We start from the raw sequence: 57,267 nt of genomic DNA on the forward strand, positions 1-57,267 counted from the left end.
AAGAAATTTGAAACCTTTTCTAAAAGTCTGTTCTCTTCCACTAATTTGAAAACTTTAGTTAAACAACTAGCTGATCATTTATCTGGGCTAGACCCACGCAGACGGTTTCAGAGTGGGTATACTCTGATACTCACAGTATATTCAGTATACTCAGTATATTCAGTATATACACAGTATATATATACACAGTATATTCAGATACTCACAGAATCGGGTCTGGAACTGTAATTTTAGTGATTGTCTTGACAATTATATTTGTCATCTACCGTTGCCTTCATGCAAAGATTATTAAAATGAAACAAACTCTAATGGTCAGAACTCTTTTTACAAATATTATAAATAAATAAGGGGGAATTGTCAGGGAGTGTTTAATGGGAGGATTCCTATTGCTGTTTCTCACAAGTCCTTTGTTTCTTTTTAAGCGGAACAGCAGGCTCCTCCCAGGAACTGAGGTTATTGTGTGAGACTTGGGTCTCCTTTAGTAAACATTCTCTTTAAGACAAAACTGCTTAGTCTCGCCCCCCTTTTTGAGATATGGATTGTCTCCTGATCTTGTGACCATTACTGTCCCTTGTTCCCGTGGTAACGGTTACTGTACATTTGGTTTTGTGATTTTTATCACTGTCGAAAGAAATTTCTTGTTCTACAGCCTATATATATTCACAGAAAAATCATTAAAGCATCTTTGCTCCATCAGAGCTTGGGTCCCCATGTCTTTCTTTCTTTCTCTCTCTCTCTCTCCCCCTCGGGCTCTCTCTATCACTTTCTGATCGTCAACTCCAGACCGCCAGGTCCTGGTCCCTTAAAGGACCCCAACATTGAGGGAGAAGAGATTTCTGCTTTACCCTCTACTAAAAACTAAAATTAACGGGACCCTATAAACAAGTCAGGCAGCCAACATGATGCTGGTAAGTTCGGCAAAAGATGACTGGGTTGAGGAGAGAAGAATCTCAGGGAGAGAGTGCTCGGGTCTTAGTTAGGCAAGCCCAAGCATGAATAGTTTAGTGCTCTTCCTCAGATGAAATGCCTTCAATTTCATCTCTGTCTCCCCCAGTTGCCATCCAGAAGGCTTTGGCCACCTTTTCTGCATGCATCTTTCTTTGCTCATGAGGAAGCATCGCAGCCTTGTCTTTCATTTCTTTTAACTTTGAAAACAGTCTTTCAAAATTCTCCAAATCTCCACCACCTGTAGTAAAACTGGCAAGTTCTCGAATATCCAGGTCTAACATGGGATCCACAGTGCTATCGACCTGCCTGTCTACTGTGTTAGAGGCAGCCCCTCCATGATCCAAGAGGGATTTGGTCCTCTCTGCTGCTGGAACACAGGGCTGCTTTGAGTGGCAGGTCTCTGTTGATCCAATGCTATGGTTTGCGCCAGTCAATGAGGTGAGACAGTTAAGGCCTTGGTTCCTCTCATTCTTCATCACTACATTGGACCAGACATTGGCATTCAAGGCTTGAACAATTTGATTTACTCCTGTAGATTCTGGGAGGTCATCATCTTCCTCAGGCAACTCTTCTGGACTAAGTTCTACCAATTCAAAGCCATGTTTGATACACCACTCAAGCTTTCTGTCAGTTTACACCGTTTTCAGACACTCTATCACAAACCAAGATCATCACCTCAGGTAACCGTGACTCTGCCAGAGGAAGCCAGGATGAAACACTATCAAGACCAGATTTTTGTGTGCTGTCAAAGTAAACCACAAATGCTTGGACAGACTCTGCAATCTCTGCGGTGATGAGAAATTTGTTTGGCACCACACACAGATTGATATCTGCTGAGTAGTATTTATTATCGATGGTCTAGGGATAAAACCTCACAGCATCGTTGGCAGTCACTTCCACAACAGTATCTTCTGTTCCAAGAATATGTTGCACCAGCCGGTCTGAGGAGAAGGTGGAGGAGCAGCTAGTAACGAGCACGCAGGGGATGCCCGTAGCCATCACTGTGCTGAACCGGTTCCTTCCCAGAGCCACTCTGATTTTTTTTTTTTTTTTTTTGATTGGGCAATTTCTGTTGTTTTATCTTCAGAGTCACTTATGTTTTCCTCTGTCATATTCATCCTCCTCTTGAGTCTTTCCAGTGAGTCTTTAAATATCAGTTATTATCATTCTCAGTTTTATCATTTCCATTGTTTTATATTTTCTATATCTTTGGTGAAATTTTCTATTTTTTCATTAGTCTCAAGAGTATTTGTAATTGCTTGATGAAGCATTTTTATGATGGCTACTTAACATCTTCATCAGATAATTCCAACATCTAATTCAACTCAGTGTGGGCATCTGTTGATTGTCTTCTCATTCAAGGTGTGACCTTCCTGGTTTTTGTTATGATGTGTGATTATTTTACTATATCCTGAACATTTTGGATATTATGATTAAAAAAACCAACAACTCTGGATCTTATTTAACTCTTCCATTTTATTAGGCAGTTGCCATATCTAGGTTTAGCATGCAGGTCCTGGCCTAGTTTTGTGTGCTGTGGTTCCAGGGACAATTTAATTTTCAGAAGACTTGTAGTGTTATTCTGGTCTTTTTACTTTCCCTAGTTATGGTTGCACTTGCATCCAATTTGTTTTGGTACCACTGGTAGAAATTGAAAGAATTTCCTAGTGTCTGCATGATGCTGCTAGATTATGGGTAGGAGACACTGGCATGAAGGGGTGGAGAGCACTTTCTTCCTGGACTGCCCAGTGCCAGCAGGGCTCCTGCTCGATCACTGCTGATAACTAGCCCATGGGAGAGAAAAGCACCTACTTGAGTGCCTTCTGATGCTGGATGAAGGCTAGAGAGCCAGTGGGTGTGGGCCACCTCCTGTCATTGGGTCAGTTGAGAAATGCTGGTTCACTGTGTTATTCCTCAAGTCCTAAGGTCCCAAGTCACTTAGGCTTCTACTTTATACCTTTCACAGACTTCTTACAAATATCTGTTGTATTATTTCTAGAGTTTTTTTGGCCATATCAGAGAGAGGTAGGGAGAAATGAACGTCTGCCAACTTGTCTGGAACCAGAAGTCACCATTTATTATTCTAATAATTTACTGGTAGGGTTTTAAAAAATTTCTTATGTACCCAATCCTATTGCTTATGAATGTGCTCAGTTGCCTCAGTCATTTCTGACTCTACAACCCTATGGACTGTAGGCTCCTCTGTCCATGGGATTCTCCAGGCAACAATACTGGAGTGGGTTGCCATGCCCTCCTCCAGGGGATCTCCCTGACCCGGGGATCATCTCCTACATCTCCTGCATTGCAGGCAAATTCTTTACACACTGAGCCAAGTGGGCTTATGAATAATGAGTTTAATTAGTCTCTTTATCATCTTTATATCTTTTCTTTAGCCTATCTAATACATACTAGAATAAAAGGCATGATGAGGGTATTCTAGTCTTGCTCCTGATCAGAAAGCAAAAGCTTTCAACATTTTGCTACTAAATATAAAGCTTGCATAGTATTTCTGTGAGTACACATTATTCTATTAAACAATTTCCTTCTATTTTTTAGTTTTTTTACACATAAATGAATGTTTAATTTTATTAAATGATACTTCTGCATCTGTTTCAGTTATGTTAACATCCAATGTTGATCATTATCTAGATCTAGGGCTGCCAGGTAAAATACAGGACATTCAGTTAAACTTGAACTTCAGATAAACAAAATTAATTTTCAGGATAAATATGTTCAATATAGGGCTTCCGTGGTGGCAGGAGACCCAGGTTCGATCCCTGGGATGGGAAGATCCCTCCGAGAAGAGAATGGCTAACCCTCTCCAGTATTCTTGCCTGGAAAAATCCATAGACAGAGGAGCCTGGAGGGCTAGAGTCCATGGGATCAAAAAGAGTTGGACATGACTGAGCAGCTAACACACATACATGTTCAATATAACTCTACTATAATTTTATAAGTAGTTCCCATGAAATTTATATGCTGAATCTGGCAACCTTCCTAGATTTATTATTTCATTAGGGACTTTGCAAAATGGGGATTGCTAATTTATCATTCTTTCTTCATTTACTAGCTACTGTATACAGAAACATCTGTATACTAATATATACATACACTACTATACAGAGAAACATCCCTCATTAATTCCTTGGTTGCCCTGAGTTGCAGGTAATACAGAAAAAACAACTCAAATGCTTCAGTTTTCAGACTTAGCTCTTTCTGAAGGCAAACATTGGGTGTGTGTGTCTGTGACAGGTTTTAAACATATTTGCTCTTTAAATTTCCACCTTTGACTAGTAGGAGCCTCCTTGATTTATAGTACGACAAGATGTTCCAGGCTCATCACTGTACACTTCCTCACCAAACCCAGAAATCAGTCATTTCTCAAAAAGCTTTGATTCCTACTAGTTTACCGAATTATATTTGGAGACCATAATCTGGGCACTAGACACAGAATTATCTTTTTGTTTAAATTTTTTTTTAATTTCGGAGTTTCGTTCGTGGCAGAGCAGCTCCCTCGCTGCGACCTACCGAAAGTCAGCCCTCCCCACAAGGGTTTGTAGCCGCACTAGCGGCGGCGGGACCCTGGAGCCTGTTTCTACCTCTCCCGACTGGCGCCCCGCTATCCCTACCCAGCGGCGTCCTCGGCCCACCCTCGGTGGCTGCCTTGGTCCGCGCGACAGGACCGAGGCAGGGCTCGCGCGCAGGTCCCCGGACTCGCCCGCGCCCGTGAGTCTAGGGAGGCGTCCGTCTAGCCTAAGCCGGGGCCTCGGGTCCAGCGGCACCACCACACCGGAGGCAGGGCGAGGGGGAGGGGGCGGCCCTCGCGGGACCTCTGGGCCTCAGCGCCTCGCCCCCTCCCCTCCCGGCCGGGGGCCACGCCCAGGCGCTGGGACGCAGAAAGGGGAGAAGCTAGAGCCAGAGCGGAGGGGCGACGAAACGTGAGGCTATAAGGATCCGCGCCGCGGGTCCTCTGCCACCCCTGGCGCGGGGGCACAGGGGGCGGTCGCGGCCCTTTGATCTCGTTGGAAAAAAGAAGAGAGAGAGAAAAGTGTATAAAACATTTGCACGATTCCAAAGCCCAGGTTTTATGATGAGGTATATTTCCAGAGGTCTAACTGCAGTCTCTGTGCCCTCTATCACATTTCTTCTTCTCCCGGCTTCCCGGATGGTCAAGAATCCGCCTGTCAATGCAGGAGACACGGGTTCCATCCCTGATCCGGGAAGATCCCACAGTCCACAGGACAGCTAAGCCCCTGAGCCAGCAACTATTGAGCTTGGAGAACCACAGCTACTGAGCCCTCACACTGCAACTACTCAGGTCTGAGCACCCTCTTACAGCCTGTGCTCTGCAACAAGAGAAGCCACCCCAATGAGAAACCTGCCCTCCGCAACTTGAGAATAGCCCCTGCTAGCCACAACTACAGAAACACCCGCTCAGCAGTGAAGACCCAGTACAGCCAAAAATTAAAAGAAAAAGAACTGCTTGAAAAAAGATTTCTTATTTTCACCTATAAATAACTATATTTATGGGATTTTTATTCGTTTCCATTGTTTCTCTTTGAAAATACACAAACGTATGTATGTGTGTATTTGCATTTCCCTTCTTTCTTACACGAAAGGTAGCATGTTGCACACACGATCCTACACTTTACTATTTTGTGTAACACTTCATCATGGCGATCATACCATAACAACATGTAAAGATCTCCATTCTTTTTTAGAGTTGCATAGTACTCTACTGTGTAAATATACCTTAAGTTTATTCAATCATTCCACTACTGATGGATATTTTGGTTTCAAGTATTTTTCTGTTACAAAAAGTACTACCATAAACACCCTTGTACTTTCATTATTTTGTATTTTTGTCACTGTATCTTTGTGATAGAACCCTAGAAATGAGAGTAAAATGAGAATTTCTGGATCAAAGGGAATATATAAGTTCGTTAGAAGTGAGATTGATATGTAAAAAGCTACATGTGACTTTGCTGGAAACTACCAGATCCTACTCCACATAAGTAAAAGTCATTCAGTCATTTCTGACTCTTTGTGACCCCATGAACTGTAGCCTGTCAGGCTCCTCTGTCCATGGGATCTTCCAGGCAAGAATAGTGGAGTGGGTTGCCATGCCCTCCTCCAGGGGATCTTGCTGACCCAGGGATCGAACCCAAGTCTCCTGCATGTAGGGGGACTCTTTAAGGTTTGTACTATTTTTCACTCCCACCAGCAATATGAAGGTGCCAGTTTCCCCACAACATTACAACAAAGTATGTTGTCAATCAGATAAAGAAATTATATCTCAATGTCATTTTATTTTGCATTTTAAGTATTATAAGAGGTCAAGCATCTGCTCGTTTGTTTAAGGACTTGTGTTTTCTGTGAATTCTGTTCGTCTTTTTACTTTTCTCACTGTATTTTTTGCTATGCAAAAGTTTATCATTATGTAGTCAACTGTATCTTTTCTTTTACTGCTTCTACATTCTGAATCACAGTTAGCAACTTTTGCCCACTTGAAGATTATAAATCAAGTCATTGTTTTCTTTTAGGATTTTCATAGTTTCATCTTTTAAAATTCAGATCTCTGAGTCTTTTAAAATTTATTCTGATGTATGGTGTAAGGAGTAGATTCAATTTGATCTTTTTCCATATGATTATCCACTTACCCCAGTACTTATTAAAAAAATCCTTCTTCCCTCCAGTGGTTTGAGATGCAACCTTTATTATATGCTAAATTTCTATATGCACTTGGGTCTGCTTTCTGAATTTTCTACTATTTTTTGGTATATCCATTCATGTGCTAATTCCTCATTGTTGTAATTACAGAAGTTTTACACTATGTTTAACTCTCTGGTCGTACCTACCTGTCATGGTCCTTTTTCTAAGACCTTTCCTAGCTGTGCTTGTTTACGCTTTCAAATATGTTTTTATAATCAACTTTTCTGATTCTAGATAAAAACCTGATGATAGTTTTGAGGGAGTTCCATTGCATTTATAAGTTAACTTGGAAAGAATTACTATATTATGCGAGACTTCTATTCAAAGAAGTTGGCCTTCCATTCATTCATGTTTACTTTTCTGTCTTTTATGAGTATTTATAATTTTCCTCATATAAGTTTTACAGGTTTCTTGCTAAGTTTCTGCCTGGGTGTTTTATTATCATTACTGTTTGCTCTTGTGTATAGGGTGTGCTCTTTTGTGACCTCTTCTGACTGGATACTGCTGAAGGCTGTTGATTTCTGTGTATTAATTGTGTGTCATGCTACTTCACTAAATTCTCCTGTTCATGATTGCTGTTCACCAGTTCTTTTTATTTATTTATTTTTTACTTTGGCCACACCATGCAGCATGTGGGATCTTAGTTTCCTGACCAAGGATCAAAGCTGTGCCCTCTGCATTGGGAGTGCAGAGTCTTAAACACTTGACGTCCAGGAAAGTCCCTTCACTGATCCTCTTATAATCATATTATCATCAAATAGAGGTAGTTTCCAGTACTCATGCCCCTTAATTAGAGGCATAAAGTTAAAGGAAATGAAGATAGAGGGCAACCTAATAAAAATACTATCCCCCTCTCCTTGTGTCAGGAGACAGGCTTCACCAATTAACCCCATTCTCTAAATCTCTGCTCCTACACATCATTGTATAATCATGTTCAATTTCTTTAAAATACATATGTACATGCACACACACACACACACACACTTTTCTAACAATGCATTCTGCCCTAAATGAAGCCCTCTAACTCTCGTCAAGTTTCTTGAAAGAGCTGTGTACACTCACTGACTCAACTTTCTAAATTCTTCTACATTCTTCAGCCCTTATAGTCTAGTTTTCACCCCATCACTTCGCTGAGTTTACACCAGCCAAGGTCACCAATAACCACTGTAATCAAATCCAGAGGATATCTTTCTGCTCTGGTGTGATCTCTCACAACCTGTTTTTTAAATTTTCTCCCTCTACTCATTTCTCTGACAGCACATACTTATGTGCATGTGTGTGTGCAATGCACACAAGTTTCCATCTAACCCCTTGGGTTGCAACTTTCAAGCTTCTTATCCTCTGCCACCACTCATCTTCAAGCCTCTATCACGTTGCCTCTTCTTACATTCTACACTCTTTCTAAGCCTTCTCAAACCTTTTCCTGGTTTCAGATACCACCATAAGGTGACTCATACCTTGTAATGATTCTAAATGACCTTTTGTTATATTTCTTATTGTAAATAAGATACCATCCAGCAGTTATCAATATTCACTATTTACCACCATGTAATGGCTGAGATGTAAAAACTAAGTCACTGGTGCTAGGCCAATATAAGTACAGTGATAAGGGACATAACACAGTAATTCTTGATAACAGGGGTACAAGTTCAGGAGAAAAATCAATGATTCTACACCAAGAGAGGATTTTGAAAATTGTAAGAATAGCTCTCCTTTGAGTTCCAGATGGTGTGTCTGTCTACTGGATACCTACTGGATATCTCAAAGTCACTGCAAACTTAGTATATCCCAAACCTCACTGTCTCGCTCCACCTACCTAGGTTCTTTGCTTATTCTTAATCTCAGTGAATGATGCCACCATTGGCATCAGTTCTCCAGAAAACCAAGAGTAAAATGCCTGTTTAATTTTTTAAAGTTAATATACAGTATGTGTTGGTGTTAGTAACTCAGTTGTGTCTGACTCTTTGTGACCCCATGGACTGTAGCTTGCCCAGCTCCTCTGTGCATGAAATTTTCCAAGCAAGAATACTGGAGTGGGTTGCCTCAAATTCATCTACTTATTTCCAAGTTCCTGGTGGCTCAGACAGTAAAGAAACTGCCTGCAATGCAGAAGACCCATGTTTGATCCCGGGGTTGGGAAGATTCCCTGGAGAAGGGAACATCTACCCACTCCAGTCTTCTTGCCTGGAGAATTCCATGGACAGAGATCTGGTGGGCTACAGTCCATGCGATTACAAAGAGTTGGACAAGACTGAGTTACTAACACTTTCATTTCTTTCTTCTTCTCAACTGCCATTTTACTAATGGATTCACATAGCCATTGCTCAAAGTCTTTTCCCCTTTGCATCCATATCTGCACTGCAATAAGAGTGATAATCCTAAACAAGTAAAATCTTGTCATCTCCCAGCTTAAAACCCTTCAGTGCTTGTCCCTTACATTTAGGATAGATTTTTAACTCCTTACATAATATTCAAGACTGCAAATTATGCCTCCAGCTCTTCTTTCCTATTTCAGCTCATCAGTCCTGGTCCCCTTATGTCTCCTACACATACTCTCACTTGCCCTGCTTCTTCTTTTAGTCTGGAATGCTCTCCCTCACTAATCTAATTCCTACTTATTCTTCAGGTCTCTTTGGCTCTAACCTCCTGGCTGGGTTAAGTGCCATCCATTTTTATTCTTGTGGGGGCAGGAGGAGAAGGGAACGACAGAGGATGAGATGGCTGGATGGCATCACTGACTCGATAGATGTGAGTCTGAGTGAACTCCGGGAGTTGGTGATGGACAGGGAGGCCTGCCATACTGCGATTCATGGGGTCACGAAGAGTCGGACACGACTGAGCAACTGAACTGAACTGAATTCCTGTAGGAGACCCACAAGTGCTTCCCTTATCTTTTCTCTTAGTAGAGTGCTTTTCAAAGTGTATCTGGAGACCCCTGCATCTCCTCAACCCTTTCAGGGGGTCCCCTGGGTCAAGCTTATTTTCATAGCAAAACTAAGATGTTATTCAGATTTTACATTATGTTAAAATCTGCAAAAACAACGGCAGGTAAAAATCCTGTCTCTTGGGAGTTCCTTGATGGTTGGTGCTTAAGAATCCACCTTGCATGCAGGGGATGTGGGTTTGATCCCTGGTCAGGAAACTAAGATCCCATATGCTGAGGAGCAACTAAACTCTCATGCTGCATCTACTGAGCCTGTGAGCTCCAGAGCTGGCACGTCACAACTAGAGTCCATATGCCACAGTTACTGAAGCCTGGGTGCCAAAACTACAGAGTCTATGTGCCACGACAAAAGATACATATGACTTAATGAAGATCTCATGTACTGCAATTAAGAAAAACTCCTGGCTCTTGTTGCAAATCAAGGCAGCGGCACCCAACATCTTAGAAATTATTGTATTCTACACAAGCACTCACAGCAAAAAACAAACAATAATATCCAATTTTTAAATTACTAATTCCACTAAATCTCTACCCTTGAGTACATGTCATTTTAATATACTGCATGACAAAATGCAAGGTCAATATAAAGCTACATAATGATATATGATGACTGTCTCAAGAAAAAGCATTTGTTTGATTACTTGAGTTATGAACTGTACTGCCAGCTTTTGTCATAGCGTAACTTTTTTTTTTTTTTACATTGAAAGAACAGTTTTAAAACCATAGACTTGATTATCTGACAGATAGTTTCTGAAAAAAACAAAGTGAGACTCCTCTTTAAGGAGAATAACTGACTGAATTTGTGACAGATGATAAAATTTGAACCTTCAAGGAAAAACACGTATCTGCCACCTGTGTCTACCAACTTTCTAAATATTTACAGATTTTCTAATAAGATCAATGTGGATACTCATGACTATGATTTTTTCAATATTATATAATGAGATGTTTCAACATTTTTGAAAATTTGAATAACTCACTAAAGCAATATTTTCCAGTTATCTGGTGCATGATGGTATAAAACAGTGAACAGGTAAAAGATGTACTCAAGGGCTTCCCTGGTGGCTCAGGGGTAAGAAATCTGCCTGCCAATGCAGGAGATGTATGTTTGATCCCTGATCGGGGATCCCACATGCTGCAGGGCAACTGAGCCCCTGCTGCTGCTGCTAAGTGGCTTCACTGGTGTCCAACTCTGCGACCCCATGGATGGTATGTAGCCCATCAGGCTCCTCTGTCCATGGGATTCTCCAAGCAAGAATACTGGAGTGGGTTGTTGTTCCCTTCTCCAGGGGATCTTCCCACCCAGGGATCGAACCCTCCTCTCTTATGTCTCCTGCTGTGGCAGGTGGGTTCTTTACCACTAGCACCACCTGGGAAGCCCACCTAAGCCCTGTGCCAATTAATATTTTATAATATTTTAAATATTTGTATAATTATATTTATAATAGTTATATAATTTATATAATATTTTTAGTAAATCTTTTAAATATACTTCTGTAACTGCTTATACACGTGAAGCCAGATTTTCCTAATATACTTCACCCAAAACAACACTTCACAATACACTGAATGCAGAAACAGATACCAGGATTCAACTGTTTTCAATTAAGCAGGACATAAAAGATACTTGAAAAACTCAAAATAATGTCACTCTTCTCAGCCGATTTTGTGTGTGTGTTTCCTTATGGTTCTCATTAAGATTGGTCAAGCCTACTATAAGTAAGCTCTCACTGATTACAACTAAAAGTTCTAGCCAGAAAACAGAAAGCAACTTCCCGAGAACCCCGGAAAGTAACTGAGAGAAGGCAGGTTGGGGAGGGAAGTCAAAATCTGAAAAATTACTGATATAGTGGTAAGGTTTTGTGGGTTTTTTTACCTTCCTGTATCTTCCTACTTAAACCAATGAAAAATGAAAGTGTTAGTTGCTCAGTTGTATCTGACTCTCTGCGACCCAATGGAATGTAGTCCACCCAGCTCCTCAGTCCATGGAATTCTCCAGGCAAGAATACTGGAGTGGGTAGCCATTCACTTCTCCAGGGAATCTTTCCAACCCTGGGATCGAACCCAGGTCTCTTGAATTGCAGCAGATTCTTTACTGTCTGACCACTAAGGAAGCCCAACTTTAACCAGATGGTGATCCAAATCCCAGATCGGGGCAGCAAACGAAGGCATAAAAATTTTAAGAAACTCTCTTTTCAGTCAGAGGACAGGGAAGGATCATCTATTAGCAGCAAGCGTATGGGGGAGAGGGGAGGAGGTGTTGGGGAAACCAATAGAGTAATTAAATGAAACAACTCAAACTCAAAAGAAGGCAAAAAGGGGAAAAGATAAGAACAAAACACAGGGGGAGCAAACAGAAAACAAATAATAAAGTGATAGATCTAAGTCCAATTTATTAATAATCGCATTGCACATAAATGAATGAAACATACCAAATAAAGGCAGAGATTGTCAGGTTAGATTAAAATTGTATGCTGTCTGGACTTCCTTGGTGGTCCAGTGGTTAGGAATCTGCCTGCCCATGCACAGGACATGGGTTTGATCCCTGGTCCCAGAAGATCCTGCATGCGGAGGGGCAACTAAACTGACGCGACACAAGTACTGAAGCCACGGCCTAGAGCCCACGCTCCACAAGAAAGGAAGCCACCACCGTGAGCAGCCTGTGCACTGGATCTAGAGAGCAGCCCCCGCTCCCTGCAACTAGAAAACGCCCTTGCACGGCAAAGAAGACCCAGTGCAGTCAAAGGTAAATAAATACAACTTAAAAAACAAAATGAAAAGCTATGCTGTCTGATTTTAGGAGTGACTTCAGCATCATGGCAGCTTAAGACACTCCCTTTGTCTCTCCCTTTCAATCTACAACCAGTAAAAGATCCATAACTCAGCAAAGGTGCCTCTTCCCAACACAGCAGGATGCCAGAGAATTCCTCAGAAGTGTGCATCTGAAGGTGAGTGGACTGGAACACACAGAGGAGGCAGAAGAAGGGGGACAGCCGAGGTGGTTCCTGACCTGATCCCTGGAACCTGGCCACGGTGGCCGATCTTGCTGAGAAACCAGTGGCATCAGGGGAGACAGTGCCTGTGACACCAGCCTCCCAGCTGCAGCAATGCTCGCAGCCACAGGGAATCACACAGCAGCAGCAGCAGCAGGGCCTCTGACCCTGTCCATTCAGCTACAAAGGGACCCACAACTCCAGCGCCTGCCCTGTCTGCAGCAGCAGAGCCCACCAACCTGACCACTCTGGTCATGGCAGAGATGCCTGCCACCCTGGATCCCCTCCGTGGCAGAGCCAGGAGACCCCAGACATGGTGGAGGCATGTACCCTCCCAGTGCCCCAGGTGGTGATGCCAGCAATGTTGGCAGCAGCAAGGCACCAAAAAACAGCAACAATGATGGCATAAGGGACACCACAGAGGTAGTGGAGAATTGAAAGTTGTTGTTTCATCGATAAGTCATGTCTGACTCTTTTGCCACCCCATGGAATGTAGCCCGCCCAGCTTCACCCACCAGGCTCCTCCTCTATCCAGGGGATTCTTCAGGCAAGAATACTGGAGTGGGTTGCCATCCTGCCTCCAAGGGATCTTCCTGACCTAGGGATTGAACCTGCCTCTAAGAGTGGAAAGTGCTCATTCTCAAATATTCAATTATACATATTGAATATTTGAGAATGAGCACCCAGAATTGGGGGGTCCCTGGCGGCTCTGACGTAAAGAATCTGCCTGCAATGCAAGAGACTTGGGTTCAATCAAGGGAACAGCTACCCACTCCAGTATTCTTGCCTGGAGAATTTCATGGACAGAGGAGCCTGGTGGGCTACAGTCCATGGGGTCCATGGGGTCCAAAGAGACAGGACTAAGTGATTAATACTTTCACTTTCATAACCAGAGGTAGCTCAGGGAAGAGAACTCCAAAGCTTGTGCTATTGCACCACCTACTGGAAGACACAAGTTGTTGTTCAGTCGCACAGTTGCGTCTGACTCTTTGTGACCCCATGGACTGCAGGAGGCCAGGCCTCCCTGTTAATCACCATTTCCCAAAAATTGCCCAAGTTCATGTCCATTGATTCAGTGATGCCATCCAGCCATTTTATCCTCTGATGCCCTCTTCTCCTTCTGCCCTCAATCTTTCCCAGTGTCAGGGACTTTTCCAATGTATCGGCTGTTTGCATTAGGTGACCAAAATACTGGAGCTTCAGCATCAGTCCTTCCAATGAATATTCAGGGTTGATTTCCCTTAGGATTGACTGGTTTGATTTTCTTGCCGTCCAAGGGACTCTCAGGAGTCTTCTCCAGCACCACAGTTCGAAGGCATCAATTCTTCAACACTCTGCCTTCTTTACGGTCCAGCTGTCACAACCGTATGTGACAACTGGGAAGACCATAGCCTTGACTACACAGACCTTTGTCAGTAGCGTAATGTCTCTGCTTTTCAACACAGTCTAGTTTTGTCATAGCTTTCCTGCTGAGAAGCAATTGTCTTTTGATATCATGGCTGCAGTCGCCATCCACAGTGATTTTAGAGCCCAAGAAGAGGAACTCTGTCACTTCTTCCACCTCCTCCCCTTCTATTTGCCAGGAAGTAATGGGGCTAGATGGCATGATCTTAGTTTTTTTTAATATTTAGCTTTAAGCCAGCTCTTTCACTCTCCTCCTTTACCCCCATCACAAGAAAGGCCTTTTATTGCTAACGTTGAATCCTTACAACCAAGTATAAGGAAAACAAGTTTTACCTAAAGGAGTTGTTCAACTGCTCCAAATGCGTCAACTAAGAACAACGTATCAGCTAAGGAACAACATATCAAGCACCTTGAAGAACCATGGTAACACAGTATTACAAAAAGAAAGTAACAATTCTCCAGAAACCAAACTTAAAGTCACAGAATATTGCTATCTAATTGATAGAGAATTCAAAATACTTGTCATGAAGAAACTCAGTGAGCTGCAAGAAAACTCAGAAAAGCAGTTTGGTAAACTTAGGAATAAAAATAATGAACAGAAAGAATACTTTACCAAGGAAATTGAAACTCAGAATAATAATAATAACCAAACAGAACTGGACCTGAAGGACTCAACAGATGAGATGAAGAACCATTAGAACACATTGGAAACAGGGCAGACCACATGGAAGACAGCTCGAAGACAGAAATCTAGAAATGATACAGGTAGAAGAAGAGAGATAATTAAGATATTTTCTGAGTTCTCCCAAGTATGCTGCTGCTGCTGCTGCTAAGTCATTTCAGTCATGTCCAACTCTGTGTGACCTTATGGACCAGAGCTCACCAGGCTCCTCTGTCCATGGGATTCTCCAGGTAAGAATACTGGAGTGGGTTGTCATTTCCTTCTCCAGGGGATGTTCCTGACCCAGGGATCGAATCCGGGTCTCCTGCATTGCAGGCGGATTCTTTACCAGCCGAGATACCAGGGAAGCCCAAGACTACTGGAGTAGGTTGTCATTTCCTTCTCAAGGGCATCTTTCAACCCCAGGGTTCGAACCCGTGTCTCTTGCATATTCGGCACTGGCAGGCAGATTCTTTACCACTAGTGCCACCTGAAAGCCATGGGTGTGTTCGCTTTGTGCAAATCTGTTGAACGGTACACTAACGATATGTATACGTCTCTGTACTTGAATACAAAGTTTACTTAACAAAACTGTAGCTGGTGTGATAAGCAGCAGTGTTTTCCCGCGGCCGGAAGCACAGGCTTTGTAGACAGAAGATCTGGGCCCCCGCGCTCTAGTTTCTTTCAGAGCGAAAGAGGAACATAATGTCTGTCAAGATTCAATGGGTTGAGCACGTAAAAGTTAAGCAACAGGGCCTGGTATAGGTCTGCAGGTCTCCTGCGTGACCCAGCTCCTGGCACCGCTGCCTCATTTTCTCCATCCGTAATGCATGGGTTCTACTCGATTCGCGGCTACCGGTAATGGCGGGCTTGGAGCTCCTCACCCCGGGTCTGGAGCCGGGTAAAGGGTGTCACCCTTTACGAGTAGCCTTGGTCTTTCTGGCTCCGCGCGGAGGGCAATCCTCGGCTGCAGCCCACGTGGAAACTCCGTTAAAGACCCCCCCGCTTCTGCAGAACCCTGCCCAAGCCTCTAAACAAGAAAGAAGAGCACTTGGCCAGATCTGACAGATCTCTAAGAAATTCCCCAGTTTGAAAACCAATGCGGGCAGCGCCGCCTGCTGTCACGAAAACCAGCGCCGGAAAAAGCCGCGCGAGACTGTGGCCCCGCGCGCTATTGCCGACTCGCACCTCCCCGGGCCCGCCGGCGCGCCCGCGAGGTACAAAGTGCGCAGGAGCAAGTCTTGGGGGCGGAGCTCAGGACGAAGCCGCCCTGCACTTTACCTACCGCGCCCATTCAGCCTTCTCTCAGTGATGTCTTAAACTACGTTTCCCAGAACCCATCCAGGCCTTGCTTTCCGGTGGCGTCAGCGGAAGCGGTGACTGGATTAGGCCGGGCCACACAGAGGCCGGCTTGGTCACTATGGAGGAGATAGGTATCCTGGTGGAGAAAGCTCAGGTCCGGTGGGGCGTGGGGCGCGGGAAGAGGGCGAAGCCGACCTGGTTGGGATTGAGTGACTTTGGGGATCCAGGCGTGGGTCTGAGTGATTTCGGAGGCCTCAGTGGAGAGCTTCGTGCCGATCCGAGGCCTGGGCTGGGTGTCTGGGTGTCTGAGTGATGATAGTAGGGCTTGGGAAGCGGGGCTGGGGAAACGGTGACGCTAGAGGTTCTTTGGGGCTGAAAGATTTCGAGGTTTAGGTGGAATGCTGTGACATAGCTAGGCCCGGTGGCATTAGGAGTGGGTCGGGTGGTGAGTGATGTATGGGATTCGGGTATGGGGCCGAATGATATATGAGGTTGAGCTGGAGAGCTGACTGATATTTGGGGCTTAGTTGGTGTTGGAGCGCCAAGTAATATCTATGATCTGGCCGAGTGATGTTTGGGGCCTGCCAAGGAGCTGGGTGACATAAGGGCCTAATGTGAGTTGGAGTTCATGAGGGATATTTGGAGGGTAACTGAGTAATACCAGGACTGTATGAAGGCATGGTGACTTTCACCATCAATTGAGGCATCCCTGTAGTATTTCGAACCTGTTGAGGGCATTGGGGTCTGGTAAGGAGTTGATCAGACATTTAGGCCCTAGATGGGAGTTGGGACATTGAGGACATGTTACAAGTGGCATCTGATACCAGAAGATCTGTTTGGAAGGCTGTGTGACCAGGGAGTTTGTTAGGAGCTGGGTGACTTCAGGAACATCTTTAGGGGGCTGAGAAGTTCCCAGGATCTATTTAGGGTGCTGAATGATGTCAGGAACCTATTAGGGGCCAAGTGACTTCATGGTGAAGTGGGGAGGGGGGCTTTAGATTCTTTCATAAGGGGACCTTCCAACCTGAGTTTCCTTCCGTGGCCTAGGATGAGATCCCAGCCCTGTCTGTGTCACGGCCCCAGACTGGCCTGTCCTTCCTGGGGCCTGAGCCAGAGGACTTGGAGGACCTCTACAGCCGCTACAAGGTACATTCAAAGCCAGTCCGAAAAATATCAACGTTGGTGTTGTCGTTAGTCACTAAGTCCTGTCTGACTCTTTGTGACCCCATGGACTGGAGCCCACCAGGTTCCTATGTCCATGGGATTTCCCAGGCAAGAATACTGGAGTGCAAAACGAGCTCAGTAATAACCTAAAGGGGTGATATGGGGAGGGAGATGGGAGGGAGGTTCAAGAGGGAGGGAACATATGTGTACTTATGGCTGATTCATGTTGATATTTGGCAGAAAACAACAAAATTATGTAAAGCAATTATCCTTCAATTAAAAAATAAATAAAAAAGAATACTGGAGAATGTTACCATTTCCTTTTCCAGGGCATCTTTACCAGGGAATAAGAACCTGTTGTATAGTGCAGGGAACTCTACTCTATACTCTGTAATGGCCTAAATGGGAAAAGAAACTAAGAAAAAAGAGTGGGTTTGGAGCCTGGTAGGCTGCAGTCCATGGGGTCGCTAAGAGTCGGACACGACTGAGCGACTTCACTTTCACTTTTCACTTTCATGCATTGGAGAAGGAAATGGCAACCCACTCCAGTGTTCTTGCCTGGAGAATCCCAGGGACCGGGGAGCGTGGTGGCTGCCGTCTCTGGGGTCACACAGAGTCGGACACGACTGAAGTGACTTAGCATAGCATAGCATATGTATAACTGATTCACTTTGGTGTATACCTGAAACTAACACAACATTGTAAATCAACTATGCCAATAAAAAAAGAAATTAACAAAACCAGTCTGGACCCTGCACAGGGCCCAGCGTCCCATAATTCCCCTACCTTCATTCCTTGGCTCAGCAAGGCCTGGAACCATCCCCTGCTTCTCCACTGTCTGCTCACAGAAGCTGCAGCAAGAGCTGGAGTTCCTGGAGGTGCAGGAGGAGTATATCAAGGATGAGCAAAAGAACCTGAAGAAGGAATTCCTCCATGCCCAGGAGGAGGTGAAACGAATCCAGAGCATCCCATTGGTTATCGGGCAGTTTCTGGAGGCTGTGGATCAGAATACAGCCATCGTGGGCTCCACCACAGGTGTGTGGCGGGGGTGGGGGTGAAGGGGGTGTGGTTTACCCATCTGTCCATTCAACAGCTGTTAACTACTTACTGCCATGTGCCAGGAACTTACAAGGGCAAACAAGGGAAGATGGTGTAATAGTGTTTTTCAGAGTATTTTCAGTCTGATGCAAAAGTAGAAATATATTTTACATATTTTACATACTCTCCCTTTCTTTCTTCTCTATAAGTATGTATATATAACTAATACAGTAAAAGTTTGACCAAAGGATACTTAGCTTCACTGTGGTGTGATACTCTAATTAGTTTTCCATTCTGTTCCAGTCTGTTTTGTTTTAAACAGCATTCTGGTCATGACTATCTAAAATGATTTCACAACTACTACTGAGTTGAGATGAGTTGAGTTCAGTTCAGTCGCTCAGTCGTGTCCTACTCTTTGCGACCCCATGAACCACAGCACGCCAGGCCTCCCTGTCCATCACCAACTCCTGGAGTCTCCCCAAACTCATGTCCATTGAGTCAGTGATGCCGTCCAAACATCTCATCTTCTGTCATCCCCTTCTCCTCCTGACCTCAATCTTTCCCCGCATGAGGGTCTTTTCAAATGAGTCAGCTCTTCGCATCAGGTGGCCAAAGTATTGGAGTTTCAGCTTCAACATCAGTCCTTCCAATGAACACCCAGGACTGATCTCCGTTAGGATGGACTGGTTGGATCTCCTTGCAGTCCAAGGGACTCTCAAGAGTCTTCTCCAACACCACAGTTCTAAAGCTTCAGTTCTTCGGCACTCAGCTTTCTTTATAGTCCAACTTTCACATCCATACATGACTACTGGAAAAACCGTAGCCTTGAATAGACTGACCTTTGTTAGCAAAGTAATGTCTCTGCTTTTTAATATGTTGTCTAGGTTGGTCCTAACTTTCCTTCCAAGGAGTTAAACGTCTTTTAATTTCACGGCTGCAGTCACCATCTGCAGTGATTTTGGAACCCCAAAAATAAAGTCTGACACTGTTTCCACTGTTTCCCCATCTATTTGCCATGAAGTGATGGGACCAGATGCCATGATCTTAGTTTTCTGAATCTTGAGCTTTAAGCCAACTTTTTCACTCTCCTCCTTCACTTTCATCAAGAGGCTCTTTAGTTCTTCTTTGCTCTTTGCCATAAAGGTGGTGTCATCTGCATATCTGAGGTTATTGATATTTCTCCTGGCAATCTTGATTCCAGCTTGTGCTTCATCCAGCCCAACGTTTCTCATGATGTACTCTGCATATAAGTTAAATAAGCAGGGTGACAATATACAGCCTTGACATACTCCTTTTCCTATTTGGAACCAGTGTGTTGTTCCATGTCCAGTTCTAACTGTTGCTTCCTGACCTGCATACAGGTTTCTCAAGAGGCAGGTCAGGTGGTCTGGTATTCCCATCTCTTGAAGAATTTTCCACAGTTTATTGTGATCCACACAGTCAAAGGCTTTGGCATAGTCAATAAAGCAGAAATAGATGTGTTTCTGGAACTCTCTTGCTTTTTCGATGATCCAATGGATGTTGGCAATTTGATCTCTGGTTCCTCTGCCTTTTTAAAACCAGCTTGAACATCTGGAAGTTCACGGTTCATGTATTGCTGAAGCCTGGCTTGGAGAATTTTGAGCATTATTTTACTAGCGTGTGCTGCTGCTGCTGCTAAGTCGCTTCAGTCGTGTCCAACTCTGTGTGACCCCATAGACAGTAGCCCACCAGGCTCCCCGGTCCCTGGGATTCTCCAGGCAATAACACTGGAGTGGGTTGCCATTGCCTTCTCCAATGCATGAAAGTGAAAAGTGAAAGTGAAGTCGCTCAGTTATGTCTGACTCTGTGCGACCCCATGGACTGCAGCCTACCAGGCTCCTCTATCCATGGGATTTTCCAGGCAAGAGTACTGGAGTGGGGTGCCATTGCCTTCTCCACTAGCATGTGAGATGAGTGCAATTGTGCGGTAGTTTGAGCGTTCTTTGGCATTGCCTTTCTTTGGGACTGAGTTGGGATGTGCAATTTGAAAACATAGGTGAAGTGAGATTGGGCTCTGGTTGCTGCTGCTGCTGCTGCTGCTGCTGCTGCTAAGTCGCTTCAGTCATGTCCAACTCTGTGCGACCCCATAGACGGCAGCCCACCAGGCTCCCCCATCCCTGGGATTCTCTAGGCAAGGACACTGGAGTGGATTGCCATTTCCTTCTCCAAGGCATGAAAGTGAAAAGTGAAAGTGAAGTTGCTCAGTCGTGTCCGACTCTGTGGGACCCCATGGACTGCAGCCTACCAGGCTCCTCCATCCATGGGATTTTCCAGGCAAGAGTACTGGAGTGGGGTGCCATTGCCTTCTCCGGGCTCTGGTTAGGACTCAGTTATTATGTGAGAGCTGCTGTTATTAACATGGGTCTAGGTGCTGCCTTCATGATGGTCATTGTTCCTGCGTCTTACCTGTCTTTTCTTGCTTCTGGCCTCTGCTCCTCTAGATCAAGCCATATGATTGTAAAGCTTGTGGGGAAAGGTGTGTGACTGGACCCTGGAGTTGGTAGTGAAGGGAGGGAGAGATCCAAAGTGAGTGTGTCTTTGATCTGTTGGACTCGGGGACAGTGGTTGTCCCTGAGATGGCAACATGGGCAGAAAAGCAGCCTTGTTGAGAGAATGAGGGCAGCCTGGGACATCACAGGGAAGTGTCTGGGAGGCTACAGGACAGCCAAGTCTGGAGGTCAAGAGAAACACTGAGGCTGGAAGGAGATGTGTGTGTCACTACCATAACTGTAGAAGGTGGACTAGGGAGGTGAGATAGAGGAGTCTGGGCAAGCAAGAATCTGTGGCGGAGACCTCGATGGGAAAAGAGGAATTCCCTGCTGGTCTAGTGGTAAAGAGTCCACCTGCCAATGCAGGGGACACAAGTTCAAGCCCTGGTCCAGGAATATTCCACATGCTGCAGGGCAACTAAGCCCATGCACCCCAATACTGAAGCCCGTGTGCCCTAGAGTCCATGCTCTGCACTAGAGAATAGCCCCTGCTCACCGCAACTAGAGAAAGCTCTCTCATAGAGAAAGCAACAAAGAATCAGTGTAGCCATGAACAAATAAATAAATAAATTAGATGGGAGAGGTTGGTGCTGAATCAGGGCAGGGTCCCTGGGGAGGAGCGGAGGGATTGGTTGGAGAGACATTTTAGGAGGCCAGTGGAAGGCCATGGTGACTGACAGGCTGTGGAGGGAAACAGAGAAAAGCCCAGGACGAGGCTTAGGTCTCTTTAGTGACTCAGGACCACAGGCCTCACTGAGACCCAGGAGGAGGAGCACAGATTCGGGGGAAGATACTGAGAGCACACTGAGACACAGTGAGTGAGCCCTGCCGGGGGACATCCAGGGGCAGGCATTCCAGGGGGCTGCTGGTCACCTGGTCCGGAGCTCAAGAGTTAGGGGTAGAATCTGGGGCTTCTCATTTTCCCCTTTCCCTTCTTGTCCTTCACAAAGGCTCCAACTACTATGTGCGCATCCTGAGCACCATTGACCGGGAGCTGCTCAAGCCCAACGCCTCGGTGGCCCTCCACAAGCACAGCAATGCCCTGGTGGACGTGCTGCCCCCCGAGGCCGACAGCAGCATCATGATGCTCACCTCAGGTGAGAGGGAGCCCAGGGCCAGGGAGGCCTGAAGGGACCCTGCGGGCCAGGCTGGGAGCCCCAGCTCTGCTCTCCCACCAGATCAGAAGCCAGACGTGATGTATGCGGACATTGGGGGCATGGACATCCAGAAGCAGGAGGTGCGGGAGGCTGTGGAGCTCCCACTCACACACTTCGAGCTCTACAAGCAGGTAAGGAGCCAGATCTGGCAGGGGAGGGAGAGGCCGGGTCCACCAGGTCTCCAGCTGGTGATGGACTCCCTGGCTCATCCTTCTCTCCACCTCTGGGCTTCAGATCGGCATCGACCCACCCCGAGGCGTCCTCATGTACGGCCCACCTGGCTGCGGGAAGACCATGCTAGCAAAGGCTGTGGCTCATCACACGACAGGTGAGCCGCTTGGCCCCTCCCCCAAGCTCTGGTCTTCTGGGCTTTTCCGACCTTGCCCTCAGCTCTCTCATCCTCCCCAGGAAGTAGCGTGGCATGGTGATTAAGAATGTGGGCTCTGGGGTCAAAGCCCCAGTGTGTGTCTTACTGAGTGGCGATGCCATCCTGGGGAGGTGACTTTACTCTCGTGCCTCAGCTTCCTCATCTAATAAAACGTTCATTTCATAGCATGATTGTGGAGAGAATTAATGAAATAATGACATAGTTTTCCTTTGGTGGGTCATGGCCTGTTTGTAATTATGAATTCAAATTCATGGGTTCTAACCAGCATTTTAAAAAGTAAAACAGAACAGAAAACATCAGAGTTCACCCCATGTACTAAGAGCTCATATTGTTTGTGCAACTTAATGCACACAAATATGCATACACATATTTGCTGTGGTTGTACAAATGTATTTCTCGTAAATTTCAAAGATGTCTGAAAGTCACTGTATTACTGTTTGTAAAAAGCCTAAAAACAGGACTCTTAAAATCTTAATATATTAAGCCAGGGAGCAGTAGAGAGTAGTGGGTAAGCACTGGGTCAGGCCGCCTGGGTTTTTGAAATATGGACCTCTTACAACTTCTTATGTAGGCTGTACTACTTATGTAAGTTAGTTTGTGTAACTTCTTGGCAAGTTAGCCTCTATGTGACTCCATTTCCTAATTTTCTGGATTATTCAGAGGATTAAACCAATATAAAGCTTCTAAAACTGTACCTTGGCACATAGCAAGTATAGTAAATATTAGCCATTGTCGTGATCATTCATTGGTTTAGCAGCTCATTGAACTTCTGCAGTCCCCGGTGCTGGGATAGAGAGATGAGCCAGACACGTCCCCTGCATTGGAGAGTTTCCCAGTTTGGCTGAGGAAAAAAGGACAATAAACACTTAGTCACTCAATATTTATTGAGCACCTGATACACAACAAGCTGTGTCCTAGGTGCGGAAGACATGGCTGTGAAGAGAACAAAGTCTCCATACCTCATAGAGCTGATGTCTTAGTTGAGGAAGTACTTGAACAGATGAATGAATAGGTCATATGTCATATGGTGCTAAATGCCTGAAGAAAATAATTAAGAGGCAGGGAGATAGGGAAAAACAGGGGCTGTAGCTTTATGTGCCAGGACTGGAGGTGGTCAGAGAAGACTTTTCTGAGGTGACATTTATGTAAAGACCTAGAATACGCTTTTGAGAGAGTGAGTCATGTGAACATCTGGGGGACGGAGTGTGTCAGGCTGAGGGACTTCGCTGGTGCAAAGGCCTTGAGGCAGGTATGTGCTTAATGTCCCAGAACAGTGAGGAGGCCCCTATAGTTGAAGCCACGTGAGCAAGGGGTCATGGTAGGAAGTGAGCCTGGGTGGGGACAGTCTACAGAGTAGCAAATGCCTCAGGAAAGCAAGGAAGGTAGTGGGATAGCCTCCAGGAGGGTTGTCAATCCATTCTGCATAGGCCTCTCAGAGAGGGGTCCCAGAAGAGAGGTGTGAGGAGTCTGCCAGGCACTCTGTAAGGAGAGGGAATAGCATTTGTGAAGACCAGGGAATGGAAAAGAACTTATCTAGGGAGTCACGAGTAGTGGTGAGTAGACCGTGACTAAACTCTCTGGGGGCAGGGAACTGGTGATTTTGTCCTTTTGTGTTTCCAGTGCCCACCCAGTAGCTGAATTGTGGTAGGTGTTCAGAGAATAACTGAAGGAGGGGCTGGGGGACCAGAAGATGAGGCTGAAGAGGTCAGAAAGGGCATGAATATAAATCATCTTAGTGCTAATATAAGAGAGTTTGGCTGTTGTCCTGAGAGCAAGGTGGTTGTAGACAGGCCGAGTTCAATAGAAATACGGCCCTGGAACAATAGAGGCTTGAACTCTGAGGGTTCACTTGTACCCAGATTTTTTCACACGATGCATGGTTGGATGAATAGATGCAAAACTGCAGATACGGAGGGCCAGCTATAAAGTTATACACAGATTTTCTAAGTCTAAAATATATCTATTTCTTATTTAATTGGTATATTCAAAATGTTATTTTAACATGTAGCAGATAGGAAATTTGAGTTTTTTCTATAATTTTTTCATTGTAGTAAAATATATGTAATGTAAAATTTATTATTTTAACCACTTTGTGAGTGTACAATTTACAAGTGACATCAAGTGCATTCACAGTCCTGTGCAGTCACCACCACTATCCATTTCCAGAACTTGTTCATCATCCCAAACTGTAACTCTGTACTCATTAAACAATAATTCCCTATTTCTCCCTTCCCACCATCCCTGATAACCCTCTATTCTACTTTCAGTCTCTGAATTTGCCTGTTCTGGGCACCTCATATATGTGGATGAGTCATACGGTATTTATCTTTTTGTGACTGCCTGCTTCCACTTAGCATAATGTCTTCAGGGCTCACCCATGTTGGAATGTGTCAGAACTTACTTCCTTTTAAAGGCCAAATCATATTCCACTGTATGTATAAAGCATATTTTGTCTGTTCATTCATTTGTTGATGGCCATTTATTGAGATGTTTACTTTTTTTGGTACTGTCTTTTGAAGTCTGGTATGTATTTCACACTTAGAGTACATCTCATTTTGTTTGGACCAACCACATTTCATTTGCTCAGTAGCCACCATATTAGAGAAGGACAGGGCTACAAGCTGCACAACTCCTAGTTTATGACCAGGTCTACTTAGTGGATTCTGTGTCTCCTTTCTCTGTGGTACCTGGAAGGAATGTCCTGAAAGTTGCTCCGTGCAACACAACGCCACATCCAGACACTAACAAACAAGTTAAACTCTAAGAAAAGATAGAAAGGAGAGGCAGGCCCAGAACAAACCTGTTGTCAACCCCATTGCCACCTGTTATGTCAGAATATGTGCTCCTGGTTCCTGACTCTTGCATGATATTCAAAGGTGGGTCCTTTGAGCAAATGGAACTGAGCTCTTGGTGAGGCAACATGATGCCTTAGTGTATGAAAAGCCTGTTTTCTTGCTGGTTTTTTAAGCACTCTGAAAATCCACTTTTTTTTTTTTTAATATACAGTGGATTCCATTAATGTCTCTAGCTCTATTTTATAGGCATGTTGGAGTACAGACACATTTTTTTAAAATATCCTGATTTTTAAATGTTGGGCCAAAAATTGGCACATCCATAGGCAGGAGTCACGATCTGGGCTGCTGGGTCTCTGAGGGGTACGAGTGAGTAGCTGGTCCTCCTGACTGGATCTAGGACCCTGCCCAGGTCATGAGAGAATGACCTGACCACTTGGAGTGGCCAACCAAAGAAACGGATGTCCTCAAGGAATGCTCAGTTTCAGTTAAAGTAGTACGGGGCCCTGCAGGCAGGAGTCCCATTCTCGTCTGACCCCTGTCATCCTGCCATCAGCTGCATTCATCCGCGTCGTGGGCTCAGAGTTCGTACAGAAGTACCTGGGCGAGGGCCCTCGCATGGTCCGGGACGTGTTCCGCCTGGCCAAGGAGAACGCACCTGCCATCATCTTCATAGATGAGATTGATGCCATCGCCACCAAGAGATTTGATGCCCAGACAGGGGGTGAGTGATGCCTACACAGGGCCTGGGGTCTTGGGCAGCCTTGCCTACGGGATGCCCTGAGCTGACCATGTTTTATACTCTCCAGCTGACAGGGAGGTTCAGAGAATCCTACTGGAGCTACTGAATCAAATGGATGGATTCGACCAGAATGTCAACGTCAAGGTTTGGGATTCAGGATGGGCAGGGGAGGTGTGGTGTGGGAATCAGGGAAAGATGGAGACTGGCCTATGAGGGGATAGCTATTGCAGTGGGAGGGAGAGTATAGAAGGGACAGAGGTCTGAGCTGGCCTGTCCCCGATGCCAGGTGATCATGGCCACAAACAGAGCAGACACCCTGGATCCTGCCCTGCTGCGGCCGGGACGCCTTGACCGTAAAATTGAATTTCCACTCCCTGACCGCCGCCAGAAGAGACTGATTTTCTCTACTATCACCAGCAAGATGAATCTCTCTGAGGAGGTTGACTTGGAAGATTGTATCCTCCTCTAGAAGCAAGGGGAGGTCACCGTTGGGAAGGGGGGTTGTATCTCCACCTCTGCCATCACCACCATCCAGGTTGAGCAGGTGGGAGACCAAGGTTTGGGGAAGGGGCTGATAACAAAGACAGCCCACGAACAACTTCTGGCTCTGGGCAACTTCTGGCTCTGGGCGTTAACCCTGTCATGCAGGGGATGGTTTCCTTAACACATCTGCCACAGATGTGGCTAGACCAGATAAGATTTCAGGAGCTGATATCAACTCCATCTGTCAGGAGGTGAGTGATGGTTTCTGTCTAGATTGGGCAGGGGTATGTGTGAAGACCCTTCCTCTTGAAACCACTCTGCCGCGGTCCTTCTGTCCTCATTGCCACCCTGGGTCTTGGGCTGCGTCTGTGTCTTCCTGCACCATCACTGGAGGCGGGGAGTGCAAGGAGTAGGTTTTAACTCTTATCCCTTGACAGAGTGGGATGCTGGCTGTCCGAGAGAATCGCTACATTGTTTTGGCCAAGGACTTCGAGAAAGCGTACAAGACAGTCATCAAGAAAGACGAACAGGAGCATGAATTTTACAAATGACCCCTCTACCCAAACCACAGGGGCTGGGGGCTTCTCTCACCTCCCCAGCCTCTTTCCCCAAACCTAGTTCTCTTTCCTCTTTACCCAGGATTGATTTATTCATTAAACAAATATGACTGAATGTGTTTAATTTCTCCTTACAAGTTTAACTCCTTTGGAGAAGCTGGTACTTTAATAGGATCCTCTGTGCCCCTCCTGCTCTCCTGACAGATAGGCAGTTGAGGTACGTGGCTTGGGTAACAGCTTGAGGGAGAAGTAAAGAATTCACACTAAATTTCTCCAGAAATTTGGGGAAAAGGATGGAAAATGAACAGCCCATGACCATAAAATAAAGCCTCTATAATCTCCTCACCCACATTTCCTACAGGTAGAAGACCATTCAAGTTTTGGGCAATTCCTACCTTCTTTACACTCAGTATGTATCAAGGACAGAGGAACCACCCAGTAGAGTCCCCTGGAGCAGGGATGAGGGGGCAAGGGGAAAGTTGGACGCCTGAGTTCTGTGAATGTCTCTGGCTCTTCCTACCATTTCACTGGGGCACAGATGTGTTTGGTGGGATCAGTTCCCACTTTCTCTTGACGTCTCTGTTTAGACCCCTCTCCCTCTGGGGAGTCTTCCCCGATACCCCAAAGGGAAGTAACCCTTTCCCATGCTGCCCTTGCACCGTGCACATTCTCTGCTTGGGACTTCTTACATTTGCCTCCTCCAGACTAGACTCCCTCGTAATCAGGGATTGTAGCTTGATCACAATTCAAGTCTCAGCTCCCACACATGGCAGACATTCAGTTCATGTTCCTTGGACAAATGTGTGAATGTCATCATATAGTTGGGAGTGAGATGGTAAGAAGGTATAAGGAGAAACAGTCGAGGAATCAGGTCCTTGAAGAGACGGGTGATTCCTCTGTAGATAAGCATGGCAGGTTGAGCAGAGAAGTTAATTAATTCTTCCTCCCTCCTGACATCTCACGAAAACAAAAGTAGGTTATAAATTCTCGTGGACACAGAAGGAGGGAGGAGATGGCAATGAAACAATTTTGAAAAGACGCAAAGATACGCTTGTTGATGTAGCAGATCTGAGGAAACATGAACCTGAACGACTGGGAAGTCCAGAAACCAGAGGGGCCAGGTTCTGAAGGTGAGGGCAGGAAACAGGAGGATTGCCTGAAAGGCTACATAAAAACCAGAACTGATACATTGAGTGTGCAGGAAACAAATGAGCTATTGGTACTCCAGGCCCTGTGACCCTTCCCCAGCCTGGCTGAAGACCTCAGATTTACTCTGCAGAGGCTGGGCCATCAGTTTCCGGGCTGGTGTACCTGGGGCAAGGATGAGACAGGGGCCATGCTGAAGATGAGATATAAGTGCCCTGGGCAGGCAACTGAAGGATTCCTTCTGAGGAAACCAAGCAGCATGATCAAGAGGAAAGTGGATTGTTAAGACACCTGAAGTCTTCACCGTTCATATTCAGTAGCACCTAATATCAAAACTGATGAGTTTACAAAAGCATATAGTTTAGAAATAATGGAAGTAAGTTGCAAAAGAAACAAAAGGATGAGAGGTCCTTGCCTCTTGGAAGTAGACAGGGAAATACAGGGTAAGTGTGCCATGAGAATGCTTTTTTTCTAATACACTTTGTACTCAATATATACTTGACCTTTTTTTTTCGGCTGTGCCACATGGTATGTAGGATCTTAGTTCCCCCACCAGGGATCGAACCCCTGCCCCTGCACTGGAAATGTGGTGTGTTAACCACTGGACCACCAGGGAAGTCCTATACTTGAATTAGGTTTGTTGTTGCTTAGTTGCTCAGTCGTGTCCAACTCTTGGGACCCCATGGAGTGCAGCCCGCTAGGCTCCTCTGTCCAAAGGATTTCCCAGGCAAGAATACTGGAGTGGGTTGCCATTTCCTCCTCCAAGGGATCTTCCTGACCTGAGGATCCAACCTCACTTCAGCAGTTTCCTTCCTTTCTTTCCCTCCTTCAAGAGGACTTGTAAAATCCATTTTTTTTTTTTTGCATGGCTTTGTTACTGTTGTTAAGTACCTAATTTAAACGCAGGAGTGATCCCTGGGTCCTGTCACAAAGGGATAAAACACATTGTAAACATCAGTGATAAAGGGCAAAGAGACTGGGAAAAAACCAAAGCCATGTACCCCAGAAATGACAGCAGACTAGTGTGAAGCTACTCCTTTTTACCAATTAGAGGTAAAAAGTAGTAGCCACTCACATTAGCTGGAAGAAGGGATATCTGGTATATTTTGAGGGTTGCCTAGCAACCTTGTTGTCTATGCTTAGACAAATTATAAAGTGGCCCCCCATCATTATGGTCTGAGTGACCCTGATGCTGATGTTCTGTGAGACTGCTTATGTCCAACAGGATAATGTGGCTCAGCTGTGAGCACTAAGCTATCTTTCAATACCACTGAGGCCTACCTGTAAGTGTCAGGCCAGTTCCTGGATGTCAGGGACTGCTTTTTTCTGTTCTCAGCTACATGCTACTGCATTATGAAGGAAAAAGTAAGGCCAGTTTGCTGAACAGCCCGACACGTGAACACATTGGAAGTGGAGTCTTGAAAGCAAATGTTTTCCTTCTAAGGGAAACAGATCCCTTTTCTCTGTCTGCTCTGCAAAGACAAGAGAAAGAAAAAAATACATGTAAGCCTTTTTGTTTTTAATTGTTTTAATTATAATAATACACATAAAGGAGCCCAAAATACAAATGTGTAATGTAACAACTTATTATAAATAGAACACTTGTGTAACCATCATCCAAGGACCAGGTGGTAGGTTTCCACTGAAAAAGAAATTCCTATAAAACTCTTTGCCCAGGAGCAGTAATGATCCATTTTGTGAATACCTCTGCAGTTCCTACAATGGGGAGTGTACCCTGGCTTGACAGAACAACAGTTCAGACAAATGTTGATCATTTCCCCAGGTTTCATATATACCTATTCTTTTTTATTATTATTATTTGGCTGCATCGGGTCTTAGTTGCAGCATGCGAGATCTTTGCTGCCTCATGTGGGATCTTTCGTTTTGGTACACGGACTCTAGTTGTGGTGCTCGGGCTTAGTTGCTCCACAGCACAAAGGCTCCAAGTTCCCTGACCAGGGATTGAACCCACATCCCGCATTGCAAGATGGATTCTTAATCCCTGGGCCACCAGGGAAGTCCCTCATGTATTCTTTAGTAACACTTCCTTTGAGTACAACCAGGATCAGTAAGCATACCTCAGATGAGACTACAGTACATGTACTGCTAAGTTGTTAAAAAGGACTTGATTGATCAAAAATGACTCTGTACAAATGCAGCAACATGACAAACATCACCACAGACCAGAAGCCATGTCATGATGCCACAGATCACACTACAGCCATCCCAGGTGACTTAAACAGTCTTCCATGTCAGCCTCACTAATTTTTATATCAATCTGAGACAGGCCTGGGGCCCTCTGCTTCAGTACTACAATGCTTGCACCTGGACACACCTCTCCTTGAGCTACAAAATACAAAGAAACTATATGGGACTACAAATAACTGTGCATACACAGGCAAATTCTGGACCAAAAGATAAAAAAGAAAAAAAAAAAAAAAAACTGCCCCCCAAACCCCAAATGCCATTTCTGAAGAGCTGGAAGCAAAAGCAGGGTTACTGCACATGCCCCCCTGCACTCAACACCACTAGAGGGTGGGCAAACCACCTAAGCTACCCCTCCAGTCTGACCCCTGGACACACCCCTACCCTCACCCCATATAAGAAACGAGCTCACACCCACCCCTTAGGGAGCAAACAGGGGAACCTGTCATGCTCCCTACTGCAGCCCGCAGGAGCCCCAGTAAAGCCTTGTGTGAATTTCTTGTCTGGCCTTTAGTCAATTTCTATTGATTGGGGAAGGCCAAGAACCATATAGATAATTGTGAGTTCAAACCATTACATCTAGTTTCAACCTACCATCCCAAGGTTCATTTTAGTCATCTCCTTTTCCATGTCTGAGGTTCCCTGCTGATAGGGAGAAGCTTGGCTACTCCCATTGCACTTGATATATTTACTTACATTTGATCAGAATCCCAGGCCCAATGCCTCAAGCCACTCCCTGCATGACCACCCTCCTCATCCTGCTCAGGCTCCAAGCCCATCTTACAGCTTTAGGACTGAATTGCTCAGAAAGGGGAGAGGAAGTACAGAATGTGTTATCATCTGACTAATTGTGGGCTCACTATTTTATGGCACACTGCCTTCCCAAGCATAAAGTGAAATATTTTTTCAGTCCAAGATTCTCAAAAGTATCTGCCACAGACCCATAACATCACAGAAGAGTGGAAAGAATTCCTTCATATTAAAAAAAATTACTATGATTTTCCATTTTTCTCTATGAAAAAATTCATTCAATTCTATGTGTGTGTTAGTCACTCAGTCGAGTCCGACTCTTCGGAACTCCATGGACTGTAGCCAGCCAGGCTCCTCTGTCCATGGAGTTCTCCTGGCAAGAATATTTGAGTGGGTTGCCATGCCCTTCTCCAGGGGATCTTCCTGACCCAGGGATCCAACCCGGGTCTCCTGCGTTGCAGCCGGATGCTTTACCTTCTGAGCTACTAGGGAAGTCCATTCATTCTATACAAACAGGCAAAATTGTTTGACAGATAAATGACAAATCTTCTGCTCAAGTCGTGAAACACAGCTGATGCTGCAAGAAGACGCAACGTATTCTTTTTATAACAGATCTGTGGCTCATATGATCACACACGCGTACCAGTCACAAGGCCACTGGCACCCGTGAAGTACCACACGCAGACACTCAGATTCACGGACCTATCTCCACATAGCCTGACTTGCACCGGCCGCTCAACCACCCCCGCCACACAGCAACCCGCATACCCACCCCATCACACACACATCACCCCAGTCACACTCCAGCACAGCCACGGTCTCCACCGCGCCTCTCACCTCACTGCTCAGTCACGAATCACACTCCAGGCCGTGGACTCCTTCCAGTTAGGTGCTGCTTCAGCACACGCCGTCTGGCACTCAAAGAATTACACACACGCAGAAACACAACTCATTCTCAGCCGAAGGCACAGTCGGTCCCGCAACCCTCACAGCGGCAAACACACACATGTACACACGCTCACGAGGCCAGTACATAGGGACACACGCCTGTGAACCACGCGCCGGAACTACCTCGAGGGAAGAATCTGACAGAATCCGCCTGGCACGCGGTCGGCCTCAGGGCGGCACCACGGACGCACTCGGCTGTCAAGACTGTGGACTCCATTGTCTGGAGGGCTGTCGAGGCTCGCATAGCCGGGACTGCTCCCGGGTGAGTTCTGTCAGCTCACCGCGCGAGAACGCGGGTACCAGAGTCCGGGAGGAGAGCCGCCCCGTCCGAGCGTGTCTGCGCCTGCACACTCAGAGCCCAAGCCCACCGGCTACCGACCGTGGACTACATTTCCCAGAAGGCCCAGGGGGAGGGTGTAAACTTCCACCCCGAGGGCTCCCAACCGTGCTTTCTGGGTAGCCCAGCCACCGCAGGTGAGCTAGTAGAAGCCGGGGGAGAAGTTGGTGCTAGGTGAGGAGAAGCAGGATTTGTCCGGAGTGGGGATGGAGATGCCGCCCAAAGTGAGGACCCCAGGGAGCCTCTTCTGCCTGCAGCCTCAGGCCTGTGCGGGCAGGAGGAGAAGAGGAAAGGGATTGTGTGACTGTGAGTGTGTGCATGTATGTGTGTGTGTGTGTGTGTGTGTGCAGGACAAAGTCAGGCCTCCTGTCGGTGGGTGCGGTTGTCAGTCTGATACTGGTACTTGGTTCAGTGACGAGTGTGACTGACCCACGCTCTTGCTGCCTTCCCCTCCCTCCCCTCAGCCCTGGTGTCTGCACAGAGCTATGTCCCCAAGAGAAAAGTCCAAGATTGAACCCCAGGATGAAGGTTCCCAGCAAGAAGGCACAGTCCTGGGCTTGGGATGGGGCTTTTAGAGCTAAAAGTGTCTCCGAAACAGACTCCTGGGAGGAAATGGTGAGAGGGGTCCTTACTTGGAGGCAATGTGGGTGCTGCTGCATTTTTCAGAACCACAGCATCCCCTTACCTCTGATCCTAGGAGTCGGCTATCGTGTCAGAGACAGGCTCCCATCTGGTCACAGGCATGAGGTAGAGCTGATGTGGCCCTGGAGGGGACATTATGCGTCTGGCTGTGCTCTAAGAAAGGCTTGGTGTCTCATGATTTCCTTCTTCCCCAGTCCTGCCAGTTTTCGCAAAAAGGATCCTGAAGAGAAAGGAAAAAAATTTCCCCATCTAAAAGTGCAGATCAGGTGAGCTTCTACTTTCTCTTTGTTCGTAAATGCGTTTTTGTTTTTAGTACAAACATTTGCTTTTCTTTTCCTGAAATGTCAGTGGCCTATTCTAGGCCTATTCTTCCTTCCCAGTAAATGAGGGGCCATACAGATGGGTCACCCTCTCATTCACTTTTTGTAATAGTAAATATATATCCTGGAGTCTAAAGTTACAACTTTGTTTAATAAAGCAAATGAGATGAATATTTAAGTGGAATCACATCATTGCTGTCCTGCAGAACCTCAATTTAAAAGTGAGGCAAGATCAGAGGTGGTCTGATTGGTGTCAGTGACATGGGCATCTGCTTTTTAAGGTGTTTAGAGCAGGAATGTGATGGAAATCTGTGTCATCATGTGTAGGATTTTTTTCCAGGGAATTGATGGGTTGAGACTTGCTTATAAAAAGTTTGTCAAAAGAAAAAACATGTGCATATGAGTAAAGTAATATTCATTGTGATGTACAATAATACTCAAATTTTAAATTTTATATGAATTTCATTTACTATTATTGGGATTCAGAGATATTTTATAAGGGTTTATATCCAAAGTGATATTTCAATTGGTTATTCAGTAGAGAAAGGGGAAACAAACCAAACACTGTCTGCTTTGCCCACATTTTCTTATTTAGTCTGCAGATGCCCCTCACCTGATATGTTCATGCAGAGGAGAATTTTGTCTGTGAAAAGGTATTATTGTATTGAAGAAGGATCTTCAAGAGTTGTTGCTGCTGCTGTCACTTCAGTCGTTTCCGACTCTGTGTGACCCCATAGATGGCAGCCCACCAGGCTCCCCGTCCCTGGGATTCTCCAGGCAAGAACACTAGATCGGGTTGCCATTTCCTTCTCCAATGCATGAAAGTGAAAAGCGAAAGTGAAGTCGCTCAGTCGTGTCCGACTCTTAGCGACCCCATGGACTTCAGCCTACCAGGCTCCTCCGTCCATGGGATTTTCCAGGCAAGAGTTCTGGAGTGGGTTGCCATTGCCTTCTCCCAAGAGTTGTTAGTCTTTATTTATAATGGTCATACTGATTCCCTTACTATTCCCACATATATTAAACAGATTTGCTTCCAAGATTTTCAAATATTTTTAATTGGATATAGATTTGTTGTATACTTAATATTATGGAATTGATACTTATTTTTTTCAAAAAGTTATTCAGTTATATTACATGAGGGACTTGTAAAAAAGAAAGTTAAAATAGCCCTGGCATCATGATTAATATTTTGGGGAGGTTTATTTTAGCAAAATTTTTTTTCTGTGAACCTGTATGTGTGTGTGTGTGTGTGTGTGTGTGTGTGCATGTGTATGCAGAACAGAAACTGTTCTAACGAAACGTTCAAAGGACACAGATTCCACAACTCTTATTTGGAAAAAGTAATTCTACCAAAGCAGAGGTTTCTTATATCTCCATGAATATAGAAAGAAGAGGAACACGTCAGTGAAGCTTCATAAACTTTCCAAGTATTTATACCTCCAAATTTGTATTATATAAATCAATATATTATTTGATTTATAAATATAAATTATATATATATAATTTATAAATATATTTATATATATATATTTATATATAATTTATAAATATAAATATAAAAAAAACAAATATAAATCAAATAATTATTGGCACAATTTATCAAATAAGATAGCCCTTCAGGATTAAACTTCTTTGGTTGATTTTGGGACTTTGCTGGTGGTCCAGTGGCTAAGACTCCATGCTCTCAATTCATGGAGCCCAGGTTCAATCTCTGGTCAGGGAACTAGATCCCACATGCTGCAACTAAGACCCAGCACAGCCTAAATAAATAAATATTAAAAAAAATTAAATTGCTTTAACAGGACACAGTAATAACCTCTGTAGTCCAAGTATCTTTAAATGCAAACAACATTTTGGAACACAGGTTTATAATAGTAGAAAACAGAATAAAATGGAAACAACTATAAATATTAATGTAAATCTTTACGTAGGGCAGGAGAATAAGATTGAACCTCTTATTAACATTCTCCATTTAATGCCTTATTAGGTTCTCTTTATCAGCTTTATGTTGAAGAATGGTGTCTCTTCTTTTGTAGCAGCAAGGATGAGGAGAGATCTGCTTAGCACTTTTAAGCCTTGCCTCTAGAATATGTAAAATATCATTATTAAAAAAAGTGGGCATGAGACTCAAATTTTACTATAAAAACAGAAAGTAGAAAATAATTTCATAACAATACCATCTAACTTATTTAGCAATTACATGCACTAAATGCTATGTAATATCCCAATCTTCATGACAACTGTAGGAGACTGGTACTGTTCTTATCCCTAGTTTGTCAATAAACTAACTGAAAAGTTGGCAGCTGTCAGATTAGGACTTACATCCTGAAAGTCAACAACAGAGTCTGTGTTATGAATGACATTATAATCTCTCCCTTAATTGTACATCCTTTTTTTTTTTCCTGGCTGCACCACTCAGCTTGCAGTATCTGTTTCCCCACCAGGTATCAAACCTTGGCCCTAAACAGTGAAAGCACCTAGCTCCAACCACTGGACACTCAGAGAATTTCCCATATTTGTTTAATTTTCCTGTATCAGTTAGTAATTCATCATGAATATCCTTCTCCAACATTAAATATGGGCCAGTATAATCAGTATTAATAAGGGCCTTCAGTTCAGTTCAGTCGCTCAGTTGTGTCTAACTCTTTGTGACCCCATGAACTGCAGCACGCCAGGCCTCCCTGTCCATCACCAACTCCCGGAGTTCACTCAGACTCACGTCCATCGATTCAGTGATGCCATCCAGCCATCTCATCCTCTGTCGTCCCCTTCTCCTCCTGCCCCCAATCCCTCCCAGCATCAGAGTCTTTTCCAATGAGTCAGCTCTTCGCATGACGTGGCCAAAGTACTGGAGTTTCAGCTTTAGCATCATTCCTTCCAAAGAAATCCCAGGGCTGATCTCCTTTAGGATGGACTGGTTGGATCTCCTTGCAGTCCCAGGGACTCTCAAGAGTCTTCTCCAACACCACAGTTGTTAAAGCATCAATTCTTCGGCACTCAGCTTTCTTCACAGTCCAACTCTCACATCCATACATGACTACTGGAAAAACCATAGCCTTGACTAGACAGACCTTTGTTATCAAAGTAATGTCTCTGCTTTTTAATATGCTATCTAGGTTGGTCATAACTTTCCTTCCAAGGAGTAAGTGCCTTTTAATTTCATGGCTGCAGTCACCATCTGTAGTGATTTTGGAGCCCAGAAAAATAAAGTCTGACACTGTTTCCACTGTTTCCCCATCTATTTCCCATGAAGTAATGGGACCAGATGCCATGATCTTCGTTTTCTGAATGTTGAGCTTTAAGCCAACTTTTTCACTCTCCTCTTTCACTTTCATCAAGAGGCTTTTTAGTTCTTCTTCACTTTCTGCCATAAGGGTGGTATCATCTGCATATCTGAGGTTATTGCTATTTCTCCCGGCAGTCTTGATTCCAGTTTGTGCTTCTTCCAGCCCAGTGTTTGTCATGATGTATTCTGCATATTAGTTAAATAAGCAGGGTGACAATATACAGCCTTGATGTACTCCTTTTCCTATTTGGAACCAGTCTGTTGTAGTGTGCCATCAAAACTGACCATAATTTTATATTTAAAATGGATAACAAACAAGGACCCACTGTATATAGAACTCTACTCAATGTTATGTGGCAGCCTGGATGGGAGGGGCTTTGGGATAGAAGGGATCTATGTATATGTATGGCTGAGTCCCTTCACTGTTCACCTGAAACTATTATAACATTGTTAATCAGCTATACCCCAAAGCAAAATAAAAAGTTCAAAGCGGGGTAAAAAACTGACCATAATTTATTCAACCTGTTGCCTCCTGTAGCTATTTATTTTTCTAACAGTTGGTTATTCTAAGTTGTTATATGATAAACATCTTGCACATGTATCTTAGTGTGCTAAGAAAAACTGCCTAAAAATGGAATTGTGGTTGAATAACAGACATTAGGGGTCACAGGATGCTGAATCTTATGATAGTAGTTAGAGGAATACAAGCATTGAAACACAGTCACTATCCTTAAGTTTCTTATAATAGGGCAAATAATATAAAGTCAAAATAGACAGAATTAGCATGAGATAGGAGGTAATAAGGGGTAATAAGGGCTTCCCTGGTGGCTCAGTGGTAAAGAATCTTCCTGCAATGCAGAAGATGTGAGTTTGATCTCTGGGTTCGGAAGATCCCCAGGAGAAGGAAATGGCAACCCATTCCAGTATTCTTGCCTGGGAAAGACCATGAACAGAGGAGCCTGATGGGCTACAGTCCATGGGGTCGAAAAGAGTTGGACACGACTAAGCGACTAGACCACAAGGAGGTAATAAAGCCTCTAGAGATACTCAGGTCACATTTCTTGGGAGTTCATAGAAAGGAGATAGTATTTCTCTAGCAACCTCTGTCAGCTTTTGACCAGTTTATTCTGAGTTTAGGGGAACTCTGGTGAAAAATGAAATTTAGGCTGTGTGATTCATATCAGCTCTGTGCAGTAGAACTTTCTACACAATGGAGTATTACTCAGCCATTAAAAAGAATACATTTGAATCAGTTCTAATGAGGTGGATGAAACTGGAGCCTATTATACAGAGTGAAGTAAGCCAGAAGGAAAAACACCAATACAGCATACTAACACATATATATGGAATTTAGAAAGATGGTAACAATAACCCTGTGTACGAGACAGCAAAAGAGACACTGATGTATAGAACAGTCTTATGGACTCTGTGGGAGAGGGAGAGGGTGGGAAGATTTGGGAGAATGGCATTGAAACATGTAAAATATCATGTATGAAACGAGTTGCCAGTCCAGGTTCGATGCACGATACTGGATGCTTGGGGCTAGTGCACTGGGATGACCCAGAGGGATGGTATGGGGAGGGAGGAGGGAGGAGGGTTCAGGATGGGGAACACATGTATACCTGTGGCAGATTCATTATGATATTTGGCAAAACTAATACAATATAGAAGGTCTGTTCTGCTTTTAAAGGCAGTACAGAAAGGCATTGAGGACACAGACTCTGGAGCCCTATGGTCTGGGTTCAAATACTCTGTCACTCACCAGCTGTTACTCCTTCCATGTGTTATGCTTTTATCAGTGTAAATGGGGCTATTATTACCTTAGGGGACTCTTGTGAGAATTAAATGAATTAATATATATAAGAGCTTGCAAGGATGCCTAGTATGCAGTATTATTTTTGTTGTTTTTATTTTAGTAAAAGAAAAATTTCTTGTTACTGTTTAGTCATTAAGTCATGTCTGACTCTTTTGTGACACCATGGACTATAGCCCACCAGGCTCCTCTGTCCATGGGATTTTCCAGTCAAGAATACTAGAGTGGGTTGACATTTCTTTCTCCAGGGGATCTGCCCCATTAGGGATCAAACCCATGTCTCCTGAAGCGGCAGAAGGATTCTCTACCACTGAGTCACCTGGGAAGCCCAGAAGAAAAATATTGTCTTCAAAAATACTTCCAAGTTCTCCCTCAGAATTCTTTCAATAGAAAATGTTTTTAATGTTTTCCCAGAAATCAGGCCTTTTCCCCTGGGTCTTGGGCCTTTGAAAGGGGCCTTCATCTCAGGGCCATGTGTCTCTCTGACCCAGAGGGTGTGATGGCATCCCCCTTGGCTGATCTGCCATCACTCACCTGTGAACCAACTTCCTGTTCCTTCTCTCATTATCATCCAGGGCTCTTTCTCTTGCTCCAATAAAGTAATCATGTCTGGCTTAGGAGTGGAACATCCTGCTCACAAGAAAGAAATGCCACAATGACTTACAAGAAACAAAAACCGTAAGTTCAAAATGACTTAATTTAGACTTGGTTACATTTACATTAAACTCTAGGTCAAAGTGTGTGTGTGTGTGTGTGTGTGTGTGTGTGTGTGTGTATGCACTCAGTCCTGTCTGACTCTTTGTGACCCTATGGGCTGTAGCCCCCAGACTCCTCTGTCCATGGAATTTTCTAGGCAAGAATGCCAGAGTGAGTTGCCATTTCCTACTCCAGGGGATCTTTCCCACCCATGGGTCACATCCACATCTCTTATGCCTCCTGCACCAGCAGGTGGATTCTTTAGCACTGCGCCACCTGCAAAGTCCTATAGGTCAAAATAGCATTTGATAAAATTGAAAAGGCCATTGAAGAATATTCATATTTAGATGGATTCATGGTCATAGGACTACAGAGGCCAAATAGGGGAGGTAGAAGGTCTTGAGAGCCTCATGTGGCTAGTAGCTACCATACTGGAGAATGTAAATATATAAGATATCCATCTTTGCAGAAAGTTCTTTTTTTTTTTTAATTTTTTAAAATTATTTCACTTCTCTTCTATTTTCCTCCCATTTCAAAGAGGGAACTGCCTTCTCTTTTCCCCATTGACAACCATTTAATCTGTGTTTCCAAGTCCTCTTCTATATTTACACTTCTATTCTTTTCTCCATTGCATAAAATTATTTTATACATACTTCCAACTTACTTGGAAGCAAGACTGTGCCCAAGTTTAAGTACCATTGATATAGATTCCTACATGTTGTAGTAAAGAAGATGACCTGTACAGAGAAGCAAGGCAATATGGTGGTGATATGTTTTTATCTGTGATAATTTATCTGAATTTTATTCTAAGAGATTGAAGAGAAACCTTTGGGGAAAAAATTATGTACAGATTCTCAAAGTGATCTGCATCAGAATCATCTGATGAAAAAGATTAAAAATAAAGACATTCAGAAGTTGTTCCTATAGATTTTCATTCCTTTGGGTTGTTGCCCAAAAAGCAGTATACATAAGGAACTCCCCTACATTCATCCTAAGTAGGGGGACCACTGACTCAATTTGTTCATCCAATCACTTATTTTACCCTCTTTTAGCATCACATCATTTTCTGAAGCCTTTTGCCTTCTTTCAAATTGCATTACAACTTCAGTTCAGTCATTCAGTCGTGTCTGACTCTTTGCGACCCCATGAATCGCAGCACGCCAGGTCTCCCTGTCCATCACCAACTCCCAGAGTTCACTCAGACTCACGTCCATCGATTCAGTGATGCCATCCAGCCATCTCATCCTCTGTCGTCCCCTTCTCCTCCTGCCCCCGATCCCTCCCAGCATCAGAGTCTTTTCCAATGAGTCAACTCTTCGCATGACGTGGCCAAAGTACTGGAGTTTCAGCTTTAGCATCATTCCTTCCAAAGAAATCCCAGGGCTGATCTCCTTTAGAATGGACTGGTTGGATCTCCTTGCAGTCCAAGGGATTCTCAAGAGTCTTCTCCAACACCACAGTTCAAAAGCATCAATTCTTCGGCACTCAGCTTTCTTCACAGTTCAACTCTCACATCCATACATGACCACTGGAAAAACCATGGCCTTGACTAGACAGACCTTTGTTATCAAAGTAATGTCTCTGCTTTTGACTATGCTATCTAGGTTGGTCATAACTTTTCTTCCAAGGAGTAAGCGTCTTTTAATTTCACGGCTGCAGTCACCATCTGCAGTGATTTTGGAGCCCCAAAAAATAAAGTCTGACACTGTTTCCACTGTTTCCCCATCTATTTGCCATGAAGTGATGGGACCAGATGCCATGATCTTCGTTTTCTGAATGTTGAGTTTTAAGCCAACTTTTTTACTCTCCTCTTTCACTTTCATCAAGAGGCTTTTTAGTTCCTCTTCACTTTCTGCCATAGAGTTCTTTAAATAGGGATCCAGCAGACAAACAGCTCACCATCTGCTTTTGAATGGCTATAAGGTTAAAACTGGTTTTTACATTTTTAGTGTTTGGAAAAAAATCAGAAGAATATTTTGTGAAGCAAAAATTTTACAAAATTCAAATTTCTGTGTCCATACACCATATGTAGTATTACAACATAGCTACACTTATTCAATTATATGCTGTCTAAGGCTCCCTTTGAGCTTATAACGGCTGAGCTGGGTAATTGTCACAAAGACTGTATGTCCTATAAAGGCTAAAACTTTTACTATCTGGCTCTTTACAGAAAAAGTTTGCCGACTTGTGCTCTAAAACTCAACTTCTAATCTGTGTTATTCTTAGTTTGTCTTTTATTTTAACTATAAGATGCAACCCCTTATTCTACCCCCAACATAGAACAATCACATCACAGCACTTGTTTCCTTCTTTTTTTTGTCCAGATTTGGAGTCTAAGTATTTCACCAAGAAGTTATTTCCAGAAAAGGATATTTGTGGAATATATTTGTTTCAGTTGCAGACAGTGGATGAAAGTCAAGCTTCTATCCATGAGGACACCATTTTCAGAAGTGATTTGCAGTGTTAACATGAGTTTGAGAGACAAGAAGGAAATCAAATGAGATGTGCTAGTCAAATGATAACCCAAAAACGTATAGCTCTTCCTCTACATGAGAAAATTCATGCTATAGAGAAATCATATGAATGTAAGGAATGTAGGAAGGCTTTTAGACAACAGTCAGTTGTCATACAACAACCAGTATGAATTCTGGTGAGAGACCCTATAAATGCAAGGAATGTGGGAAAGCCTTTTGTCGTGTGGGGGACCTTAGAGTACATCAGACAATTCATGCTGGGGAGAGACCCCATGAATGTAACAATTGTGGGAAGACCTTTAGGCTTCATTATCACCTTACTGAACATCAGAGAATACATTCTGGTGTGAAACCCTATGAGTGCAAAGAATGTGGGAAGGCCTTTAGTCGTGTTTGAGACCTTAGAGTACATCAGACAATTCATGCTGGGAAGAAACCTTATGAATGTAAGGAATGTGGGAAGACCTGTAGACTTCATTATCAGCTTACTGAACATCAAAAATTCATACTGGTGAGAGGCCTTATGAATGTAAAATTTGTGGAAAGACCTTTAGGGTACAACGACATATTAGTCAACATCAGAAAATTCATACTGGTGTAAAACCTTATAAATGTAATGACTGTGGGAAGGCCTTCAGTCATGGTTCATACCTTGTTCAACATCAGAAAATTCATACTGGTGACAAACCCTATGAATGTAAAGATTGTGATAAGTCCTTTAGTTTTCATGCAGAACTTATTCGACATCATAGAATTCATACTGGTGAGAAACCCTACGAATGTAAAGAATGTGGAAAAACCTTTGGTCTCCAAACAGAACTGACTCGGCATTGTAGAATTCATACTGGAGAGAAACCCTATGAATGTAAGGACTGTGGGAAGGCCTTTATTTGTGGCTATCAGCTGACTTTACATCTGAGGGTTCATACTGGTGAGATTCCCTATGAATGTAAGGAATGTGGGAAAACCTTCAGTAGTCTCTATCATCTTACTCAACATCACAGAATTCATACTGGTGAGAAACCCTATGGATGTAAAGAATGTGGGAAGGCCTTTCGCCTTCAAGCAGAACTTACCAGACATCACAGAATTCATACTTGTGAAAAACCCTATGAATGCAAGGAATGTGGGAAGGCCTTTATTCATAGCAGTCAACTTATTTCACACCAGCGAATTCACACCAATGACAACACCTACGAGTGCAAAGAATGTGGAAAGATTTTCAGTCGTCGCTACAATCTTACTCAACATTATAAAATTCATACCGGTTAAAAACCCTATGTATGTAAAAAATGTGGAAAGGCCTTTCGCTTTCAAACAGAACTCACTCAGCATCACAGAATTCATACTGGTGAAAAGCCCTATAAATGTCAGGAATGTGGGAAAGCCTTTATCCATAGCAATCATCTTACTCAACATCAGAGAATTCATACTGGTGAGAAACCTTATGAATGTAACGAATGTGGGAAGACCTTTAGTCGGCACTATCATCTTACTCAACATCACAGAATCCACACTGGGGAGAAACCCTACATATGCGACAAATGTGGGAATGCTTTTATTTGTAGTTATCAACTTACCTTACATCAAAGAATTCACACTGGTGAGATTCCATATGAATGTAAGGAATGTGGAAAGGCCTTTAGTCGCCAGTATCATCTTACTCAACATTTTAGACTTCATACTGGTGAGAAACCTTATGGGTGTAAAGAATGTGGGGGTGCCTTCCGTCTTCAAGCAGAACTTACTCGACATCACACAATTCATACCGGTGAAAAACCCTATAAATGTAAAGAATGTGGGAAAGCCTTTAGTGTTAAATCAGAACTTATACGACATCACAGAATTCATACTGGCGAAAAACCCTATAAATGTAAAGAATGTGGGAAGGCTTTTATTCGTAGTGATCAACTCACTTTACATCAGAGAAATGACCTTAGTGAGGAATCGCTATGCATAATGTAAAGAGGATATTGATTGGTTGCTAAGTTGTGTCTGACTCTTTTGTGACCCCATGGACTAGCCTGCCAGGCTCTTCTGTCCATGAGATTTCTCAGGTAAGAATATTGGAGTGGGTTGCCATTTGCTCTCCAGGGGATCTTCCTGACCCACAACTCCTGCATTGCAAGTGGATTCTTTACCATCTGAGCTACCAGGGAAGTCCCTACAGAGGATACAGTGACCTTTAGAAAATGCTTTTTATAACAACAGAGAATTCATAATTAAAAATTTTACTTGTTAGGGAACATGTGGTAATCCCCTTTGCTTCATGCTTAAAAGTTAACAGAAATAGTTTTATACTACATGTATTGATTTAAAGAGCTGAATGAATTAAAGCATCACCCAGTCTTGGTTAACTGTAGAGAATGATACTGCTGCAGTGCATCTCAAATCAAGATGAAGGATACCACCTCCCCACAAAAATTGTTGTTGACCAGTACTTTTAAAAGGCACAATGACATTGGATTACCAGATAAATAAAACTGAAAGAAAAACAAACATACAAAACGAAAGCCCCCAATTTATTTTACTACTTTAAAAAATATATTTATTTTTGGTTGTGGTGGATCTTCATTGTTGCATGAGGGCTTTCTCTAGTTGCAACAAGAGGGGGCTACTCTTTGTAGTTTTGGTGCATGGGCTTCTCATTGCAGTGACTTCTCTTCTTACAGAGCATGGGCTGTAGTTGTGGCACATAGGCTTAGTTATCCCACAGCATGTGGAATCTTCCTGGACCAGGATTGAACCCATGTACCCTGCATTGGCTTATGGATTCTTAACTGCTAGACCACCAGGGAAGTTCCCCCAATTTTTGTTATTGGATTTAACAGACATAAATTGGCCCTGTCATCTTTCTGTGAATAACTCTATAAATATTTGCTCTCAGTGTCTGTACCTTAACTCATTGCAGACCAGAAGCAAACAATCTGTGGACCAGCATAAGTACACGGACCACACTTTATACAGCATTACAACAGAAAAGAATTCTGTTAATATGACAGATGTGGGAGAAGACTTTAGCCATGGCAAATTTTTACTAGAGTTCTCATAATTCCATTGCTGCCTGTGTGGTATTGGCAAGGTGCTCTTCCCCTCTGTGCCTCAGTTTTAAAGTGGTGATTATAGTACCTACCTAAAAATACTGGCAACCCACTCCAGTACTCTTGCCTGGAAAATCCCATGGACTGAGGAGCCTGGTGGACTGCAGTCCATGGGGTTGCTAAGAGTCAGACACGACTGAGCGACTTCACTTTCACTTTTCACTTTCATGCATTGGAGAAGGAAATGGCAACCCACTCCAGTGTTCTTGCCTGGAGAATCCCAGGGATGGGGGAGCCTGGTGGGCTGACGTCTATGGGGTTGCACAGAGTCGGACACGACTGAAGCAACTTAGCAGCAATAATACTTTTCTAAGGATGAAATTTTAATTTTAAAAGAACTTTAGAAGAGAATGTGTTCAATAATTATTACTTTCAGTGATATTAGTAAATTCATGTGAGAGGAAGACCCTGTGAATATAAGGAATTTTTAAAAACTCACTGATTTTCATTTTGTTTACTTAAATAATTAATTATGGATAAAGTCTAGTAAAATAAACTTTCACTTCTAAAATTAAGAAGTCATTTCCAAAAACTAATGTGAGAAAGAAATCTCTAGAGTTGATAAATGTGGAGATTATGAGAGAAAGCTTTTGAAGAATCTGGGAGTGCTGTAATGCTTTTTCTTTTATAATCCATAAAGCAGACATGTTACTGTCTGCTTTTTCTGCTCCAAATTCATGATAAATTAGAAACTAACAATGAAAAGACCACTGTCTATTTGGAAAAATAAAAGAAAAATGCAGTGAATAATATAATGGCCTCTCTAGAATCAATGATTGTTAATATGTTCTCTTATTTGCTTTGTATAATTTTTGACATTTTTTTACTGTAGTGTCTGAGTATAAATACAGACATTAGATATCATGGAGCGTCCCTGGTGGCTCAGACAGTAAAGAACCTTCCTGTAATGCAGGAGATCCAGATTCAATCTCTGGGTTGGGAAGATCCCTTGGAGAAGGGAATTGCAACCCACTCCAGTATTCTTGCCAGGAGAATTCCATGGACAGAGGAGCCTGGTGGGTCACAGTCCACCTCGTTGTAAAGAGTTGAACATGACTGAGTGAATAAGCATGCATATAGCCATCATAACATTTCACCTCTCTATATATCATGCAACTCCTAAGAAAAAAGACTGCCTCCTACTCAATCACTATGTAACTTCACACTGAAGGAGATTATCAATAGTACCATATCTGTAATACTACAGATAGATAACCAGTGCCTTAAGCCAACATATCTAAAAGAATGTCTCTGGGAATAGTAGTATTTAATGGTACTGGGGAAATGTTCTGTGGTCACTTATGAACGTCTAAATAATAAACCCCTTCTAAGAAAAAAATGCTCAGTATCATACAATTAAAGACTTGAGAGGCCTACAATAAAGAAAATTTGCTTAGCTTTGTTTATCCTATTGTTTCTTAAACTTTACTAAGGAAGTCTCATTCACAACACCTAATATCTTCAGGATGTGAACCCACATGGGAAATGCTTCCATAATGAGAGAGTCCGTTCCTAGGCAGGTTGATAAGGAGTCTAGGGGTCCCCAAGGAGAGAGGGGTCTGGAATTCTCAAGGAGGAAGAAAGGACAAACTTTTTTTCTTTCTCCACATTCCTTAGGATTATATAACAATAATGTATCCTGCCTAAGGACAGTCTTTGGATTCAACCTTCTGTTATCTTAAAATGTTAATTATGGGAGTAGACCTGGTCTTTACTAGGATGTATCTTGCCTGAGGACAGTGTTATCTTAAAATGTAAATTATGGGAGTAGGTCTGATGAGGTCTTTACAACCTCCAGATATTCTTTGGATTATATAACCTCATTGTTAACACTAGCAAGCGGGTACTCTTTCTACCCACTTCTGATGCCTATGTCAGAAGCTTTCTCTATCTCCTTTATACTTTAATAAAACTTTATTACACAAAAGCTCTGAGCGATCAGGCCTCATCTCTGGCCCTGGATTGAATTCTTCTCCTCCGGGGGCCAAGAATCCTGGTGTCTTCGCGTGATTCAACAACAACCTTTCAATAACTGAAGAAGAGTGACCCTCAAGATGGACAGTCCAGATAACCACAGCAAGTGCTTACCTATGTTGAGAAAGGAAATGCATGGTGTGTTTCTCTGTTGCTCATATCTTCCTCTGCAGTCAACTGCTTGTGCTTTAAATGTAGGGCTGATACTTTCTACAAAATTAAACACTTATTTGATCTAGTTTTTTATATGGACATATCATGATGTATTTAAACCTCTTATTTTTTAGTGTTTAGGTTTAACAATTTTTCAGTTTCAGATATATCCTTGTCTGTGACCACTGGTTTGTGTGAACTGGAATTTCTTTAATTGTACACATGGAAAAGTAGAACTGTTGGTACATTATATATTCTTTCACTTATGTTAGATATTGCTAAATTGATCATAGATTAAATACACTTCCCATTCTACTAGATATTGTCTAGTTGTTCTCTTAGACTCCTATTGAGTTTTCCTACAGCTTCATATTAGGTATAAGCTTTACTAAATGTTTTGATAAATTTCAATTTCAGTTGATCACTTTTCAAATGTGTTTCTCAGCCAGTCATTATTTCTTTACTTTGAATTTCCTGTTCTTAACTTTCTCCATTATTGTTGTTCTGTTGTTTGTTTTCTAATAGGCTTGAATGGTATTCTGGATATTTCATTTGCAATCATTTTCTCCTATCTTAAATATAGCATTAGTTATCTATCTACTGAACACTTATCCTATTTTTATGAGACAGATTTCTAAGTTATAAATTGTATAATCTATAATAATAAATTTTTTCTAATATTTATACTTATTACTTTACTTTTCTTCTTCTTTTTTTTTTTTTTATTTTTTTTATTTTTTAAGCCGGCGGCCTCGGCCCCGTCCTGCCTCTGCTGACGCCGTCGGGGCCGTCCGGCCCTAGCGGGCCGCTTCCCGCCGGGTCCGGGCGGGTCCATCCGTGCACCGAGGTCCCCGTGGAGCCGGGAGAACGGCTCTCCGAGCCAGAGCCACCTCAGGCGCTGCAGACAGAAACGATACACCCGGCCTACTTTTCTTCTTATGATAGACTCTTCAGAACAAAGTTGAGTATTATGGTAATCAGTTCAGTTCAGTTCAGTCACTCAGTCGTGTCTGACTCTTCGACCCCATGAATCACAGCACGCCAGGCCTCCCTGTCCATCACTAACTCCCGGAGTTCACTCAAACTCATGTCCATTGAGTCAGTGATGCCATCCAGCCATCTTATCCTCTGTCGTCCCCTTTTCCTCCTGCCCCCAATCCCTCCCAGCATCAGGGTCTTTTCCAATGAGTCAACTCTTCGCATGAGGTGGCCAGAGTATTGGAGTTTCAGCTTTAGCATCAGTCCTCCCAATGAACACCCAGAACTGATCTCCTTTAGGATGGACTGCAGTCATCAATTTCTCTGAATTTAGAAATGTCCCAGTACTTAATCATTTACTATAATGTTCACTCTATTTGGAGATAAATTCTCCTTGTTGCCTCTAAATAATTTCCTTCAATATTTGTAGGGGACCATAAATTTCCTTCAGTATTTGTAGGGGACCAGAGAATACCTCGGAGAAGGCAATGGCACCCCACTCCAGTACTCTTGCCTGGAAAATCCCATGGGCAGAGGAGCCTGGTAGGCTGCAGTCCATGGGGTTGCTGAGGGTCGGACATGACTGAACGACTTCACTTTCACTTTTCACTTTCCTGCATTGAAGAAGGAAATGGCAACCCACTCCAGTGTTCTTGCCTGGAGAATCCCAGGGACGGGGTGGGGTCGGGGGGCCCTGGTGGGCTGCCATCTATGGGGTTGCACAGAGTTGGACACGACTGAAGTGACTGAGCAGCAGAGAATACCTACTTTGTTTGCTAGTGACTGCTGAATTTTGTCCAAGACCATTTTGTTATCTATTGATAAAATCTTGTGTTTTTCACCTTAAATTTATTGATGTATTGATTTGTTTCTATCTGTTTCTTGATGTAAGTTTATTGGTGCTTTGATTTGTTTTTATTTAAAATTAAATTTTAAACAATTCTTGTAATATACTGTGATTTTTTTCATACTGCTGAAGTTCATTTGGTAATATATTATTTAGAATGTTTCCATCTATAATCATATGTGAGGCAGTATTATAGTTTTATTTTTCTTTGATAAGGTTTTAGATTTGTAATTAACTGTTCTTTAAAAACTATAAACAATCTATAAAATATGAATTTTTATATATTTAATACATATTTGATATCCTTGCCATAAATTCAGTTAGATCTAGAAGGTTTTTTTTTTTTTTTTAATCAGTTCAGTTCAGTTCAGTCACTCAGTCGTGTCCAACTCTTCATGATCCCATGGACTGCAGTACACCAGGCCTCCCTGTCCATCACCAACTCCCATAGCCTACTCAAACTCATGTCCATTGTGCCGGTGATGCCATCCAACCATCTCATCCTCTGTCGTCCCCGTCTCCTCCCGCCTTCAATCTTTCCCAGCATCAGGGTCTTTTCCAGTGACTCAGGGTCTTTTCCTGATTTCTTTGCATCAGGTGGCCAAACTATTGGAGTTTCAGCTTCAGCATCAGTCCTTCCAATGAATATTCAGGACTGATTTCCTTTAGGATTGACTGGTTGGATCTCCTTGCAGTCCAGGGGACTCTCAAGAGTCTTCTCCAACACCACAATTCTAAAGCATCAATTCTTCAGCCCTCAGCTTTCTTTATAGTCCAACTCTCCCATCCATACATGACCACTGGAAAAACCATAGCCTTGACTAGATGGACCTTTGTTGGTAAAGTAATGTCTCTGCTTTTTAATATGCTTTCTATGTTGGTCATAGCTTTTCTTCCAAGGAGCAAGAGTCTTTTAATTTCATTGCTGCAGTCACCGTCTGCAGTGATTTTGGAGCCCAAGAAAATAAAGTCTGTCACTGTTTCCATTGTTTCCCCATCTTTTTGCCATGAAGTGATGGGACTGGATGCCATGATTTTAGTTTTGTGAATGTTGAGCTTTAAGCCAACTTTTCAGTCTCCTCTTTCACTTTCATCAAGAGGCTCTTTAGTTCTTCTTCAACTTCTGCTATAAAGGTGTTGTAATCTGCATATCTGAGGTTACTAATATTTCTCCCAGCAGTCTTGATTCCAGCTTGTGCTTCATCCAGCCCAGCGTTCTGCATGATGTACTCTGCATATAAGTTAAATAAGCAAGGTGACAATATATAGCCTTGATGTACTCCTTTCCTGATTTAGAACCAGTCTGTTGTTCCACGTCCAACTCTAACTGTTGCTTCTTGACCTGCATACAGATTTCTCAGGAGGCAGCTAAGGTGGTCTGGTATTCCCATCTCTTTCAGAATTTTCCACAGTTTGTCATGATCCACACAGTCAAAGGTTTTGGCATAGTCAATAAAGCAAAAGTAGATGTTTTTCTGGAACTCTCTTGCTTTTTTGATGATCCACTGGATGTTGGCAATTTGATCTCTGGTTCCTCTGCCTTTCCTAAATCCAGCTTGAACATCTGGAAGTTCATAGTTCACATACTGTTGAAGCTTGGCTTGGAGGATTTTGAGCATTACTTTGCTAGAGTGTGAGATGAGCGCAACTGTGTGGTAGTTTGAACATTCTTTGGCATTGCCTTTCTTTGGGATTGGAATGAAAATGGACCTTTTCCAGTTCTGTGGCCACTGCTGAGTTCTCTACTGGTATTTTGAGTGCAGCACTTTCACAGCATCATCTTTTAGGATTTGAAATAGCTCAACTGGAATTCCATCACCTCCACTAGCTTTGTTCATAGTATGCTTCCTAAGGCCCACTTGACTTCACATTCCAGGATGTCTGGCTCTAGGTGAGTGATCACACCATCATAGTCATCTGGATCATAAAGATATTTTTTGTATAGTTCTTCTGTGTATTCTTGACACCTCTTCTTAATATCTTCTGCTTCTGTTAGGTCCATACCATTTCTGTCCTTTATTGTGCCCATCTTTGCATGAAATGTTCCCTTGGTATCTTTAATTTTCTTGAAGAGATCTCTGGTCTTTCCCATTCTATTGTTTTCCTCTATTTCTTTGCACTGATCACTGAGGAAGGCTTTCTTATCTCTCCTTGCTAGTCTTTGGAACTCTGCATTCAAATGGGTATATCTTTCCTTTTCTCCTTTGCCTTTTGCTTCTCTTCTTTTCTCGGCTATCTGTAAGGCCTCATCAGACAACCATTTTGCCTTTTTGCATTTTTTTCTTGGGGATGATCTTGATCACTGCCTCCTGTACAATGTCACGAACCTCCATCCATAGTTCTTCGGGCACTCTGTCTATCAGATCTAATCCCTTGAATCTATTTGTCACTTCCACTGAATAATCATAAGGGATTTGATTTAGGTCATACCTGAATGGTCTAATGGTTTTCCCTATTTGCTTCCATTTAAGTCTGAATTTGGCAATAAGGAGTTCATGATCTGAGCCACAGTCAGCTCCTGATTTTGTTTTTGCTGACTGTATAGAGCTTCTCTATCTTTGGCTGCAAAGAATATAATCAGTCTGATTTTGGTATTAACCATCTGGTGATGTCCATGTGTAAAGTCTTCTCTTGTGAAGTTGAAAGAGGGTATTTGCTATGACCAGCGTGTTCTTTTGACAAAACTCTGTTAGCCTTTGACCTGCTTCATTTTGTGCTACAAGGCCAAATTTACCTATAACTCCAAGTATCTCTTGACTTCCTACTTTTGCATTCCAGTCCCCTATAATGAAGAGGACATCTTTTTTGGGTGTTAATTCTAGAAGGTTTTTCAGTCTTCATAGAACTGTTCAACTTCAGCTTCTTCAGCATTACTGGTTGGGGCATAGATATGGATTACTGTGATATTGAATGGTTTGCCTTGGAAATGAACAGAGATCATTCTGTCATTTTTGAGATTGCATCCAAGTACTGCCTTTTGGGTTCTTTTGTTGATTATGATGGCTACACCATTTCTTCTAAGGGATTTTTGCCCACAGTAGTAGATATAATGGTCATCTGAGTTAAATTCACCCATTCCAGTCCATTTTAGTTCACTGATTTCTAAAATGTCGATGTTCACTCTTACCATCTCCTGTTTGACCACTTCCAATCGAAACGCTGGGCTGGAAGAAACACAAGCTGGAATCAAGATTGCTGGGAGAAATATCAATAGCCTCAGATATGCAGATGACACCACCCTTATGGCAGAAAGTGAAGAGGAACTAAAAAGCCTCTTGATGAAAGAGGAGAGTGAAGAAGTTGGCTTAAAGCTCAACATTCAGAAAACGAAGATCATGGCATCCAGTCCCATCACTTCATGGCAAATAGATGGGGAAACAGTGGAAACAGTGTCAGACTTTATTTTTGGGGGCTCCAAAATCACTGCAGATGGTGACTGCAGCCATGAAATTAAAAGACGCTTACTCCTTGGAAGGAAAGTTATGACCAACCTAGATAGCATATTCAAAAGCAGAGACATTACTTTGCCAACAAAGGTCCATCTAGTCAAGGCTATGGTTTTTCCAGTGGTCATGTATGGATGTGAGAGTTGGACTGTGAAGAAAGCTGAGCACTGAAGAATTGATGCTTTTGAACTGTGGTGTTGGAAAAGACTCCTGAGAGTCCCTTGGACTGCAAAGAGATCCAACCAGTCCATTCTAAAGGAGATCAGCCCTGGGTGTTCTTTGGACGGACTGATGCTAAAGCTGAAACTCCAGTGCTTTGGCCACCTCATGCGAAGAGTTGACTCATTGGAAAAGACTCTGATGCTGGGAGGGATTGGGGGCAGGAGGAGAAGGGGACGACAGAGGATGAGATGGCTAGATGGCATCCCTGACTCGATGGATATGAGTTTGAGTGAACTCCGGGAGTTGGTGATGGACAGGGAGGCCTGGTATGCTGCGATTCATGGGGTCACAAAGAGTCGGACACGACTGAGTGACTGAACTGAACTGACTGAATCTGCCTTGATTCATGGACCTAATATTCCAGGTTCCTATGTAATATTGCTCTTTACAGCATTGGACTTTACTTCCATCACCCGTCACATCCACAACTAGGTGTTATTTTTGCTTTGGCTCCATCCCTTCATTCCTCTGGAGTTATTTCTCCACTGATCTCTTGTAGCATATTGGGCACCTACTGACCTGGGGAGTTCCTCTTTCAGTGTCCTATCTTTTTGCCTTTTCATACTATTCATGGGGCTCTCAAGGCAAGAATACTGAAGTGGTTTGCCATTCCCTTCTCCAGTGGACCACATTTTGTCAGAACTCTCTGCCATGACACGTCCATCTTGGGTGGCCCTACGTGGCATGGCTCATACTTTCATTGAGCTAGACAAGGCTGTGGTCCATGTGATCAGTTTGGTTAGTTTTCGTGATTGTGGTTTTCATTCTGTCTACCCTCTGCTGGATAAGTTACTTAGAGTTTTCTATAAACACAGTTGAGACATGTATGAAGTTCATTTTTCATTTTCATTTCCCTTTGTTTCCTTCACTTCCCTTATTGCACAGGTTAGGAAGATGACAAAAACAGAAAGATATCCCATGTTCTTGGATTGAAAGAATCAATATTGTTAAAATTGACTATACTACCCAAGATAATCTACACATTCAATGTAATCCCAATCAAATTACCAATGGCTTTTTTCACAGAACTGGAACCAAAAAATTTTTAATTTGTATGGACACCCAAAAAACCTTGATTAGTCAAAGCAATCTTGAGACAAAAAAAACAGAGCTGGGGGAATGAGGTTCTCTGACTTCAGGCTATACTACAAAGGTACAATAATTAAGAGTATGATACTGGCATAAAAATAGACATATCAATCAATGGAACAGGAGAGAAAGCCCAGAGATAAACCCATGCATCTATGGTCACCTAAATGACAAAGGAGGTAAGAATATATTGGACTATATTAATATAATGGAGAAAAGCCTCTTCGATAAGTGGTGCTGGGATAACTGGATGGCTATATGTAAAAGAATGAAATTAGAATACCATCTAACACCATATACAAAAATAAACTCAGAATGGGACAAAAACCTAAATGTAAGACTGGACACTATAAACTCTTAGAGGAAAACACAGGGAAAACACTCTGACATAAACAACAGCAAGATCTTTTCTGATCCACCTCTTAGGATAATGAAAATGAAAACAAACAAAAAAAATAAACAGGACCTAATTAAACTTAAAAGCAAAGGAAACCATAAATAAGATGAAAAGAAAACCCTCAAAATGGTAGAAAATGTTTGCAAACGAAGCAACGGACAATGGATTAATCTCTAAAATATACAGACAGATCATGGAATTCAATATCAAAAAAACAAACAACCCAATCAAAAAATGGGTGGGAGACCTAAATAGACATCTCGCCAAAGAAGACATACAGATGGCCAAGAGGCACATGAAAAGATGCTCAGCATCACAAATTATTAGAGAAATGCACATCAAAACTACAATGAGGTATTACTCATACCAACTGGAATGGCCATCATCCAAAAACCCTACAAACAATAAATGCTGGAGAGGGTGTGAGAAAAGGGAACCCTCTCGCACTGTTGGTGGGAATGCAAACTGATACAGCTACTGTGGAGAACAGCGTGGAGGTTCCTTAAAAAACTAAAACTAGAACTACCTTATGACCCAGCAATCCCACTTCTGGGCACATACCCTGGGAAAACCATAATTCAAAAGGGCACGTGTACCACAATATTCATTGAAGAACTGTCTACAGTGGCCAAGACATGGAAACAACGTGAATGTCCAATGACAGATGAATGGATAAAGAAGACGTGGTGCGTCTATTACACCGTGGAATATTAGCCATAAAAAGGAATGAAACCGGGTCATTCGTAGAAATGTGGATGAACCTGAGTCTGTCATACAGAGAGAAGTAAGTCAGAAAGAGACAAACAAATATATATTAACGCATATATGCAGAATCCAGAAAAAATGGTACAGACGAACCTATTTGCAGGGCAGGAATAGAGACACGAATGTAGAGAACAGACTTGTGGACACGGCAGGCAAAGGGGAAGGTGTGATGAACTGAGAGAATAGTTTTGACACATACACACGATCACGTGTGAAACAGACAGCTAGCGGGAAGCTGCCGTATAACACAGAGCTCAGCGTGCTGCTCTGTGATGACCGAGAGGGCGGTGAAGGACAGGCGAGGTGGGAGGGAGACTCAGAAGGGAGGGGATATACGTATGCTTAGAGCTGATTGATTTTGTTTTACAGCAGAAACTAACACAACATTGTAAAGCAACTATCCTCCAATTTAATTAATTTTCAAAAGAAGGAGATCTGGTAATTAGGACTCTGCACTTCCATAGCAAGTGGGCGCAGGTTTGATCCTTGGCCGGGGAAGTGAGATCCCACATGCCCCCAGGGTGCCCTCCTGCAAAAAAAAAATTTTTTTTTAATCACACCTTTTGAAGTTGCAAGAGCTGGTGCTGGTGAGGACGGGATGCTGCTGCCTCTAGCGGTGGGCCGAGGTTACTGTGGGGAGGGGGTGGGGGCGGCGGTGGACGGCCATCAGGGTATGAACGCTGGATGTGAAGTAGGAAGGAGTGAAGACAAAGTGGAACCTGGCTGGGTCTCGCAACCTCCAAGTTCTACAACTTGAGTGACTGAGGAAGTTGGCACCCTGCCGTGGACAGCACACACAGCTGGCCTAGCACTAGGAGGAGCTGAAGGAGGGCACCTGGCATGAGCCAGCAGGGCGAGCCAGCAGATGATCAGCAACGTGGAGCACTGCCCTTCAGAACATATGGCACTGCTTCTCTTCCAACTTGTAAATATGGCACAAACGTGCCCCTGACCAAGCCTAACAGGAAACCATTCCTGAAGGGAGCTCTTGGAACCATGGTCTAACTCAGCTAAATTGATATGGTATAAAACCAAGCACAATTGGGACTCCCCTTGGTGGTCCCGTGGCTAAGCCTGCAAGCCGGCAATTCAGGGGCCCCGGGTTCCATCCCTGGTCAGGGAATTAGATCCCACATGCCACAGCTAGGAGTCTGAATGCAACTAAATTGATCCCACCTGTGCAATGCAACTATCAAAGATCCCGTGTGCTGCAACTAAGACCTGGTGCAGCCATTAACTATACATATATTTTAAATAATAGTAAATAAAAATAGCGGCTTCCCTCATTGGTAAAGAATTCGCCTGCCAATGCAGGAGACATGGGTTCAATCCCTGACCCAGGAAGATTACACATGCTCAGGAGCAACTAAGCCTGTGCACCACAACTGTTGAGCCTAAACTCTAGAGCCCAGGAGCTGCAACTACTGAGCCCATGCTCTGCAACAAGAGAAGTCGCTGCAGTGAGAAGCCCGTGACTAGAGAGTAACTTCCCCAGCTGCAACGAGAGAAAAAGCCTGAGCAAGCAGCCAAAAATAAAATAAATAAAATAATGGAAGCATGGAAGCTCTGGGTACGCCTCACAGACACATACTTTACACCACATATATCTTCCATATCTTCCAGTTGCATTCACTATAATAAAACTGCTATTGTAAGAATAGGGGGGAATATACCATCATCCTTTGTTTAAAAATCAGATCATCGCATTCCTCTACTCAAAACCCTCTGATGGTTTCCTTTCTCTTTTAGGATAAAAGTCAAAACAGTTATACTACCTACAGCACTACACATAAGCTGGCCCTTTAACGCCTATCACTTGCTCTTTCTGGTCTCCCTGCAGCCACCTTGGTTCAACACACCAATAATGGTCCTTCCTCAGTCTCTCACCCTTTACATCATGGATTATACACATTACTTCCTTCCTCAAGTCATTCCAGACTCTTCAGAACCACAGTTTCAGGGAGGGACCTCCTGACCAGAGTATTTAAAACTGAATCCCTAAGACTTCCCTGGTAAACCAGTGACTAAGACTCTGCACTCCCAGTGAAGGGAGCCTGGGCTGATCCCTGAATATTCATTGGAAGGACTGATGCTGAAGCTAAGAGTTCAATACTTTGACCACCAGAGCCGACTCATTGGAAAAGACTGATGTTGGGAATGATTGAGGGCAAGAGAAGAAGGAAGGGACAGAGGATGAGATGGTTGGATGGCATCACCAACTCAATGAACATGAATTTGAGCAAACTCTGGGAGACAGTGAAGGACAGGAAAGCCTGGTGAAAAGAGTCGGACACAATTAAGCAACTCAACAATAGGGAACTAGATCACATGCCACAGCTAAGAGTTTGAATGCTGTAATGAAGACTGAAGATCCCTCGTGCTGAAATAAGACCCAGCAAGTAAACAAATAAATATTTTTTAAAAGCTGAATCATTCGGGGCATTCCTTCTCCCTCTCCTATCCAATACTTTTCAACAGAGCACTTAACCACAAACTGAAATACTACAGTATTTCAGTTATCTGTTAACTGTTTATTTAACATTTTAAGTCAATTCCAGTAGAATGTAAATTCCATAAGGACTGTTGTTTTTTCTTGTCATATGTATTACTATATCCAATATCACCTATAAAATGACTGACATACAGTAAGGAATCATTGAATATTCTGGATAAAATGAATGAATAAATGAAAGAAGGAACTGAAAGTGGAGCTCCACCTTCTCTATCTGATCTTTTTTTTTTCATTTTTGGCTACACCCTGCAACACGTGGGACCTCAGTTCTCTGACCAGGGATGGGACCTGTGGCCCCTGCATTGGTAGGCAGAGTCTTAACTCCTGGACCACCGGAAAGTGCCTGATCTTCAAATGAAGCTTACTTGTTA

The 57,267-nt window shown here is 43.3% G+C and overlaps 2 protein-coding genes, 2 long non-coding RNA genes and 1 pseudogene across 4 annotated transcripts; 3 read left to right on the forward strand and 2 right to left on the reverse strand.

Moving 5' to 3' along the window:
* Window positions 1-922: 922 nt before the first annotated feature.
* LOC109572646 (alpha- and gamma-adaptin-binding protein p34 pseudogene) lies at window positions 923-2,143 on the reverse strand (annotated as a pseudogene).
* Window positions 2,144-15,963: 13,820 nt separating this feature from the next.
* PSMC4 (proteasome 26S subunit, ATPase 4) lies at window positions 15,964-26,910 on the forward strand. Its single transcript, XM_019979606.2, has 11 exons — window positions 15,964-16,118; window positions 17,012-17,110; window positions 17,977-18,163; window positions 21,627-21,773; window positions 21,855-21,964; window positions 22,068-22,161; window positions 25,570-25,737; window positions 25,823-25,899; window positions 26,042-26,210; window positions 26,434-26,489; window positions 26,676-26,910. Exons 1-11 carry the CDS (start codon window positions 16,083-16,085, stop codon window positions 26,787-26,789), a joined length of 1,257 nt encoding a protein of 418 aa, XP_019835165.2. The 5' UTR covers window positions 15,964-16,082; the 3' UTR covers window positions 26,790-26,910.
* Window positions 22,448-38,873, reverse strand: LOC109572647 (uncharacterized). Its single transcript, XR_011561557.1, has 4 exons — window positions 38,777-38,873; window positions 32,867-33,043; window positions 29,223-29,413; window positions 22,448-23,062 (listed from the first exon to the last, which is right to left on the reverse strand). It is a non-coding gene; the product is annotated as an uncharacterized lncRNA (long non-coding RNA).
* LOC139177115 (uncharacterized) lies at window positions 32,010-48,540 on the forward strand. Its single transcript, XR_011561554.1, has 4 exons — window positions 32,010-32,318; window positions 33,018-33,089; window positions 38,818-38,920; window positions 47,384-48,540. It is a non-coding gene; the product is annotated as an uncharacterized lncRNA (long non-coding RNA).
* ZNF546 (zinc finger protein 546) lies at window positions 41,908-47,376 on the forward strand (the record flags this gene model as incomplete). Its single annotated transcript, XM_070771037.1, is given in 1 exon segment — window positions 41,908-47,376. A coding segment is annotated over 1 exon segment (1,470 nt), but the record flags the coding sequence as incomplete, so codon positions are not given.
* Window positions 48,541-57,267: the final 8,727 nt, after the last annotated feature.

This window comes from Bos indicus, chromosome 18 (genome assembly GCF_029378745.1).
Source record: "Bos indicus isolate NIAB-ARS_2022 breed Sahiwal x Tharparkar chromosome 18, NIAB-ARS_B.indTharparkar_mat_pri_1.0, whole genome shotgun sequence".
Taxonomy (NCBI): domain Eukaryota; kingdom Metazoa; phylum Chordata; class Mammalia; order Artiodactyla; family Bovidae; genus Bos; species Bos indicus.

Bases quoted from the DNA above. Each gene is read 5' to 3' on its own strand.
- PSMC4 (XM_019979606.2), top strand. From the start codon at position 16,083: ATGGAGGAGATAGGTATCCTGGTGGAGAAAGCTCAG. The intron at 16,119-17,011 runs GTCCGGTGGGGC...TCCGTGGCCTAG, and splicing joins TCCTGGTGGAGAAAGCTCAG to GATGAGATCCCAGCCCTGTC. The intron at 22,162-25,569 runs GTGAGCCGCTTG...TCCTGCCATCAG, and splicing joins TGTGGCTCATCACACGACAG to CTGCATTCATCCGCGTCGTG.